The 62,196-nt window shown below is 37.1% G+C and overlaps 1 protein-coding gene, 1 non-coding gene and 3 pseudogenes across 2 annotated transcripts; 2 read left to right on the top strand and 3 right to left on the bottom strand.

Moving 5' to 3' along the window:
- Positions 1 to 7,645: 7,645 nt before the first annotated feature.
- LOC129485281 (olfactory receptor 51F2-like) lies at positions 7,646 to 8,596 on the bottom strand. Its single transcript, XM_055284659.1, has one exon. The coding sequence runs from the start codon at positions 8,594 to 8,596 to the stop codon at positions 7,646 to 7,648; it is 951 nt and encodes a 316-aa protein (XP_055140634.1).
- A 15,482-nt stretch (positions 8,597 to 24,078) lies between these two features.
- On the bottom strand, positions 24,079 to 32,435 carry LOC129485280 (olfactory receptor 51F2-like; annotated as a pseudogene).
- LOC129485555 (small nucleolar RNA SNORA62/SNORA6 family) lies at positions 28,996 to 29,147 on the top strand. Its single transcript, XR_008658695.1, has one exon. It is a non-coding gene; the product is annotated as a small nucleolar RNA SNORA62/SNORA6 family (small nucleolar RNA).
- Positions 32,436 to 42,734: 10,299 nt separating the features above from the next.
- Positions 42,735 to 43,689, bottom strand: LOC129484540 (olfactory receptor 51F1-like; annotated as a pseudogene).
- A 14,710-nt stretch (positions 43,690 to 58,399) lies between these two features.
- On the top strand, positions 58,400 to 59,284 carry LOC129484554 (olfactory receptor 51F1-like; annotated as a pseudogene).
- The last annotated feature ends 2,912 nt before the right edge of the window (positions 59,285 to 62,196 follow it).

The raw sequence follows: 62,196 nt of genomic DNA, 5'->3' as shown, positions 1-62,196 counted from the left end.
ATCGCTTCAGGCCAGGAGTTTGAGACTAGCCTAAGCAATATACTGAGATCTGATTTCTACAAAAAAGTTAAAAAATTAGCCAGTCATGATAGGGCTTACACCTGTAGCCCTAGTTACTCAGGAGGCTGAGGCAGGAGGTTCAGGGTTGCTTGAGGCCAGGAATTTGAGGTTGCCATGAACTATGATCATGCCATTGTACTCCATCCTGGGTGAAGACTGAGACCCTATCTCTAAAACAAAACAAAACAAAAAACAAAAATCCATAAAAAACAAGTAATAAGCAAAAAATTTATACTGCTTGTCAACATTTTTATCCAAGGGTAAGAAAAAATGTTTTCCACTGAGTAGCTATAAAGGGAGTGAGGGATAAAAAACAAATAAGAAAATAAAAACAAAAACAAAAACTCCATTTGCTTTAAAGATAACATCCCATGCATACTGTTTGTTCATCAACTTTAGTTACGTTATAAAAGACAATCAGTATCACTTCTTACTTTCAATCAGATCATTTAGAAGGTGATATTGCGCACTGGGTATCACATGGTCTGTTTAATAGCATTTGCTAAAATGTTTGCTTACAGTCATCAAACATTTATAAATAGCAAATATAAAAATTTTATTATTTAAAAAGAAATTTTTATGGCCATATTTGAAAAAAATCTGTATTTTTTAAAATGTTTGGTTTAGTACAAGGTACATGACAATCCTAATAAAAAAAAATACTTGGCTGGGCACAGTGGCTCACGCCTGTAATCCCAGCACTTTAGAAGGCCGAGGAGGGTGGATCACTTGAGGTCAGGAGTTCGAGACCAGCCTGGTCAACATGGTGAAAATCCGTCTTTAATAAAAATACAAAAATGAATCAGGCATGGTGGCTGGTGCCTATAATCCCAGCTACTTGGAGGCTGAGGCAAGAGAATTGCTTGAACCCGGGAGGTGGAGATTGCAGTGAGCTGAGATCGTGCCACCGTACTCCATCCTGGGCAACAGAGCAAGACTCTGTCTCAAAACAAAAAACAAACAAACAAACAAACAAAAATCTTGTCTCTTCAGGGTTAGTAGTAATCAAGAAGTCATAGAACAAAATAATGAGCTGTCATTATCCAACTATTAAATTAGAAAATATTTAAGTAAAAATGTCACAATACTGCTGAGTGTAGGTGAGCAGAATATACTCATGATCAGCTATTGGGAGTATAAACTGGTACAGTTCTCCTGAGAGGTAAAATTTTAAAAACGAGGTATGTATTAGGAGGTATAAATTATTATCTTTTAAAATTCAGTAATTTTAATTAAAATGATATATTCAAGGAAAAATAAGATATGAAAAAATTATTAATAAAGATGCTAGTCACGATTGGATTTTCACATGGCATGAAAAATTGGAAAGGACCTGAGTAATTTAACATAGGGAAATGGTTCCTTGTTAAACATTATATTATAATCCAAGAAGAAATTCAAACTTACACATATTAATCCTGTCTTCAGAAGGAAGGCATGATTTCCATAGCTTTTCAGAGTATTGGGTACTGACAGCTTACAGCTGAGTCCCTCTCTAGAAATTGCCCTTGGACCAGTGGAGTTGCCACACCCAAGTTTACTCTGGGACTTATCCAGTGACTGGTCAGTAGAGGAGTACAGAGGCCTTGTCCCCTTTGCCTAGACAATTCTGAAGGGCCATTTCAGCCCTGGAGTGCCCATGGGACTTGTGGCCTCTGTTATAAGTGTGAGAGAATTCAGATCTCCTTTTGCCCAGTCAGGTCTCCCTTCTATTATGGATGCTAGTCTTAACTTCCCTCGTGGGATAGCTGCAACCTGATTTCTCCTTAAGTTTTGGAATCAGTATTGGAAGGGGATGACAGATATTAATAGCACCACTAAAGAGCCAGGATGCAGAGACAGAATTTCTCATCACATCTCCTTTTATTTTAACACTTAGGTTTCTGGGAAAGAGAGAGAGAGAGAGCAAGAGAGCATTGAGAGTGACAGGTGACTACTGCAAACTCAACCAAACAGGAGCCCTATTTGCTGCTGCTTTGCTAGATCAGATTAACACAGCTTCCAATGCATGTTATGTGGCTATTGATATTTTTCCATCCATGAGATAAACTGAGGAATAGAAACAGTTTGCATTTAGTCATAATATAAGATAGTATGCACTCAAGACTATGTTGTCTCTCTGGATCTCTATCACAATGCAGTCTGTGAGACCTGGAACAGTAAGACATCCCTTAGAGAATCACACTGGTCCACCATATTGATGAGATGATGAAACCATGTTAATCATATGAGATGACAAGAACTCCCAAGGGTAGCTGGTAGACCCTACAAAGATGCTGCACCCTGCTCCATCAGTAAAACTTTCAGTGGTCAGGTAGTCTGAGGTATGCTGGGACACCTCTTCCACAGCAAACAAAAAATATTGCATCTTTCATTTCCAATCACCACAAAGATGCACCATTCTTTATTTTTTATTATTTATTTATTTATTTATTTTGAGATGGAGTTTCACTCTTTTTGCCCAGGCTGGAATGCAATGGTGCGATCTTGGCTCACCGCAACCTCCACCTCCCAGGTTCAAGTGATTCTCCTGTCTCAGCCTCTTGAGTAGCTGGGATTACAGGCATGCACCACCACTCCAGGCTAATTTTGTATGTTTAGTAGAGACTTTCACTATGTTGGCCAGGCTAGTCTCGAACCCCTGACCTCAGGTGACTGCCTCGGCCTCCCAAAGTGCTGAGATTACAGGCGTGAGCCACTGTGCCTGGCCAGATGCACCATTCTCAGTAGGCCACTTTGGGTTTTAGAGATGTACACACTGAGTCAGCTTCCCCACTACTCCCAACACACACACAATTAGGTGTGGCCTAGTTGATACTGAATTTTTCTTGAATGCCAAGAGGGCCCACAAACATTTCTTTCTTTTCCCCATTAAATGTATAGCTCATTTGTGTAAGTTCTTTCAGTATGAAGACAAGAGCTCTAAGTATCCACTGGCATAAGGACTATGGCTAGCTAGGACATCTGGCCCTGATCTGTCAGTACCCTGACAGATGTAAAGACAGTTGTCAGTGGCTTTGCTGTCCCCTGCCCTCTCCTTCCACACTGATGTTTCTAGAGAATAAGGAAAGGCACTATAAGATATGCTACATGTATACCTCTGGTGTGGGGGCATTTTCTATAATATTCTGAATTTAATGTTCTATTACTTAATCTAATGTTAAAGAGTTTTTGTGCATGTGTGCGTGCATATGTGTGGGTTCATGCATGTGGCTATTTCCAGTCAATTCATAGCCCACCAGAAATGATGTATTTAGGGATTCTTCACTGTATTTAATATTTTGTGTTCATGTTTTTGTAGGTATTGTTTCTATTCACTATGGATGGATTTCCTTCTGTATTGTGGGGAAAGGATAAGATATCCTGTCATTGGGAGGCATGGTAGACTATTAGCTCTTTATCTGGGTATGGGGTTCTCTGTTCCTCCTGGATGTTGCCAGTGAGTTGAAGTGTAGACCACTGAAGGTAGGTACCTTGGAGAAACCACCCACATTCATTCTTCCCACCTTGAGGCAAATATCTCTTTGTGTCCTAAAGGATGGCACAAATAGGCCGGGGTGGGGTTAGTGGGGCAGTAAAATGACTGGTCATTACAATGGAGTTTACCAATCCACACCTCAGAGACTGAACCATCCCATTGAATTGCTTCCACTTCTCCTTCGATATTCTCCTGTAGATATTTTGGGCTGCAGTTTGTCTGTCAATGTTATTTCATCTTTTGTTGTATCTTTTTATGAATTCTCTATCTTTATGGATCACTGATTATAAGCTTACTTATATTCCAGGGAAACTGTGAATGTAATCTTTTTCTTCTTATTTTTATAGGCTAGGAATTAAAGATTACCTTCCTTATGGAATCTTTAATTCTTTTTTAATACAATAGTTTTTTGTGATACAATTCACGTACATACAATTCATTCATTTAAAATGTAAAAATTAATGATGTTTAGTATATTCATGAAGTTTTGTGGCTGTACTTAATGTGTTACTTGCTCCAGCCTGGGTGACAGAGCGAGACTCATCTCAAAAAACAAAAAAACAAAAGAAAATTTTCATGAACTCCAAGAGAAGCACCCTATCCAGAAGCAGTCGCACCTCATTACTCTCCATCCCTCTCAGCCCTGAGCAATCACTAATCTACTTTCCGTCTCTATAGATTTGCCTATTCTGAAGATTTTATATAAATTGAATCATACAATATTGGGCATTTGTGACTGGCTTTTTTCATTTAGTGCACTGTTTTCAAGGTTTATACATTATGTGGCAAGTATCAGTACTTCAGTCCTTTTTATAGCTGAATAAATGTTCCATTGCATGGCTCCATCACATTTTGTATATTCATTTTTTAGTTGGTGGAAATTTGGGTGGCAGTGCCATTTGTTGAAAACACCATTCTTTCTTCACTGAGCTGTCTTGACACCCTGGTTAAAAATTAGCTGACAGGACGTGTGAGTGTATATTTCTGGACTCTCAATTCCAGTTCACTGAGGGATATGTCTATCCTATGCCAGTACTATGTACTGTCTGGATAACGGCAGCTGTGTAATAAATTTTGTTATTAGTAAGTGTGAAGCACCCAACTTTGCTCTTCTTTTTCAAGATTATTTTGGCTCTTCTGGAACCCTTAAAATTCTGTATGTATTTTAGGACCAGCTTGACAATTTATGCAAAGAAGCAAGATTGAATTTTGATGGTGATTGCATTACATTTGTAGACCAACTTGGAAATTGCAGCCATCTTAGCGAAATTAAGTCTTCAAATCCATGAATATGACATGTTGTTCCATTTACATTTATAACATGTTGTTCCATCTTTAATTTATTTCAGCAATATTTTGGTGTATGACATTTTCAGTGTGCAAGTCTTATGCCTCTTTAATTGAATTTATTTCTAACCTATTCTTTTTGATGCTATTGTAAATGGAATTTTTCTCTTAATTTCAGTTTTAGATTGTTCATTTTTAGTGTATGGAAATACAATTGCTTTTTTTATTTATCTCTTATTCTGCAACTTTTCTAAACCCATTTATTAGTTTTAATATTTAGTAGATTAAAAAATTTAGTGGAAAATTCTTAGAATTTTCTATACAAAAGATGATTTCAATGCAAATAGAAATAGTTTTACCTTCTTCTTTCCCTGGATTTTATTTCCTTGCCTTGTCTAGCTGTTGTGGCTAGAACCTCCAGGGCAATGTTGAATAAAATGGATGAGAGTGGACATCCTTGTCTTTTTCATTATATTAGAGGGGAATATTCAGACTTTCTCCATTAAGGATCATATTACCTGTGGGTTTTTCATAAATGTCTATTATCAGTGGACGAAGTTCCTTTTTGTTCTACATTGTTGAGTGTTGTTATCAAAAATGATAGTTGAATTTTGTCAAATGCTTCTTCTACATCTTTGAGATGATCATGAAGTTTTTGTTCTTTATCCTATTCATTGTTCTATAGGTTTTTTTCTAATGTTAAATCAACTTTGCATTCTTGGAATAAATTTCACTTAGTCATGGTGTATAATCCTTTTTATATGTTGCTGGATTTAGCTTGCTATATTTAATTGATGATGTTTTCATCTATATTCACAAGAAATCTTAACAATTTTCTTTTCCTATGATGTCTTTGCATAGTTTTGACATCATGATAAAATGGCTTCATAAAATGAGTTGGAATGTATTTACTCTTCTATTTTTGAAAGAGCTTATGAAGAATTGATATTAATTTTTCTGTAAGTGTTTAGTGAAATTTGCCACTGAATCATCTAGGTCTATGTTTTCCTTCTTGAGAAGTTTTAAAATTACTAATTCACTTGTATCAAATAATTAACTTTGTTTTGTTGACTGTTGTTTTTTCTATTCTCTATTTCATTAATTTCTAATCTAAACATTCTTTTATTCCTTCTGCTTGATTTAGGTTTAGTTAGTTCTTCCTTTTTTTCCTCAGTGTCTTAAAATGGAAGTTTAGGCTATTGATTTATTTCCTTTTGATAAAGGCATTTACAGCTGAACATTTTCCTATTTAAAGCAATGTTTAGCTTCATCCCACAAATTTTGGTACATGGAGTCTTCACTTTCATTAATCTCAAACCATTTTCTAATTCCCTTTGTGTTTTTTTTATGACCCATGGGTTATTTAGGAATGCATTATTTACTTTTCACATATTTGTGAATTTGTAAATCTTTATTAGTAATTTCTAATTTAATTCCCCGTGTCCCTTTCCTCTTGGACTTAAACTCCTTTTATATAAGCAGGGCATAGGCAGAACAGCATATCATATTTTCAGCTTGTATCTCTTGGCATGAGTACTGCACCTTAGGATTGAGCTGGGGAAAGGGTGATGGGGCCCCAGTATTCTCTGACAGCTGTGCCTGGGGTACAGCTATGAGTGAGGGCTGGGTAGATGAAAGGAGTCACTGACCTCTTGGCTGCACTCACCTGGAGGTTAGCTTCTGCAATATGGAGCTGGGGTGAGACATACTGGTGGTCTAGACTGAGAACTGAGGAGGGTCTGGGGGAAGGAGGAGAAAGCCCTGTGTTCTTGGCTACACCTACTTGGAGTGGAGCTATCAGCTATCAGTATGCCTAGCTGTGGGGAAGGGAAGGGCCAAAGCTGGCTTTAGTTCAAGCACCACAGAATCTCACTGTTTTTACAATGATTCAATACATTTTCTCGAATTGTTTTTCATTGACTGTATGCCCTTAGAGCAATTTCCAGAGAATTTTAATGTTTATGTCTATATCACTATATATATGTGTGCGTGTATATATATCTATATGGTTGTATAGCTATATATACAGATATACATGCGTGTGTCTGTGTGTGTGTACCTCACTGTTTATGGTCATTCCCTCGAATACTGTGTCCTCAGAGCTCCTCATGCTATCATTATAGAAATGGATCTCTCCCCTTACCTTATAGCTCAGACAACACATTGTGATGGTTCCCAGGCTGGATTTAACATTTGCCTTATATATTCTTGTTACTCCTGTTGCCAGTATCTATATATCCTAACATATTACATAGTAATCAGATTTTGAATGGTTGTTTTTTAATCTATGTATTTCAAAAATTATAACAATATATTGTTTGTTTCTGCCACTCTGTACTATTGTCCAGCATCTGGCAATAGTAGACCCTCAGTAAATGAAAGAATGAATCAGTGGTGATTACATTATATTTCAGAATAATAGACAATAGTTCTAATTTAATCAAGAAGTAAAAAACACTTAATAATTTTATTAGGTATATTTAAAAATCAAATAGAACAGAATATATGACTTATTGTTTTACATATAATTTTGGAGGTTTGGTCTCATGAAGAAAGTGCTCATTTCAGCCATTATTATTCATACTTCCAAACCTTTAGTAACATTTTCATAATATTAAGATATTTCATTGTTCATTCCTTAAGAGTAGATTAATAGTAATTCTATTAAATATAAAGAATAAATTTCCACCAAATTGCATCCCCTATGCAACCTTCTACTTAAAAAAAAATGTGAGGTCACTGATATAAGGGATTACTGATTAAACACTATGTCTTGGAGTTGATAAGAAGGGAGTAGATTTTATTTCAGAAGTATTAGAGTCACAACACAGATTCCTTGGGAAAAAGGATTTTTTTAATGGCCCTATGGATCTGCTTGGTTTTCACACTATAAATAATAGGATTCATTGCTGGTGGAATAAGCAAATACGCATTGGCCATAAGAGTGTGTGCATAAGGAGGCGCTCTTTTCCCAAACCTATGGACAAAGCACAAACTAATGAGAGGGATGTAGAAAATGGCAACAGCACCTGTGTGGGAGATACAAGTGCTAAAGACCTTATGCTGCTCCTCTGGGGAAGCAATGCTTAGGACGGTCTTAATAATCAGGATATAGGAGAGAAAAATAAAGATGGAGTCCACTCCTGCAGTAACTATGAGGGCAGTGAGTCCTAAAACACTGTTGATCTTATTGTCAGAACATGAGAGCTGGATGACATCAGGATGGAAACAGTAGGAATGATGGAGCACATGACTTCGGCAGAAGGGCAGACGTTTAAGAAGTAGGGCCAGAGGCAATAGGATCACGGTTCCCCTGATAAGGATGGCAAACCGTACTTTGACGATCCTGGAATCAGTCAAGATGGTAGCATACCTCAGTGGGTTACAAATGGCAATGAAGCGATCAAAGGCTATTGCCAGGAGCACTGAGGACTCCATGACAGTAAAAAGTTGAATGAAGAATGTCTGGGCAACACAGGCGTGGAAACTGATCTGTCTTGCATTGAACCAGAATATGCCCAGCATAGTGACTAATGTCGAAACACACAAGCCCAGGTCAGTAGTTGAGAGCATAGAGAGGAAATAGTACATAGGTTCGTGGAGACTGGACTCAGTGATGATGACAAATAAAATGACGCCATTTCCAGAGAAAGCAGTTTTGTAGAGACAGCAGAAGGGGATGGAGATCGAGGCATGAGCAACCTCTAGTCCTGGAACTCCAGTCAGGAAAAAGATCAGAGAAGAGGAAGTGATGTTAAGAAAAGATGACATGATTACTATGGAAGAATAATTCTGTTGCAATAAATGTCCTAGAATGAGAAATGACAAAACCATTCATCAGTTTTGTTGTGATTTCTACTAACTGTAGTCAGATAAATCAAATTGGAGATTATTTTTAGGATTTTAACATCTCCTTTCTACTTCCCAGTTTTGATATTTTTTTCCATGCTGAGTTGAACTTCCTCTTCATGATTCTTGTTTCCTGATTCACAATAGAGAATAGCACCTCTTTTTTGAAAAACCCAGAGGTGGCCAGGCATGGTGGCTCACACCTGTAATCCCAGCACTTTGGGAGGCCGAGGTGGGTGGATCACCTGAGGTAGGGAGTTTGAGACCAGCCTGACCAACATGGAGAAACCCCATCTCTACTAAAAATACAAAATTAGCTGGGCATGGTGGTGCATGCCTGTAATCCCAGCTACTTGGGAGGCTGAGGCAGGAGAATCGCTTGAACCCAGGAGGCGGAGGTTACAGTTAGCCGAGATCGCGTCTTTGCACTCCAGCCTGGGCAACAAGAGTGAAACTCTGTCTGAAACAAAACAAAACAAAAACAAACACAAAAACAAAAAAACCCAGGGGTACTTTTGGTCCCCTTTCACTTTGACCCTAGTCAGTGTCTCCGTTCCTTTGTACTGTCCACACAAAGAGATCAAAAGTAATTTGAAAATACCATAAATTAATTGGGGAATTCAAAGAGGTATTCATTTTTAAAAGTAAAATTTATTATTTAAGAAAAATATACATGTATGTGAATATTTGTTTAAAAACTCTACTGCATGGTGCAATCATGGCTCACTGCTTTCTCAAACTCCTCTTGTCTCAGTTTCCTGAGTGGCTAGGACTACAGGCTCTAGCCACCATGCCCCGCTATTTTTCATTTGTTTGCTTTTTGTGGAGACTCAAACTCTTGGCCTCAAGTGATGCTCTTGCCTCAGCCTTTCAAGCAGTAGGACTACAGGTGTAAGCCACTAAGCCTGGCTGGGTATTTTTTTAAAACAAGAATTCCACTGATGGCCCACAAGAAACAAATTCAGCTCATGCTTTTGTATGTCCAAGGAGCATTCATGTTTACCACCTTTCCTTCTTACCTCTCTTGCGGCCTCCCTTCCTGTGTCTGCTTTTGCAATTTGCTTTCTTTGCAAAGAAAGAAAATCAAGACAAATGAAGACAGGAGATCCGGGCAGTTTTGTGCAGGTGTGGGCATTAGAGGCTGGCCTGAGGAGGCAGGAGGACATGAAGCACCTTACTTTGCTTCTCATTCATAATATGGTTTTGCAGATTCTTACTGGTTAAGACTGCCACCGTGAGAAAATATCTCATCAACCAGAAAAGTGAAGTTCTATCAGAAAAGTGAAGTTCTATCACTTCAGAAAAGTGAAGTTCTATCATCTGATGTTTAAATTTGTCCATCTACAGGGCCTTGTGATAAAGAAAAAACTTCCAGATTTTATGAGCAGTTCTGGTCTCAGTAGTCAGAATTCTGCCACTAGGATTGTTTTGAAACAGTAACATATGTAAAAAAAATTTGGCTTTTACCTCATCTAATTTTGGAATTGTCAGGCTTTGGTCAATAATTACAGAAATAAATAGCCTTTTGTCCTGGGAATAAGTTATAATCAGTATTCATCTCTTCGTTTTTTGTCACTTTTTTCTCTAATTATGTCATTTGAATTTTTGAAAGCATTCCTTCTATAAAATTAAACTAACCTGCCTTAAGAAAAAAAAAACCTCTATTATCATGGAACTTTATAATACATTATATATATATAGCCTTTTAAGAAAATAATTTTATATAAAGAAATAATTCTATACAAGTCAAAATAGCCCATTTGCTATTTCTTGGTCAATGGATTTTACCCATACCTTGCTAGAGTTGTTTCTAGTCTAGGTTTACACTTCTGATCTTGATTCTTGATTTTCTTATATGTTGTCACTATAGCTGAGTTGATATTTAACTGTTGAAGAAAATTATCTGTAACACCACCTTTAGCAATTAGTCTTTTAAAAGCCAACTGTATTAAGCTTCAGGGATAGGAGTGAACTAGATACGCAGAGGCCTGATACCAGACGCTTCCCTTTCTAGCCTAATATTGTTGCAATTATTGCCACCCTTTACTTACATACAAGACTCAGGACAGTATGCTTTCAAAGTCTATCTTCATCAAGGTAAATAACACTTGAGCTTTTAACTCCACCAGGAAGTAGCATCCGAAATGAGTCTTATTGCTATGCAGGTGAGGTCCTAGGTGAGTTTTCTTCTCTTTCCTTTCTTCTTTCCCATGTTGACTTTACTCTTGTCATCTGGGACTCTTAGGTACTGGAAAATCTTGCTAAGACCCTCACTAAGCCAATCTGTTAGTGCTTTGAATATTAATGTTTTGTTCTTCTTGACCTCAAGAAGATGGGGCACTTTTCTCATAGACCTAAGCATTGGCTAGAATCCCACTGGTCACTCATGGACATTCAGAACTATGATGACTCCAACCACTTGATATGGAGAATGCACTCATGCAGCTGTGTTATAGCCACACAATTTTACCTCCTTCACTAGTGAAACATTCCAGCTCCAAATCTTACTTTATGATACCTCTTGGGACTGCATGTTGTACTGTTGACTACTTTTTTTTTTAATCTCTGTCTAGTATTGCTGTCCAGTCTAAGCTTTTATTCCTGCTCTTACAGGCCACTGAGAAGCCGGCATATTTTTCATTTAAGCCTGCTCAGTTTTGAATCAGCCACAAAATAGCCATATGTCTTTGGTCTTGCCATTTAATGTTTTTTTTTTTTTTTTTTTTTTTTTGAGACAGAGTCTCGCTCTGTCGCCCAGGCTGGAGTGCAGTGGCGCAATCTCGGCTCACTGCAAGCTCCGCCTCCCGGGTTCACGCCATTCTCCTGCCTCAGCCTCTCCGAGTAGCTGGGACTACAGGCGCCCGCCACCACGCCTGGCTAATTTTTTGTATTTTTTTTTTTTTTAGTAGAGACGGGGTTTCACCGTGGTCTCGATCTGCTGACCTCGTGATCTGCCCGCCTCGGCCTCCCAAAGTGCTGGGATTACAAGCGTGAGCCACTGCGCCCGGCTGCCATTTAATGTTAATAGTAAGAAGGGTTGACTTAGATAATCTCCATTTTTTTATTCAATGTAATTGCAATTAAAAATGTCACAACAATAAGCTTATAGGTATTATTTAATATCCTAAATACATGAAATATTATGGAAAAGGTCTCATATAGAAAATTTCAGGTATGGATTATAGTGAATTTGGAATAGCCACTTTGCTGATTATGAAGTGATTCTTGTTCCATTAACTGCATATTTGACGAAAGAGTATATTAACTAAAATAAAATCAGTTTATCATTCAGTTTCCTGCCATCATTCCAAAATTAATATAAAAAAATAAAAATAAGATCCTTATTCATCAGATAATTTTAGAAGAACATTTTAAGTTATACCTATTAGAAGAATAAAGTTATAATAAAAAATAATGCACTTATGGCTAGAACCATCAATAGAAATTTAAACTCATTTAATTTAAATAAAATAAATGACCAAGAAAGTTCATATTAAAAACCAGTAGTCATAGGCAGGAAAGTCACAGCAGGAGGATTTACAAAGAAATAATATTTGGGGGCTGGAGGCGGTGGCTCACGCCTGTAATCCCAGCACTTTGGGAGGCTGAGGCAGGCGGATCACGAGGTCAGGAGTTCGAGACCAGCCTGGCCAACATAGTAAAACCTCGTCTCTACTAAAAATACAAAAAATTAGCTGGGCGTGAGGGCGGGCGCCTGTAGTCCCAGCTACTCGGGAGGCCAAGGCAGGAGAATCGCTTGAACCCGGGAAGCAGAGGTTGCAGTGAGCCGAGATTGCACCACTGCACTCCAGCCTGGGCAACAAGAGTGAGACCCTGTCAAAAAAAAAAAAAAAAAGAAAGAAAAAGAAAAAGAAAAAAAAAGAAATTATATTTTGGCTTTGGACATCTCCTCTAAGACAACCCGGAACATTGAATTTAAACATCTTAATTCATACCATTTTAGAGTCATGTAGAGTCCTAGAATTTTATAACTGGAAAGTACCTTAGAGACATTTTAGTCCCTTCCACAGAATGACATTAATTTTATTACATGGTATTCCAGTGGCCTAAAAGCATTGATTTTATTAGTCTTGTTCTTGCCAAGGTGTATCGAAAGGACAATATTAGCTTTTGTTGTAATTGCTTTTGGCGTTTTCATCATGAAGTCTTAGCTTATGCCTGTCCTGAATGGTATTGCCTAGGTTTTCTTCTAGGGATTTTATGGTTTTGGGTTTTATATTTAAGTCTTTAATTCATCTCATGTTAATTTTTGTATAAGGTGTAAGGAAAGGGTCCAGTTTCAGTTTTCTGCATATGGCTAGCCAGTTTTCCCAGCACCATTTGTTGAATAGGAGATCCTTTTCCCATTGCTTGTTTTTGTCAGGTTTGTGAAAGAGTGAATAGTTGTAGATGTGTGGTGTTATTTCTGAGGTCTCAAGTATCTAGATCCAGCAATACCATTTGAACCAGCAATCCCATTACTGGGTATATACGTAAAGGAATATAAATCATTCTACTATAAAGACACATGCACATGTATGTTTATTGCAGCACTGTTTACAATAGCAAAGTCATGTAACCAACCCAAATGCCCATCAATGATATATTGGATAAAGAAAATATGGTACATGTGTACCATGCATACTATGCAGTCACAAAAAGAAATGAGATCATGTCCTTTGCAGGGACATGGATGAAGCTGGAAGCCATCATCCTCAGCAAACTAATACAGGAGCAGAAAACCAAACACCACATGTTCTCACTCATAAGTGGGTGTTGAACAATGAGAACACATGGACACAAGGAGGGGAACAACACACATGAGGGCCTGTGGGGGTGGGTAGGGGAGGGGAGGGAAGTTAGAGGATGGGTCAATAGGTGCAGCAAACCACCATGGCACATGTATTCCTATGTGACAAACCTGCACATTCTGCACATGTATCCTGGAACTTAAAGTAAAATAAAAATTAAAACAACAGCAACAACAACAAACCAAAAATAACAAGAAAAAGAAAGTACAATAATGGGTGCATAAAGAAAAAAGGGACACTTGGAAGTTACAAAATGTATAATCAGCCAGAAAAAGAGAAGACTAAGAACAAACATATGGCTGCGTTCAAATGGCTGAATGTTGCTTTACTGGAAAATAATTACATTTGATCTATGTGCCATACAGAGGACAAATCTAGAACCAGCAAGAGGGAGCCTGTGAGATAGTACTTGTAAGAAACCCTACTGTAATGCACAGCATGAGCCAGAAATGGAGCAGTGGTGAGTTTCCAATGCTGCATGACAAAACAGTCACTTTAATCCAAGCACAAATACTGAAAATCCGACAGATACATTCAGTAATTCAGCAAATATGTACTGTACATCTACTGTGGACAAGGCATAGGAAATTAAATGTTAATCACAACAAAGTCCCTGATCCCATCATGAGTAGTTGACTAGAGGACAAAGACAAGTATAGTGGAATTATAGTGTGGATAGTAAATTTGGGATGCTACGACAGCACATAAAGAGGGCAACAAGCTCATTTTGGGGAATGAGGAATGGTTTCCAGCAAATAATGGTGTCTAGACTGAGACCTAAGTTCCAAGCATAGTTTAAAACACATGGGCATGAGGGGAAGGGTATGATGGGTAATTTTATGTGTCAACTTGACTGGGTCACCGGATGCCTAGATATATGATTAAACATTATTTCTGGGTATGTCTGGGAAGGTTTTTCCAGAAAAGATTAGCGTTTGAATGGGCAGACTGAGTAAAGCAGATGGCCTTCCTCAATTTTTATATACATATATGAAATTCAGTTGGTTCTCTTTTCTTGGAGAATCTTGAGTAATACAGTTTGAAAGAAGAGGAGGTGTTTGATATTTAATAGTAACAAAAACTTTGGAACCAAAGGGCTAACTTAGAATATTGTCGATGCTCTTTATTCATTGGTAAATTGGAGATGATAATAGTTATAACTACTTTGCAAGGTAGTTGAAACCTACCATTGATAGAATCCTACAATGTGTCAGGCCTGGTACTATGTGGTTTATGTGAATTATTTCATTGAATTTAAAAATCATATACTTATAAGATTACAGGGTTTTAGCCATGCAAGATAAAAAATTAGAGAGGTTAAATAATTTGCACTCTTTCATGTATTGAAAAAGCTGGATTTTAATTCCATCCGTGTAAATTTAAAATTTGTTAAAAGCTCCATTATGCTACACATCAATACTTTTCTATGGTGGTGAAAATTAGTGGAATAATTAATTTTTATTAATAATTTTAATAAAAAACTACAGTGTTACACATGTATGTGAATTATTAAAAAGGCAAGTGTTTATGTGATTTTCTTTTCCCTCAACAGCTGTATACAGTCACTGTCCCCTGGCTCTTCGTAGTCATATAAATGCACAGGCATCAGGTTTTCAAACACTTGATACTTGATAGGCTTATTTTTCTCTTCCTGGTGTTTGTTACTCTATTTAAAACCCATTTTCTTATCAATATTCAGGAGAATTAAAAAGCAATTATTTCCTTATGTGCTAAATTATGAAGACTACTGGTAAAATTGATTAGTTTATATTATATAATAGGGGCTGTTAGCATAGGGATTTGAGCTATGGATACTTAGATTAGCTTTGCTCATTTTCATAGACACTGCTGACATATGTAACCTAAGTTAACTGACATGTCCATCTTTTCCTTATCAGCCTGGCATGAATGTCCTAATCTCTTTAGGGAAATTAATGTCTATTATTACAAATGATACAATACCATTCCCACTACTAGAGAAATAATTAAAAACTTAAACCCTATTAATGATAAATCACTGTAATATTTGGACAAATTACTTCTTTTTGAGGCTCAACACTGCACTTCCAGGCATATGACCCCAGATTTCCCATATTCGTTGTTTCTGCTTAAATAATCACATTATTTTAACAACAGAATTATACGTTAATGAGTCAAATTCAGTTTTTGGACTATTCGGGTTTGTTTGTTTTTTGAAACAGGGTCTCACCATGTCATCTAGGCTGGAGTGTATTGGCACGATCATAGCTCACTGCAGCCTTGACCTCCTGGGCTCAAGTGATATTCCCACCTCAACCTCCTGAGCAGGTAGGATCACAGACTCACTCTACCTTACCACCTAATTTGTTTTTGTATTTTTTTTAGAGATAATGTGTTGCCCAGGCTGGTCTAAAACTCCTGGACTCAAGTGATCCTCCTGCCTTGGCCTCCAAAAGTGCTGGTATTACAAGTGTGAGCCACCGTGCCTAGCAGGACTATTCTTACTCCCCATGTCTATTTCTACTCTTCAGGGATACTATAATTTAAACATTTTATCTAAGAAATCTCAACTAGGTTTCACACTGACCATATTTCCTTGTTTTTTTTTTCCAGAATTTTATTGTTTATGGACATTTTCAGAATGAAGATTCAGCACATTAGAAAGAATCTCTATTTTTTAAAAAAATTTAAGCTGCCTTAAACAATAAAATACTAGGACATTTCCTATTGTAAATTCTTAATTCAAAGGCAATTCAACAGCATTTTGTGTTTATATGTCTGCTACAATTTTCTCTTAGAAATATTTTCTCTTTTAAAGACAATTCTCTTCCTGCAAAATGAGTCAACATAAATCGTCTAACGTTAATGCATGACCATTGTCTCTTGGATGCCCCTGTACTTACATTCAGTGAAGAAGATGAGGAAGAGGCAGGGCTCTGAGGTCCAATTCAGCTCTCAGAATAGAGGATATTTATGAGGAACCCAGCCCTATGAGGATCATTTACCTCCCCCCACAATAAAACTTATTCCTAAGGGACCTTTCTGACAAATTGTATTTGCTTGTTTTGCGTTTGTGCTTTGGAGTCATTCTGCATTGCCAAATCTACTTATTCTCCCATGTGGTTTCTTTTCTTCTTTAAAAAAATTTTATTAGATTTATTAAGGGACAATTGCTAACAATTATATCTATTTGTAGTATAGAGTGTGATGTTTTGATATACATTGTGAAATGATTATCACAATCAAGGTTATTAACCTATCTATGACCTTCCATAGTTACCTCTTCTTCTTTAAATTTTGTGATAAGAAGATTTAATATGCAGTCTCTTATCAAAGACAGTATGCAATACAATATAATTAATATAGTCTCCATGCTATACATCAGATCTCTAGAATTTATTATACGTAGTTTCATGTATTGCAATTACTGAGATGTTTCTTTTTTGACTTGCTATGATTTATTAAAATTTGATGTTACGAAAAATATAAATGTTGACTAATATAAAAAGTGTATACATATAGTTTTCATACCTCCTTCGGGAAGGAAAACACTGAAGCCACCTCATATTCTTGTTTTTACACCGGGTTATTCTGCCAAAATAAAGATTTTTCTTCCCCACAGACAAAGATCAAAACAAATATATTTTAGATTTGGAATAATAAACAACAAAGAAATATACAGTTGCATTTGTAGCTCAGTGGCTTCCCAGACTGGCTGAGAATCTTACTATAAATACAAATTCTCAGGCCTCATCCCAGAACTAGTAAAACAAAATATTCAGATGCTAGGGCTCAGAATCCTGCATTTTAATAGACTTTGTTAGATAAGTTTTAGGTTCACAGCAAAATTTAGCAGAAAGTACAGAATTCCCATATATGTCTCCCAGCCCCACACGCACAGCCTATCCCTCCATAATATCTCCCAGTAGAGTGGTACATTTGTACATTCGTCACTATCTATGAGGCAACATTGACAAGAAATTATCACCACTAATCCAGTTTAAATTGTGATTCACTGTTGTTGTTGTATGTTCTATGGATTTGATACATGTGTAATGATACATACCTTCCATTGTAGTATCATGTAGAATAGTTCCATTGCCCTAAAAAGTCCTCTGTGCTCTGTCTATTCTCCTATATCTCCCTCCCCACTCCTGGAAACCATTGATTTTTATAATGTCTCCAAAGTTTTGCCTTTTCCAGGATGTCATATAGTTGGAATTATATAGTATACAGTCTTTTCAAAATTTTTTTCCACCTAGTAGTAAGTATTTAAGTTTCTTTAATGTCTTTTCACGGCTTGATAGCTAATTTTAATGCCGAATAATATTCCCTGGTAGAGATGTATCAGGAATCTAAATTTTTAACAAGATCCTCAAGCAATAATTATGTGTTTGGCCTTGTACTATAGTTGTTATGTATTCAGACTATGGATTAACCTTTGGAAAACACTTCACAGACAAGTGATGCCATTATCAAAATTTGAATGTCAATTAAAATTTTCATAGTCAATCTTATGTTCCCATTGACTTGCATTATTATTTTTTTTAATTTCTTTTTTTTAAAATTTTTTTATTATACTTTAGGTTTTAGGGTACATGTGCACAATGTGCAGGTTTGTTACATATGTATCCATGTCCCATGTTGTTTTGCTGCACCCATTAACTAGTCATTTAGCATTAGATATATCTCCTAATGCTGTCCCTCGCCCCTCCCCCCACCCCACAACAGTCCCCGGAGTGTGATGTTCCCCTTCCTGTTATTTCAAGTATTTTCTCACATTATTAATTCTCACTTTTAGTGATTTCTATCATTTTAGTGTTCTCTCTTACTATTTCTATGTCAAGTAGTTTTTGACATGGTTGCAATAAAGTAGAATTACTGGTTAAAGTTCTTGTAATAGGAATTATCCAATATTTGTGTTCTTTATTGAGGTTTCTTGAAAGAAGGTAAATCTATATAGTAAATATTTTTTTAATTATATATTTGCAAATTATATTCCTCACTAGGCATTAAGTACTCTTAAGGCAAGAAGCTAGTCTTGTTCACGTTTGTATTCTCAATATCCATCTCACTACTTGATTTACAGTAGATGCTAAATACATGTTGTTGTTAAAAGATGAATAAGAATATAAATTGGGGCCAGGCATGGTGGCTCACGCCTGTAATCCCAGTGCTTTGGGAGGCCAGTGGGTGGATCACGAGGTCAGGAATTTGAGACCAGACTGGCCAACAAGGTGAAACCCCGTCTCTGCTAAAAATACAAAAATTAGCCAGGCGTGGTGGTGGGCACCTGTAATCCCAGTTACTCGGGAGGCAGAGGCAGGAGAATCGCTTGAACCCGAGAGGTGGAGGTTGCAGTGAGCTGAGATTGTGCCATTGCACTCCAGCCTGGGCAACAAGAGTAAGTCTCTGTCACACACACACACACACACACACACACACAAGGCTATAAATTCGAATAATCATGTTCTTGGTCTCAGTTCTTAAGGCCACAAAACTTTGAGCTGGATGTTTAGTGTTGTAAAATGTGACACATTTTATCCTAATTTGTAAAAATATGAATGTTTGAAGTAGGGCAGGGTGAACCAGACTGCCAAATCCCAGGTCATTGATCCTGGCAATAAGCTAGAGTAATCATGGTAGGGTTCTTAGTGACTGGTTGATGCAAGTGGACCCTGAGGAAGTAATCCTTAGATATAGCATTCCACAGCATTTCTATGTCTAAATGAAGTAGCAGTCAGAATGAGCTTACCAAATAGATATGACAGAGGTATAGAGAATTAGCCAGTAGGGTTTGAAACCACAGAGGGCTAATACCTTGGAAAGTGCTGAACAGAAAATATGAAGGGACAGTGAGATCCATAGGAATTCTGGGTAATGAGCAAGTTTCTTTAGTTGGTTTTATACAGTATTTAAATAACAGGAAAAGTGTCCTTAAGAGACTCTGTTACTATCTGAAATACAAAGGATAAAATTTGTTTTAAATTTTATTTTTCCATATCTATGTATATAAATATAAAAAGAAAGGATAAAAATCAAAACTGTGCAATAGTTACCTCTATGGAGAAGTCAGAAAGACAGTGGGTTTGGGGGAATATAGCAAGGAAGATGTTGGCCTTTTCTAAAATATATTTTATTAATGAGAACTTTTATTTTTTTTTGAGAACTTTTTTTGTATATTAATATTTTGTTAAAAACATTTTAAAGAGGTCTTTATGTTTTATGGAAAACAGAAGGAGGAAAAAGGTAAGATTGGAGACCTGAGAACTCTGAGGAAACTGATTTAGGTAAAGGATTTTGATGCCTAAACTGAGTCTACAAGTGAAGAGAAGATATTTTGGTGTTAAAATAGGCAACATAAGAAAACCTCTGGCATACAGCAAAAACAGTACTGAGAGAGAGTTTTATAGCATTAAATGCCTGCATCAAAAGAATAGAAAGATCACAAGTTAACCTAACACCATACATCAAGAAACTAGAAAAACAAGAACAAATGGAACCAAAGCTAGCACGAGAAAATAAATTACAAAGATCTGAGCAGAACTAAATGGAACTAATACCAAAAGAACAATACAAACAATCAACAAAATGAAAAGTTGGCTCGTTGAAAAAATAAAAAAACTGATAGACAACTAGCTAAAATAACCAACAAAAGAAGAGAGGAAATTCAAATAAGTACAATCAGAAATGAAAAAGGAGACATTACAATGGATATCATAGAAATACAAAAGATCATCACAAACTACTATGAGCAACTCTACACTCACAAACTAGAAAACCTAAAGGAAATGAATACATTCCTGGAAATATAACCTCCAAAGATTAAACCAGAAAGAAATAGAAAACCTGAACAGACTAATATCGATTAGTAAGATTGAATCAGTAATAAAAAATCTCACAAATAAGAAAAATCCAGAACCAGATGGATTAACAGCCAAATTCTACCAGACATAGAAAGAAGAGTTGGTACCAATCCAACTAAAACTGTTCCAAAAAATCAAGGAGGGGGGAATTATCCCTAACTCATTTTATGCAGACTGTATCACCAATACCAAAGCCAGGCATGGACACACATGAAAATAAAACTACAGATAAATATCCCTGATGAATATAGATGCAAAAATTCTTAACAAAATACTAGCAAACTGAATCAAACAGCACATCAAAAAAAATACACAACAATGAAGTGGGTTTTATTTCACAGATTCAAGGATGTCGCAACATAGGCAAATCAATAAGTATGATTCACCACATAAGCAGATTGTTTTTTAAAAAAACATATGATCATGGCAATAGTTGCAGAATAAGCAATTGATAAAATTCAGCATGAGTTCATGAAAAAAACCCTCAAGAAACTAGGCATAGAAGGAACATACCTGAAAATGAAAAGCCACATATGACAAACCTGCAGTCAACATCATATTGAATGGGAAAAAGTTGAAAACATTTTCTCTAAGAACTGAAACAAGACAAGGATGCCTACTTTCACCACTTTTATTCAAAATAGTACTGGAAGTCCCAGTCAGAGCAATCAGGCAAGAGAAATAATAAAACTCATCAAAATTGGAAAAGAGGAAATCAAATTATCTCTATTTGATGATGATATGATTATATACCTAGAAAATTCTAAAGACTCCACCAAAAGGCTCCTAGATTTGATAAATACATTCAGTAAAGTTTCAGGATACAAAATCAACATACAAAAATCAGTAGCATTTCTAAATGACAATAGCTATCTAGCTGAGAACCAAATTAAGAACTCAACCTCATTTATAATAGCTACAAAGAATATGTAGAAATTCATTTATTCAAGGAGGTGAAAGATCTCTACAAGGAAAACTACAAAATGCTAAGGAAAAAAATGTAGATGATACAAACAAATGGAAAAATATCGCATAATCATGGATCAAAAAATCAGTATTGTTAAAATGACCATACTGCCAAAGCAATCTGCAGATTCAATGTAATACCTAACAAATTACCAAAATCATTTTTTTCACAGAATTAAAACAAATCTAAAATTCTTATAAAAAAGGAGCCTGAATAGCCAAAAGAATCCTAAGCAAAAAGAACAAAGCTGTAGGCATCACATTACTTGACTTGAAATTGTACTACAAGGCTATAGTAAGCAAAAGAGCATAGTACTGGTATAAAAATAGACACATTGACCAATTAAACAGCTTAGAGAACCCAGAAATAAAGCCACATATCTACAGCCGGCTGATCTGTGACAGTGTTGACAAAAACATACACTGGGGAAAGAACAGAAACCCTATTAAATAAATGGTGCTGGGAAAATTGGATTGCCATATGCAGAATGAATCTGGACCCCTATCTCTCACCATATACAAAATTTAACTCAAGATGGAATAAAGACTCAAATATAAGACCTGAAGTTATAAAAATACTAGAAGAAAAGCTAGGAAAAACTTTTATGGACATTTGCCTTGGCAAGGAGTTCATGACTAAGACCTCAAAAGCAAATGCAACAGAAACAAAAATAGATAAAGGGGACTTAATTAAACTATGAAGCTTCTGCCCAGCAAAATAAATTCATCAACAGAGTGAACAGATAACTTGCAGAAGGGGAGAAAATATTTACCAACTGTGCATCTAACAAATGATGAATATTCAGAATCTACGAGGAATTCAAACATCTCAACAACAAATAACAAATAACTATTAAAACGTGGGCAAAGGACATTAACAGACAGTTTTCTAAAGAAGACATACAAATGGCCAACAAGCTTATGAAAATTGCTCAACACCACTAATCATCAGAGAAGTGCAAATTAAAACCACAATGAGATACCTATCAGAAGGGCTATTATTAAAATGTCAAAAAATAACAGATGTTTGTGAGGATGTGGAGAAAAGAGAACATTTACACACTGTTGGTGGGAATGTAAATTACCAGTGCCTGTATGGAAAACTACATGGAAATTTCTCAAGGAACTAAAAATTGAACTACTATTTGAGCTGGCAATTCCACTATTGAGTAGTTTCCTGAAGGAAAATAAATTATTGTATACTTTTAAAACCTGTATTCATGTGTTTATCACAGTACTCTTCACAATAGCAAAATATGGAATCAATGTAAGTGTCCACCAGTGGATGATTGGATAAAGAAAATGTGGTGAGTATTTACCATAGAATCATACTCAGTCATAAAAAAGAATGAAGTGATGTTTTTTGCAGTAACATTGATGGGACTAGAGGACATTACCTTAAATGAAATAACTCAGAAACAGAAAGTAAAATACTGCATGTTCTCACTTATAAGTAGGGGATAAATAATGTGCACATATGGCCATTTAGAGTGGAATAATAGACATCGATAACTGGGAAGGGTAGGAGGGTGGAAGTGGGATATGGGAGGAGAAATGATTTAATGGGTGTAATGTACTCTATTTGGATGACGCCTATACTAAAAGCCCAGACTTCACCACTATGCAATATATCCATGTAACAAAACTTTGCCCCCTAAGTCTATTTTTTTTAAAAGAATAGACAAGAAATACAGATTCACTGAATGTGGGAACAAACGAGGACAACTTTCTGAGACCTAAAGTTCCATAATAGCCATTCAACTATGCAGTTTGGAAAGTTAGAACTATGATCAATTACCAGATAATATAGGCAGAAAAATTTTACTCAGTCGAAAGAGAAATTTCTTGTGTTACACATGTCAAATATTGAATCAAAGGAGTTATCACTGGAATTGTTTAGATAGATTATTTGATAGGTTTTTCTGTATAGTTCAATTCAACAACTATCAATAAGTATCTACTATGTGAAAGGTGTTCTGCTGAGTATTACAGAGCCTTCAAATAAAATCAAGACTTTTTATTTAGGAAATGTACAGTCTTGTGAAAGCTATAATATAACACACACAGGTGTGCACACATATAAAGGCAAAACTGATATGAACAAAGCAATATGAGAGGAAAATTATAAGGAGAGAATAAATATCACTGGAGCAATCATAACATATTTAATGAGGAAGATACTTAAATGAGCCTTGAAACCTAAGTAGAACTTCATGGTGAAGTGGGTGTTAAAGTTGAAGTGGAGTCAACAGTGAAGTCCACCATGAGAAAACTGCACGCATTTGAAGAAGTCGTAAGCGACTGGCATTTTTAGACTGAAGAGTATGGGAAAAGAGAAAAAAGTGAACGAAACTTTAAAGAAAGTTTCAGCCTAAATTGTTGAGGGAATCACCATGGACAGGATTTGCTGCTTCATTTAGTTGGTGCATGTGAAATAAAAATAAAATATATATTTATTTGTTCCTTTTTAAAATGTTCTTAGGGCTGGATATTTGGAATCTTAATTCAAAGTGAATCATGTGATTGTTGAGCAGAAACAGCATAGAAACATTAATTCAGTTAGTCATCTATTGGAACAAGGTCACTAACATAGTGAGAATCTCAATTAGTATTTTGATGGTAGAAAAGAGATTGCTTACTAATGATAATCACATTGTGGAGACATTTGAATTGGATGGCATTTAGTTTCACTCAACTCTAAAATTGCATGCATGGGTTTATAACTCCAATCTGTGGTAAATTTTCTAGACTTTGAAATAAGCCTTTATAGGAGTAGTACGTGTTAAATATGAATTCCCTTGGAACATACAAATTTGAGCACAGCTTTCTGAATCTGCTTTGTTTTCACACTGTAGATGATGGGATTCATCACAGAGGGGATGAGCAAGTATACGTTAGCAATGAGGGTGGGCACACAGGGTGGGGCATGTTTTCCAAATCTGTGAACAAAGGACAGGCTGATCAAAGGGATGTAGAATATGCCAACAGCAGTGATATGAGAAATGCAGGTGCTGAAGGCCTTCTTCCTCTCCTCTGGGGATGCAATGCTGAGAACTGAGCGAATGATCAGCAGATAGGAGAGCAAGAGAAAGATGGAGTCCACTCCGGCAGTAGAGATGATTGCAGTGAATCCTAGTGCACTGCTGACCTTTGTGTCTGAACATGAGCGTTTTATTCATATCAGGGTGGAAACAGTAGGAGTGGCAGAGCACGTGGCTGCGGCAGAATGACAGTCGCTTAAGAAGTAGGATTAGTGGTGTCAAAATGACAGTCCCCCCGGTTATGACTGCCAAACCAATCTGTGCAATTCTTGCATGAGTTAGAATGGTAGCATATCTTAAAGGGTTAGAAATGGCCACAAAATGATCAAAGGCCATAGCCAGGAGCACTGAAGATTCCATGAAAGTGAAGAGGTGAATGAAGAACATCTGGCTGGGCGCGGTGGCTCACGCCTGTAATCCCAGCACTTTGGGAGGCCGAGGCGGGCGGATCACGAGGTCAGGAGATGGAGACCATCCTGGCTAACACGGTGAAACCCCGTCTCTACTAAAAACACACAAAAAAAAATTAGCCGGGCGAGGTGGCGGGCGCCTGTAGTCCCAGCCACGCGGGAGGCTGAGGCAGGAAAATGGCGTGAACCCCAGGGGGCGGAGCCTGCAGTGAGCCGAGATCGCGCCACTGCACTCCAGCCTGGGTGGAGCGAGACTGCTTCTCAAAAAAAAAAAAAAAAGAACATCTGTGATAAGCAAGTGTTAAAGCTGATCTCCTGAGCATTGAGCCAGAATATTTCCAGCACTGTCACCAGTGTAGAGATGCATAAGCCAATGTCAGTGGTGGACAACATGGAGAGGAAATAGTACATGGGCTCATGGAGGGTTGGCTCAGTGAGGATGACAAAAAGGATCAGGATATTCCCAGAAAGGGCAGTTAAATAGAGGCAGCAGATGGGGATGGAGATCCAGATATTGGCCCATTCAAGTCCAGGCTCCCCGTCAAGAGGAACGTAGGGGAAGTGGAATTATGGAAGATTGGCAGTATGGCCTTTGGGAGCAGAATTCTCTTGTAGGATCTTGACTTCCTAAATTTGGAATTTTTAAATTACTTTAGTTGAAGTTTAATATACATTGAGTAAAATGCATAAAACTTTAGAGTACAGCTCAAGGAAGTTTGACATCCATCTGTACCTGTGTAACCATGCCCAAGATCAACTAATTGAACATTGCCAGCATCCCAGAAGGCCTCTTAATGCCACATCCTCATCAGTGTCCTCTCGAATAGTAACCATTATTCTGACTTTTATTACCATAATTATCTCTTCCTATACTTGATTTTTATATAAATAGAATCATGTATTATATACTGTTTGTGTTTAGCTTCTTTCATTCAATATTTTGTCTGGGAGATTAATCCCTGAACTAAGATATTTAATTAATTTCAATTTAACTTCCATTTATTTAAATACATTTATTTGATGTTTACCACTTACTCTCTTGTACTCTCATCATTTTGATTAAATTTTTCATCCTTCATCTGGATTATGAGAATAAGGGGTATTTTGGGCTAATCCTTGTTTAGTGGAGTTGCTTGCTCGTAGTAGATATTCAGTACGCATTTGTCACTTGATTTTCCTTTATTTGCTCTTCCTGAAATATTCTATTTAACTGTGATTAGGCCTTGGTATAGAAAAATAATTGACTAATTGTGATTTGGAAGTTTAGAATTATTAACTTAGATACCAAATTTCATTTACTCCATTTAGTAAGCAGGAAAACATCTCTTTTCAGTAACTACATTTACCTAAGAATTCACCCCAGGTAATGCCCATTCATCTTGCCTCATTATATATGTTTAACAGGGGAGAGATGTTTCAGTTCCTTTGAACCTGAAGCTTGATATTCTTCTTAGTTTGTAACATTAAAATACTGCCCTGTTTATGATTATAAAACCTGCTTCTGTTGTGATAAAAATCAGTGAGGCAAATAGTAAGCTTCTTTTGTAACATGTATGCCCTGGTCTTTAATCTGATCTTTGTTCTCTTATAGGATTACTCAGGTATATAATATTGTGTTAATGATAAGACCATTTCCATACTTTGCTCTAATTATTTTACATAGACTATTTCATTTGAGTCTTATGACAAACCTAAAAGGGAGATTTTTTTTTTTTTTTTTTTTTTACAGATGCATAAACTGAAGTTTGAAAGTTTGGATAAATTGCCAAAGTTCATAAAAACTGAAAGATATGATATTGGAAATCAATCAGAGAAACAAAAAGATGCTAGAGCCTGGGCTATTAACAACTATACTACACTGTCTAATAATAATAATGATGATAATTATCATATACTTCTTCAGTTAATAATATTTATTTCTTAATAAATAGAGCAAATGTGGGACAGATACCTATATTTGAAGATTTCTGATTATTTAAAATTTGTATGGTTCAGACTTGAAACAATTTTATTTCAGGATTGTCCATGTATTATATGAAATGTAATTAGATTACTGAAACTTATTTTTTTGCAAATAGTAAATACTTAAGATAATATTGGATGCTATAAATCAAATTAATCCATTGTGGAAATGATATATTTATTATAGAATGAACGTATTACTCAAAATATAATTTTAACTTTTTATGATTTCTACTATTTTTACAAACCATCCAAGTTTATTCTCATTAAGTATGCCCATTTTTACCCAAGTTTTATCATCTAATTGACTAGTACTTACTTATAGCTGTAGATGGAAATTAGTTTGGCTATGTCTCCAAACATGTTGTCTATTTCTGTATACTTTCAACATAGGCATTCCATGGACAATGGATTTTATATATTCACTTTTCTACTTTAAAGCTTTATCTTCTTCTCAGACTAATCTCTTGAATATTAGAGCCACATGTCTAACTCGTTGACTCTTCCATCTTAAATATCTCCAAGCAAGCTCAAACACAATATGATTGCATCTAAATTCAGTCTTCTTCACAGAACCACAACTTGTATATCCTATTTTCACCACTTTGATTAATAGCTCTATGGTAGCTCTATAGATCTATAGATTTATAAATCTATGGTAGCTTCATATATGAAATTGCCTAATTCAGAAATCTGCATATACTTTCACCTTTCATCGGTTGATCACTAATTTCTGTTTTTATTGGACTCTTTCTAGTTCACACACACAATGTCACTATCAGTTTTTTCTAAGATATAAAGTAGACTTGCATTTTAAAGTGATTTTAATCGGCACTGAGTCTCTCCCAACTTTTTATTAAATTTTCATCACAAATAAAGAAAAAAAGAAACAAACACAAGCAACACTGATACTAAAACTGATGGATATTCTAAATCCAGAAAATTTGGGAATGATTAACTTCTCCGAACTGAGGAAAATGGAGATGGATGTGGATAGATATAAAGTCAAAATATCAGCCCACATTTAATACATCTCCATAGTCTATACTAAGGAATGTGGAGTCTGTACCAACATAAAAAGTTGGGAATGAGGCATTTATTTTTATAGGATGCTTAACTATAAAGTAACAAGGACTTTAGTCTTGTATCAGACATCTCATTTCAAGAAAAATAGCCAAAAATAATGGTATAGGGGTGGCACTGGTAGAGATACATTGAATTTTGAAATTAGTATTAGCCCATGTACAAAAGAGAGTGAAATAAAACAGCACATTTTGGGAATTTAGGTTTACAATTTCCCCTGTGATTTTAAGCCTACAAAGAAATATACAGTGTTGGTTGAGTGTTATCTGTAGGCTGCTAGAAACTGGGAATTATACCAGAAACTGCATTCCACATAATAATGCTTATTGGGACAGCAACCATGAGCAAGCCCCATACATAGATTTTAAGAAAAAAAAAAAAAACTGAAGAGATCTTGTTTTGCACTAGAGAGTATATAAAGAAAAAAAATACTAGCATGAATCTTTAAAATATTTCATTGATAAAGGAACAACATCTGGAAAATCCAGAGCATGAGCATATATGAAGAAATGTAATAATGTCTGTAAACCATGTAGCATGTTACCTATCACATCACAATGACTCGATTATCAGTATCTCAAATGTAAAATCTTCTGCAGGACTAGCAAGAAAACATCCTTAAGGTAATGTAGGTAATAGCATCATATAGCATTATGGAAAAACAAAGAACACATTGGAAAAATGTCAAAATAATAAAATACTAAAAAATAAATTAAAGTGCACATTAACATAATCAAAAACAGAATCAAGGGACAGTAATTAGCTTAGTTCAATTTGGAGAATGCATTTGAAAAATTGTCTCATAATGCATAGAAAAATACAGTGAAAATAAAATAATGAGAAAATTATATTTGGGAAGGGCACAAAATGAAAAACCAACATACAAATAACTATATTCTTAGGTACAGTAAACAAAAATAAATACAATAAAAATGACTGTTCCAAAGGAAAGACTCCAGTGTATTGAGGATGAAAGGGCTCATTGTATTCAAGGTAAAATCAGGAAGATAAGAACAAGCATAAAATATTTGATTTAAATAAGTTTGTTTTTTAATTACAAGCTTTCAGGAAGAAAATATGGATTTCCTATAAAGAAATGGGAATTAAGCCGGTTTTACAAAAAAATTAAAATACTAAAAAATTCCTTTATAAAACATGCCATTCATGATGCTGAAAGAATAAAATATGTGAAAACAGATGGAGATTGCACATTGTTGGAGCTTGGAGTTGGTGCTCTAACTGGCTGATAAACCTGCAAGTGTAGTTAGTATGCTATGTGAGGGGCAAATTTTTCAGTAACATGACAAAGTCTTTGGCCTAATGAGTAGAGTTTGACAATAATCCTCGCTGCAAGTATAATGTTAAAAAAAATTACAAAAAAAAAAAAAAAAAAAACTAAGACACTGACGACTACAAAGCTTTGCTGAGAGATATTTTAAAAGATCTAAATAAGTGGAGAGACATCACATGTAAATGGATTAGAAGACTCAATAGCATAGACATGGCTGTTTTCCCTTAATGGATCTATAAATTTAATGTAATATCAACAAGTCTTTTTCTCTGTAAAAACTGACACTCATTCTACAATTTATATGGAAATGCAAAAAACTTACAATTTTGAAATAGAAGAAACAACCTGGAGTACTTATACTACCAGGATTGAAAACTTAATATTAAACCAATGCAATTAAGACACATAGCATGAGGGCAGTCATACAGATTAATAGAACAAATTGGAGAGTCCAGATTTAAATGCTTACATTATAGCCAATTGGTTTGTAACAAAGGTGTCAAGACAATTAAATGAGAGAAAGGATATACTTTCCAATAAATGGTGCTAGAACAATTAAATATCACTATGAGAAAAATAAATAACTTGGATTCTTAGCAAGCACTGTCCTAAAAAAACCAGCTCAAAATGGATTACAGACCTAAATGTAAGAGCTAAAAATCAGAAACTTCTAGAAAAAAACATCGGGGAAGATTTTATGATCTTGGGTTAGGCAAAACATTATTAGATACCATATTAAAAGTGTAAGCCATTAAAAAAAGATCAATATCAGACTTCAAACAAAAAAAGTACAATTTAAAAGTCACCATTAAGAAAATAAGAATAGAGAAAACAGACTGGGAGAAAATATTTGCATAAAAAACCTCATATACAAAAAATGTGAAGAACTCAATAAAGAGACAAACAATCCAATTAAAAATGGGCAAAATATTTGAATACACATATCACCAAAACATATATAAAAATGACTAACAAGCCCACGAAAGATGAGAATTAGGAAAATAAAATTAAAATTAAGATATAAAAATCTAAACTGCTATAAAATACCATTATCCACCCACTAAAATGGCTATAAATTAGAAACAGAAAAAAGAGAAAGAAAAAAGAAAAAAGGGGAAGGAAGGAAGGAAGGAAAAAAAATACCAAGTGTTGATAAGCATGTGGAGAAATTGGACACATAATACATTGCTTGCGGACATGTAAAATGATACAGCCACTTTGAACAGATTGACAGTTTCTTAAAAGTTGAAACATAAACTTACCATATGATCCAGAAATTCTACTTCTTGGACTTTACCAAAGAGAAATGAAAGCATATGTACACACAATACATGTATACAAATGTTCATAACAACATTATTCCCAATAGCCCAGAATTGAAACAATCCAAATATTCATCAGTTGATTAACTGGTGAAGAAATTGTGAAATATCCATAAGCTAAAAAGCTATTCAGCAAAAAGGAAAAAATTTCTAATAAATGCTACAACATGGATGCACCTCAAATATGCTGAGCGAAAGAAGCCAGATGCAGAATATTACATATTGTACAATCAATTTTAATGAAACGACTGGAAAAGGCAATTATTTCAAAAAAAGAAAGTAGAGCAGTGTTTGTCTCTGAGACAGAATTAGAAGTACAGGAAGAGGCACAAGTGAACATTTAGTTATGTATAAAGGTAGACTTTTAAACCGGTAGATATAAAGTGAGCTATAGAATAAAAGGAGTTAGGTAAGCTGATCATCCATTTGGAAAAAAAAAAAAAAACTAAAATAAAGCATAACACCACAATACATACTGAAATTATTTTCTGATGGTTAAATATGTAAATATCAAAAAGCCACATACAGTTTAGAATAAAATGCAGGTAAATATTTATATAATCCTGTAGTAGAAGAAAAATTTCTAAATATAAAACCAAGGATATAAACTGTAGAGGTAAACATTGATATATTTGATTTGCTAAAATTCAAATAATTGTTTTATAGCAAAAAACAACTTCCACAGATTTAAAAGGGTAATTATAAATTTGGAGAAATATTTGAAGCATATATAACATTCAATTGAATAATGTGTTTACTATATGACTTTTAAAAAATGACAAAAAATTGGCTGGGCATGATGGCTCACACCTGTAATCCCAGCACTTTGGGAGGCTGAGGTGGGCGGATCACCTGAGGTCATGAGTTTGAGACCAGCCTGACCAACCCGGAGAAACCCCGTCTCTACTAGAAATACAAAATTAGCTGGGTGTGGTGGTGCATGCCTGTAATCACAGCTACTCGGGAGGCTGAGGCAGGAGAATTGCTTGAACCCGGGAGGCGGAGGTTGCACTGGGCCGAGATCATGCCATTGCATTCCAACCTGGGCAACAAGAGTGAAACTCCATCTCAAAAAAAAAAAAAAAAAAAAAAAGACAAAAAATTTGGCAAAAATTTTTTAATTAAAAATGGAATTCTCCAAGGGACTAGTTGTTAATACAGGAAGAATTTTCAGTCTCATAGTCAGCCAAAGAAATGCTAATTAAAACAATTGTTAATAACCTCGACAAAGATTAGTAAGGATAGTTAGGCTGCAGGAAATCTGGCACAGTTGTGTTATGGAGTGTTTAAGTAAAATTTGTCAGTTTTTCAAGCACTTAAGACTTCATTTCCTTTCAATCAACAATTTAATTTCTCTGAAATTACTAGTAGTATTGACAATAGCCACTGTTGCTAGTGTGCACGTCATGTGTCCATATATATAAATTATTCCTTCATCTTTTGTTAATTACTTCTTTGAATAATAAATATTGAGTGCCTACTTTGCACACTTAACCGTCAAAATAACCTTTTATTTTCAAGGTAATAAACAATGTTCACACACAGATTAAAATATTACGTATGAGACCGTGCTAATTTCTTAAATTTAGAAACTGGCCTTATTCCTCATTTGTACTAGAAGAGCTTAGAACAGATTGCTATATCCTATGATTCGTGGGAGAGAAACAACATCTATGTTTTTAAATTATTAGCTGCTTTGATATTTTCCAAAGTAGTGTTTCTTCATCTAATCCAAGGACAAAAATATCACCAGTTTGCACATGCGTTGTTTCTCGTCATCTCTAGAATGCACAAAAGAGGATGGCTGTCCTGGGCTTGGTCTCAAGGCAGGCCCACAGTATGGGCCTGATATCCTTTCTGCATTCGCCACCACCCAGTCGGCCTCTCGCTAGTCAAATCTTAATTTCTATTGCTAAAATTCATGGGTGTAAGTAGACATGAGTTGGAATCTGTGCCTGAAGATTTTAGGAAAAGATAACAAAGGACTTATCCTTATCTAGCCTCTAATTAGTAAGCATACTCAAGATAAAGAGTATTTTATTTTATAAAGAGGAATATGAAGTCAGATTTTCTAGATTATTAGTCGTCTCAGATAAAGGCAAATCTGGAGTTAGATCCTCCTTTGGAGAAAAATCAGTTATCATCATATGATTTGTCAAAGCAATGACTACCAATACAATCTCCATAGAATGACAAAATGATATTTCTGTGATTGAAAATGCCATGAATTCAATTCATTTAATTAATTAATTTAATTTATTTACCTCTTTATAGAGAAGGATTTAAGATGGATCCTTTATTATATTTTTTCTGAATTTAGGAACAGCATCTGCGGAATGTTACATAGCTAACCACCTACATGGAGGCAAAGCAATGAATGTACCAAGCGCGTGATGACCTGAGGCACTGAGATAACCAGCCTTAATGTTTGAGGCTTTGGCTGAAATATGAGCCAGGTGGAAGGTAAGAAAATAGATGAGAGGATGGATATAATCTCAGAAAGAAGAAAAATTAGCATTGAGCCAGTTTCCTTGCTACATATCTCTACATGTGTAACTTTAACAGCATCATTAATAGGCTGTGACTAATATTCCCATTTTTCAGGTGAGGTTAGAGTGAATGACTTATTGAAGGTTTCCACTGATAGATTTCATGGAGCCAGTGTGTGAATCCAGGACTGTCTGACCCTAAAGATGTGGTCATTTTACTGTGCCATTCTATCTCTCTGGTGTTGAGAATCAAATTAAAAGGAAATGCATCAGACTGATGCAGACTTAAGAGACAGAATAGAATAAATGGGCTGGCATAGGTGTAAACCAATTCAAAATATAATTTAAGTAATAGTGAGGGTGTGCCACTGACTGTATTTTGGGATTTGGTTTTTATTTATGGCAGGAAATACATACATATAAGAAGTATAATTTTTGCTATGATTAGCTGAATGTATGAAAACAAAACATCTATATGGAATTCAGGATTTCTGAACAGGCAACAGGACCATAGAAGTGAACAAAACAGTGGAGGGTGAGCGGAGTTAGAAGCTCAAAGGGCTTAGAGGTCAGGGACCAAGGGTAAGCGGGGAGAGCCTTACCTTTCAAGGTGTAGAGAATTGGAAGGGATACAAATAGCAGTGCTGAAGGAGCAATGCCAGAAGACTAGGTGAATTGTCTTTAATTTCACTTCCAATAAATTCTTCCTTGTGTTTATCTATGCTAAATCACTTATGATGTAGTTTAAAAGTCATCAAGGGCATTTATTAAAGACACAATTAAGTCCTCTTTCTGATCTGAGAGCAGCTACTTGATTTGGACTTCAGAAAGGGAGGAGAGATTCTCTTGCTCTCACTTAGAGTGGGGTATATGAAGGTGACCCATTTATCTCTATGAATGGAAAACTTTTATAAGGAATCTTAATTGTAGAGTCATTTACTCAGCTGGGATAAGTGTGCCTCTGTGGGATTTTTGCACCATTCTGTTACACTGCACTTCTTACCCCGTTGGGTCAGTTAGCTAGCATCAGGAAATTTGGACGCTTAAGTGGAGAAAAATCACATGAGGGAAAATAAACGTATTGACCCAGGAAGTTTGTGTTTACACATTTCAGTTAAAAATGAATCATTTCTTTGGAGATGGATAGTGCATTTAAGATGAGAGTCTAGTATTTTTTCTTGGTTTTTGTTCTGCTATATGTTTCTTGTAAATAATGTGTTATATAGATTTTTGTGTAAAGTAATTTGGTTGCCAGATGATTTGGAAGTATCTCCAGGTAATAGCATAATGCCAGTTCCATAGTATATATATTTTAAATATCTGTTAGAATAAACAAATGGATTTCTACAATTTGGAAGCAAGCTGCAATATAGAATGATCAAGTCGAGGGTTCCATGGGAACTGACTGTTCAACAGAGGAAAGAAATTTTAGCAGATTGGGAACTCAAGTGGAAGCAAATACCAGGAAAAAAAAAAAAGAACTGGCTTTTCCTCAAGGATTATATTGATTATCTGTATAGTGATTATTGTTTTCCAGTCAGGTACATTATATTATTTAATCTTAGCTGTTCAAGCTAAAGCAAACCAATATTTACTTGATAAGTACTGATGAATACCATGCTTGACACAAAATCAGTGGTCAGTAATATTACTAAATTAATTTATTCACCTCTCTTGAAGATCTATTTCATAGTATAGAAAAGAGAATTATATGAACAAACACAATAGAAGTCATTTTATCCAACTCTATTTTGGTTAATGTTTAGGTTTGCTTTTGAATAAGGTTAATTACATATAGGAGTCAGAAAAATAATTTTAACATACATTGAACATTTTATTTAAGTTTCCAACTTATAGATGTACTTTATTCACAATATTTTGATGTAGAGTTAGGGCCTCTTAATATAGTTTTTCAAACTGAAATTCCATATCATCTTTGCAAGAACCATGTCTTTAATACAAATTATGTTATAATAATCAAGATAGTCAAGATAAAAGTACTGACAGCCTATAGATTACTTATTGGGACCAGTGAGAACGTGCTATTTAGAAAATAAGCTGTAATTATTCAACTGGCAGCTATCATCAGGCAGTATATTTTCAGAGGAAGTGAAACTTCTGGTTAATCTAGCAAGTTTGTTCAGTAGAACTCATATAAAAATCATTGTACTTGTTGCTTTGTTACACACTTTTAGAAAAGTGGAAAAACGGAGAAAAAGGAGACTCACTAGAATGGGAGGCAAATAGTTCATGTATTTTCTTTGCCAAGAGTAAAGTTCCAAGAACCTTGTGTTATATAACCAGGAAACCTGAAAACTGGTCTGCTAATAACTGTAGCTCAAAGAAAAGACATAGCAATGGATATCAGTTTCTTTTTCAGCATAATAGAGTGGTGGCACAATCCCTGAAAATTCTAAAGAAAAGTACGCAGGATTTGGATTTAGTATCTTCTTGGCAGGTGAAATTTATTTACAATTTGGAGAGCAAGAGAAAATAGTGAAGCCTATATTAAACAATATTATAATTCCATTATAAGATTAATCTTACATCTATGTCGAAGATAAGTTAGAATAAGGAGAGTACTTGATAGAACGTGCCTAGAGAGAGATTCTGAAGACACAGAATGGTGAAGCAGGCAGTGAGAAATGATATAAAGTCTGCATCAAAGAAGCTGTATTTATGTTAAACGTTACCAGTTTGAATGGTGAAAATAGACAGAAAGGCCAAAGGAGACATTGACCAATCAGGCTTGGTTGGCTGAACAAAGGGTGGCATCACAAAGGGAGATCAGAAATTTTCAGTTTTCAGCTTTGATCAAATAGAAATTAAAATAGAAAGTCATGTTGCCAGAGGTCTGAGGAAGGCATAGTCAGGTTTCTTCAATGAAAGAATATTGCTTTAATTACTTTACACCTTTCATGATCAGGAATAATTTCACTCATCAAAACAGTCAGATGACTAATAAAAGAAATTAATTAGTTTGGTTTTGGACTTGCTGAATTTGGGGTACTGAAGGGCATGTGGATAATTTTGGTAGGAAGACATGGCTAGAAATGCTTCATGAGAGTACATCATGCCCTTCAACAGCATGCTGTATTTATTTTCATATGTTATAGTGTTGATAAATACTAACTCAACAAATAAAGAATGAACAAATAAATGCATAATTATGTGGAACTTAGTTTTGGCTAATGGGTTTCTTTTCTGTTTAACAAAATAGCAATGAATAAGGAAACACAGACAAGTTGCTGTAGATTTTTTGTAGATGATTTTGCACATTTTTTAATTCTCCTAAATTGTCACAGATTAATAATTATTAGTTATCTTAAAGTTTAATAGTATGTAGCACTATTTGTTATTAATATTAAAGTATTTAGTATTAAATTTGATTCCTAAAATAAAAATTGGATTCCTAAAGTTGTCAGAATAAGTAATTTTATAATGCAATAAACAGGAGAATTTTATAAAGCATGTAAATTACACAGAAGGGATATTTTATTGTGCCTCTGCCTAATAAAGTAAGATTTTAATGTTTATTACTTTTTAATCTTTTCTTCAAAATGTCTCATTCTGTCTCTGTTGACCTGCAGGAAAGATGTGGCAGGTTAATAAATTTGTTTACTCCATAATTTCATGTAACTGTTTTGTTATTCATCCAATCATGATTTTGTAATCCTTAGTACTTTTGCCTTAAGCAGTTTTGCTAAAAGGGAAATTTTTAAAGTTGACAATATTTTTTTGCTTATTCAGTTTAATCCCCAGGATAATGGCCATTGCCTTAAAATATGTCATTAATTAAATGTTCTTAGTGCACTCTGTTGGATAAAGAGAGGTATATGAGTGGTATTGGCTAGTTCTTTGGCAAAAAATATTTCCCTTTTTCTGGTAAGTGTCCCCAGAATAGAGATGGGCCCAATATACTGGGCCTGTGCACATGACTTGATTGGTTAATACTAGACAGGTATGTGACCCAAGCAGGGCTAAAGAGATGCTCTCTTAGCATGATTTTTAACATTATATTTCAAAATAATTTCTGAGCTACAAAAAATATGTACAAAGAATACTGGGCCGGGCGCAGTGGCTCACGCCTGTAATCTCAGCACTTTGGGAGGCCAAGGCAGGCGGATCACAAGGTCAGGAGAGCCAGACCATCTTGGCTAACACGGTGAAACCCCGTCTCTACTAAAAATACAAAAAATTAGCTGGGCGCGGTGGCGGGCGCCTGTAGTCCCAGCTACTCAGGAGGCTGAGGCAGGAGAATGGCGTGAACCCAGGAGGTGGAGCTTGCAGTGAGCAGAGATAGTGCAGTGCCACTGCACTTCAGCCTGGGCGAAAGAGCGAGACTCCGTCTCAAAAAAAAAACACACACAAAAAAACAAAAACAAAGAATACTAACATTTTCATATATCCTTTATGCTGAAACCCCATTTCCTGAGTATTTGAAACTTCAAGGGAGACACATGAAGACATTCAAACGTCTATTGAGCAACTCACAGCTGCTCTGGCTTCTCTTTGTCTCAAGATTTGGTTGCTTGCTTCTCCTTGTAACTCCTTCCCTATTTTCCTCTTAATTCAACAAATGTGATGGTTATTAAAATATTCTCTTCATATGTCAGAGCACGGGCACTAACAGCCCTAGTTCATCGTCATATTCTATGTAAGCCACATTGCCCAGGAGCTATTTCTAGGCAATCACTGACCATGGCAGAGAAACCGAGGAAGGTCCATTTCTAGAAGGTATAGAACTCTGCTGACAGGTATTTTGATTAGAGGATATCCAATGACATTGACTAAATCCGTTCAGAACTGCGCCACATTCTAGGATGCTTCTTTCTACCCAAACTTCCTTCCTTCCTTCTCTCTTTAACTCAAGGTCAAGCCTACATCAAAGACTGGCAGGTCCTGCTCCTCTATTCTCGCCTTCTTTTTGTGGTAAATGTTACCTAGCCCCTTGTTGGCTGCTTGTCTGTTTGGAAACAGGGAGTTTATGCTCTATTATCCAAGTGCACACCAACTTGCTTGTTAAGCCCCCTTGTCCACCCTTCAGATCTTGTTGGTTCCTGTGATAATTGTAGCTCTGGCTTTTGGTGGTTACCTACTGCTACCTGGCTTTTATTATGTCAAGGCCTCCTCATATGCATGGGTAGCTTGGCTTGGTGACTGCAGCTACTGCTGGCCTCTGTGATCAGCGGAAAAGAGCTACCACTCAGCTTCTTAGAGATGCTGGTATTGTGTCCGGAATTGGTGGGTTCTTGGTCTCACTGACTTCAAGAATGAAGCCGCGGACCCTCACGGTGAGTGTTACAGTTCTAAAGGTGGCGTTTCCGGAGTTTGTTCCTTCTGATGTTCGGATGTGTTCGGAGTTTCTTCCTTCTGGTGGGTTCGTGGTCTCGCTGGCTCAGGAGTGAAGCTGCAGACCTTCGCAGTGAGTGTTACAGCTCTTAAGGCGGCACGTCTGGAGTTGTTCCTTCCTCCCGGTGGGCTCGTGGTCTCGCTGGCTTCAGGAGTGAAGCTGCAGACCTTTGTGGTGAGTGTTACAGCTCATAAAAGTAGTGTGGACCCAAAGAGTGAGCAGTAGCAAGATTTATTGCAAAGAGAGAAAGAACAAAGTTTCCACAGTGTGGAAGGGGACCCCAGCGGGTTGCCACTGCTGGCTCGTGCAGCCTGCTTTTATTCTCTTATCTGGCCCCACCCACGTCCTGCTGATTGGTAGAGCCCAGTGGTCTGTTCTGAGGGGGCACTGATTGGTGCGTTTACCATCCCTGAGCTAGACATAAAAGTTCTCCACATCCCCATCAGATCAGTTAGATACAGACTATGGACACAAAGGTTCTCCAAGGCCCCACCAGAGCAGCCAGACACAGAGTGTCGATTGGTGCATCCACAAACCTCAAGCTAGACACAGGGTGCTGATTGGTGTATTTACAATCCCTGAGCTAGACATAAAGGTTCTCCACATCTCCACCCAACTCAGGAGCCCAGCTGGCTTCACCCAGTGGATCCCGCACCGGGGCTGCAGGTGGAGCTGCCCGCCAGTCCCGCGCTGTGCGCTCGCACTCCTCAGCCCTTGGGTGGTTGATGGGACTGGGCGCTGTGGAGCAGGGGGTGGCGCTCTTCGGGGAGGCTTGAGCCGCACAGGAGCCCATGGAGGGGGTGGGAGGCTCAGGCACGGCGGGCTGCAGGTCCAGAGCCCTGCCCCGTGGGAAGGCAGCTAAGGTCCGGTGAGAAATCGAGCGCAGTGCCGGTGGGTTGGCACTGCTGGGGGACCCAGTGCACCCTCCGCAGCCGCTGGCCTGGGTGCTAAGCCCCTCATTGCCCGGGGGGGCAGGGCCGGCGGGCTGCTCTGAGTGGGCGGGGGGGGGGGGGCTGCCAAGCCCACGCCCACCCGGAAGTCCAGCTGGCCCGCAAGCGCCGCGCGCAGCCCCGGTTCCCGCTCGCGCCTCTCCCTCCACACCTCCCTGCAAGCTGAGGGAGCCGGCTCCCGCCTTGGCCAGCCCAGAAAGGGGGTCCCACAGTGCAGCGGTGGGCTGAAGGGCTCCTCAAGTGCCGCCAAAGTGGGAGCCCAGGCAGAGGAGGTGCCCAGAGCAAGTGAGGGCTGTGAGGACTGCCAGCATGCTGTCACCTCTCAGTATCATTTTCACAACTAATTTCCAGTGGCTTCTGAACGACGTGTCCTCTGTGCACTTTTATGGAAAATGTATGGTGAGTCTTCCACCTTTACAGTCTATCTATTCCAGCATGCACACTTTCATCAGCCTCTATATTCTTTCCTTTTCCATCTACTAGAGCAGCACAATCATTTCCAATATGCTGAATGTTGTCCAACACTTTTTCTAGCTAATTGTCACTCAATAGTAAATTAGCCACATTCCTTGGTGTTCTTGTTAAGGTGTTAAAATTCGTATTGCAAATAAATGTCCCTACATTGATGCATTCTTGCTAATATAGTCTTCTATTCAGACCTCCTTGATCAACCATTCTCACTATTCCATCCTGAGGGCATTTCATGGATTCTTGCCATAAAATGCTTGCTAATTTTTGCTATTCTTCAGGTTATAGTCTCTTTCTTATCTTACTAGGCCCAGCACATTCCCAACAGATTTATGCTGGAATTTAATGCCAGTGTTCACTCTGGTGGTGAGAACAAGAGATGGAGAGAGCTCCAGGAGATAGAATTATGCGAAGTGGTGGAAATGATTGTTCTTACCAGAGGAGTGTGGGCCACCTCTGCAAGCCCAAGGATTATAAGGACTTTTGCATAATCAGTGTCTTCATGGGTCGCTCACCCAGGTGTTTCTACTCAATGTTTCATGGTACTACATTTTTCCCAGGACACAGATGTAACATCACAGACCTGATTGGGTTGAGTACAGTATTTGAGGAGTTCTTTGACTCTAACAATTAGATAGAAATCGTCTTAAATAAGTTCATTCTTTCTGGCTATAGACTTTCTGTTGCTACAATAAAAAGTGATTTAATTAACTCACCATCAGTAAATGGGTATCCTTGCTTGGTGTAACAAATGGGCTATTTGGAAATTTATTTAAGTTACATCCTTAATTTCTCTCCCTCTTTCCTTTCCCTCCCTGCCTCCCTCCCTTCCTTCCTTTTTCTCTCTCCCTTTTTTCTTTCCTCCCACAGTTTCTCTCTCTCATTCTCTATTACCTTCATTTTTGCAGTGACTCTGACAATTTAAAAATTTTCTGCTGGTGGCTGTGCTATCGGTTCGGAATATTGCAATGAGTGCTTATTGTGATAATGTTGGTATATAGTACATTCTTTTACCACATCTATCTTTCTGATGTTCCAGCAGCTAGCAGGCATGTAGAATTACTCAAGAAAAAGACTCTCACATATAAAAGTCAGAAAGTGTGGCCAAATTTGTAAACTATATCGATAAATTCATTTACATAATGGCATTGTTTTATCAAAAGGTGTTTTTAAAGCTACTAACACAAATTTTATAATCTATGTTCACCTGGGGAAAGCTGAAGAAGAGAGAAAATAGAAGAAAAAAGGGTTTGTGTTTCATAATTTTCATGCCTATGTACAGATAGACCTTAAAACTCAGAAGATAATTCTTCCATGAGTAGTAAAATTGTCATATAATATTTCTTCCATTTTTCCACAGAGTTTCTTACAAAATCGTCCTCTCCAGAATGCACTTTTGGATACTCTTTCAACTCAGAAGTCAACATAAAGGGTAAAATTTTACTTTTATATTATGAATTATCACCCCAATAAGTCCATTATTTCATGATTTTTTGTTCATGTTGATGTTTTACACACACAAGATTTTAACCTTTGTGAGTGCACAGTAATATTTTTTATTGATCTTTTATTTTTTGTTGTTTCCCATGAGGTCGAACATAAAATATACCTGCAGTCACTGTGTGCTGATAAACTGAATATTTAAAAACAGAAAAATCTCTCAATGCTATTAAATTAAATTGAACAATGCTATTATATAAATATTTAAAAAAAATTTTACCAGTTCACATGGTATAAAAATTATCATTATCAGTGATTTCAAGCTACTAATATGACACCATGTAATGCACAGTTAGAAAGATATGCAAAAATAGGCTCTTGCAAGCGGGTGTGCGCTCTCTCCAGCACACTGCTGCCCTCAGTATTTGTGGGGTACCTGGAACATTTCTTCCATCTATCACTACTTTTCCAGTGGCAATAAAATTGATGTGACTGCCTTTAGGTTTCCATCTCCATTTCCCTCTGATTTTATTCTGCCATTATATGCAACTGACATTTTTAAGCTTGTCTGTCTCTTAAATCCAAAGAGTTACCATAAGTTCCTTTTCAGAAACCAAACATTTTGCGTCTGTCTCTGTAAAACTGTGTATAGGTAAGAACCATGAATTCTTTACCTTGGTTCTTTGGCTGGTTAAGGAGTCACATAGGTCTTTAATGGCATTTGTGAAAACTCTGAAAATTATGGAAAATAATGTGAGTATGTTTATCTATGGGGAAAGGTCCATAAATTTCATTAGCTTTCTAAGGGACCATAGTGCAGAAAAAGGTTCAGAACATCTGCCCCAAACTTCCTTGTAATTTACTTTATATTCTTTTCTAGTTCTCTCAAGTTCCCATTCCCTGTGATAAATTAGCAAGTGTGCCTCACCCCTAAAGCTTTTCTTTGGACTGTCCAACACTGGATAGTGACTTACATGCCATGACATATCTATTTCTACCTTTTGTGTTATGAATTATCCATGAAGAAAACAGCTAAAGTATATTCTAAGAAGGTTACTACAACTTTTTAAGACAAAGGGTGGAACCATGGAGATCCAGGTCTTACTTTTGATCTTAAAACATTTCTGCTACATGACTTTGGCAGAGTATGTAATACAGTGATGAAGATTATAGCATTTGAGATACAGAACACCTGGGTTCAAATCTCAACTGTGCCTCGTTATTCACATGGCCTTTGGTGGCCTAAATGTCTATAAATCTGTTTTGTCATCTGTAATATATCACTAATAGTAATATATATTTCATTTGGCTGTTTTGGAAGAATAAATGGAATATGTCTTAAAAGCAGTTAGTAGAACACCTAGCCTGAAACAATGAGTCAATACATGTTAGTTGCCAGGAGTATTATTTATCATTTCATTATTGTTATTTTCCTAATTCCACTACAAATGTCTTGGGTGAGATATCATACTTATATTTTGTGAGCAAATATACAACATATTTACTATTTGTTGGGTGAATGAAAAGTATGTTAAAAACTCACATGCAATAGGCAGTAAGAAAGCAAGTTTGCTTTTCTACAGTGCAAGTCATTTATGCCAGGTTTGTATCAAATTAAACTATGTCTGTTCATTTTGTAAGGAGCAGACTGAGCATAGCCTTGCAGATCTGTTTTGTTTTTACACTGTAGATGATGGGGTTGAGCACAGGGGGTAAAAGCAGGTACACATTAGCCATCACTGAATGGACTACTCTGGGGGCTGGCCGACCATAGCGATACACCAAGGACAGGCTCAGCATGGGGATGTAGAAGATAGCAACTGCTCCCACGTGGGAGACACAGGTACTGAAGACCTTGTGCCATTCTTCAGGGGAGGCAATTCTGAGGCCAGAGTAAATAATTAAGATATATGACAGGACAATGCATGGCATATCTGTTCCAGTGGTCAGGATGAGATCAATTAATCCACAGATGCTATTTGCCCGAATGTCTGAACATGCTAATTGAATCACATCTGGATGGTAACAATAGAAGTGGGAAAGGGCATTCATTCTACAGAAATAGGCTTAAGGAGCAAAAGTAGTGGTAATATTAGTACTATAGCACGTGTAATCATCAGAAGACCCATCTGAATGATTCTGGAATTAGTGAGAATGGTAGTGTACCTCAGAGGATCACAGATGGCCACATAACGGTCAAAGGCCATAGCCACCAGCACTCCAGATTCCATAAAAGTGAATCCATGAAGAAAAAACATCTGGACGATGCAGCTATATAGACTGATTTCACGTGCCTCAAACCAGAGGATACCTAATGTTGTTGACAATGAAGAAACAGTCAAGCCCAGATCAGTGGCGGATAGCAGGAGAGGAAATAATACATGGGTTCATGGAGACTCTGCTGGGTAATGGTGACAAACAGGATCATGCTGTTCCCAGAGAGGGCAATGGCATAAAAACAACAGAAAGGAATGGAGATCCAGACATGGGCAGACTCTAGGCCAGGAATGCCGGTCAACAAGAAGGTTGGAAATGTAGATGTTGAGTTGCTTAGGATTTCCATGGTGTCCTGGTTTTACAGCATTTGTCCTCACAATGCTTCCATCCTATAGAAGTGATACATTAAGTGTTATGTAAAATATTTAGATACATTTTCTTTTAGTTAGGAGAGTTATCCAAGGTCATAGATAAGATCTGCATCATTGGGAAACCTTTAAATTAAATTATAATGTTCATCTACCACTCATAATCAGAAACAGTTCACAAAAATATGTTTTTATACCATAAAATTCAAGGGAAATATGTCCGTATGATTTTACATGTTTTCATGATAGTGTCCATTTACAGAATATTAAGCTGCATCATATTGTAAGATTATTTGAATAAAGACTTAGCTGAGAAAAAATAAGTATCTTCAATTTTGAATATTTTGTGAGTACAATGAATAATAGCCACTTAAAAATATCCATGGTTCTTCAGTGACCATGAGGGTGTGAGTCTGCAGACACAGATCTCCAGATAATTGCCAGGAATATAGGTTTGGCAGTTATCAATGTATATTTATCATTTTCATCCAACACTATAGGTAAACAACTTCAGAGACTAGAATTATAAGGGAAAAACAATGAGGACAGAACTCTCCACAAGATTGGAATGCACTATATACACTAAAGCAAGATAAGACTTGTTTTATGGGGACTATGAAAACCAAAAGAGGCTGGGCGCGGTGGCTCATGCCTGTAATCCCAGCACTTTGGAGGCAGAGGTGGGTGGATCACGAGGTCAAGAGATCAAGATCATCCTGGCCAACATGGTGAAACCCCGTCTCTACTAAAAATACAAAAATTAGCTGGGTGTGGTGGCGTGTGTCTGTAGTCCCAGCTACTTGGGAGGCTGAGGCAGGAGAATCGCTTGAACCCAGGAGGCAGAGGTTGCAGTGAGCCGAGATTGCGCCACTGCACTCCAGCCTGGTGACAGTGCGAGACTCCGTCTAAAAAAGAAGAAAAAAATAAAACATGGTGTGAAGACTGGATGTTACATGAACAGGTGTGTTGAATTGCTTGAGTTGTGAAGCCTAGTAAGGATTAAAAAATTCAAATGCAGCTGAGAGCCATTAGTGACCCCAGAGAAAACAGTGGAAAATTGAAAACCTGCTACAGTGTGGTAATGAAAGGATTAGCAGTGGAGGTACGGTTTATTTTAAGAAACTAGGCAGTGAAGGCAAGGGGAGAAATAGGCCATGTCTAAAGAAGGGGTATCAGGTAGATGGAGAATTTTTGCAAGATGGGACAGAATTAGAGAAATGGATACGTTTATAAACGAAGGTTAAAAATGTAGCAGATAATGAGAAATTTAAAATATAGAATGTGAAGAATTTATTGATATATAAAAGTCCTTAAGAAAGTAGTAGGTGATTAAATGTAGAGCATGAGTAACCTTCAAAAAGATGAGGACCATCGTTTGCACTGACACTAGTGAGTAAGTGTCAAATATGTAAGTTTGTGGAGAGTTATATGAGGAAATTGTTACCTTTTTCTCTGTGAAGTATTTGGGGGTAATCTACTGCTGTTCGAAAGTATAAAGTGATGGCTGCTGGCTTCAGGATACAGTAGACGTTTTCAGGAGACAGCGAATGAGAAGGGCAATCGGCTCAGTAAACAGAAATGCTATATTGCCTCTTTCAAGTAAAATTCTAAAAATAATTTTGTCAATTAATATATTTATATTGTTCAAATCAATTAAATTAAATAATAGCAGTATTCAAGAGTATAATGTTAGTATTTTTCAATCAAGCCTTTAAAAAATTAGATGTGTCAAATTCATGAGAGTAAATACTCTGTAGCAAGGATACAAGTTACTGTTCCCTTTATGCTAGATTTCTATGGTTTCTTTTAAATCTCTAGTTGCCTGATTTTCAATTCAATCTGAGAAACATTATGAAAATATTTAAGTATGAATTACTAGAGGTTGTATATCTACATGTTATGTGGATCGATGAGGACAGGGCAAACCCTCATGATATCTGACTTTTCTATAAACCCATATGACTATTTGTGAATAGGTAACAAAGTAAAAGTCAACATGATAAATACATCTATCTACCTTCTTACCAGCTTTTTGTGGAAAGAGGAACCTTCTCTGTCTTTGCTAGATGAGGAAGAATAGACTACAGTTCTGAAGCCATGGACTTTATAGTAAGGTAGAATTGAGCTGTGAGATTATTTGTATGATTTATGTCTCTCTGCAGCCAAAGACAGAGAAAAAAAGAACCCCCCCATCTATAAAAATTAGAAGGCAGGAGTATGCAATCCCAGAGGGTTTTAGCTACTAATCCAAGTGACCTGTGGTCCACAGGAACATTAAATGCAAAGGAAAATAACAAAATGATACATATAAATAGAAAATTTACACACTGTTCATAGCATTGGGGAATAGAGAGAGATGTACATCATTGTCTCTGGATTATAAGTGTGCTGGCAAGATAGGAAAAGAAACCACTGTTCACTGGGATCATTATGGTCACAATAAAGAGGGAAAACTTTACACCCAGTCTCTAGGCTCCTATGCTTACATTTCCACATTGAACCATAGGGAGAATGATAGATGTCCATTCTCAGATCCATCCTTTTTCAAACACTGAGTTTTCCCCCAGTAAATGTGTCAGCTCCTGATATGTTAATTTGGCCCTGTTTTGCTAGTAGCTAGGGTTACCATGAATGAATGATGTTCTCATGTGCATGTATTCTTACTCTGTTCCCTGCTGTTTTCTTGCATTAATACATTCAAGCACCTGATTCTTGGGAGAGTTTTTTCATTTTTGTCAGTGTAGGCAGTTGACTAATGGATGCAGACACTTTACAGTCTACTAATTCTAGTTTCATAAGAAAAGTCTCACATTCAAGCCTTTTGTTTCTCCTTTATAGAGAAGCTGCACATTTGTGGAGACAGTCTTGTTTTTGTTTAGGTTTCAATAATACCAGTAATTTGTTCCTCACTCAGCTATTTTTCTTTGATTTCTACTTTGCTATTATTCCTGTGCATTGCTGTTCAAGTAATTTTAATGGCTGAAAGTGCGATGGGTTCAATTCAAGCACTATCTCTCTACCTGGCATTCCCATCAACTGTTTTAACTAATACTTCCACGACAAAAATGAACTATAATCAAATCATTTTATAAGTCAGAAATAAATAATTGAAAGTTTCACCTCTGTTGCCTTCAAAGAGCTAACTGTCTAGAGTTTTCACCCAAATATCTGTGATGGTCAGATTGTAAAATAATAAAATAGTCCCTGAGTACTCCTACCTTCTTGGACTCAGCCCGTGTTTATCCTCTGCTGTTGAGTGTGGTTAGGACCTCTGACTAACTTCTAACCAATAGAGTATGGCAAAGTTGACAGGATATCATCACATGTATGTCATATAAGATCTGTTTTTGGTGAATCAAGATTCCATGTTTGGCAAACCTATGTGGCAAAAGACTAAGAGTGGACTCTAGCTAACAACCAGCCAAGAACTGAACATGGCCTCCTAGCCAACATGTAGCAAGAAACTGAGTCCCTCAACTCAACAGGCCACAAGGAACTAATAGAATCTAGCAACACTTCATAAGCTTGGAAGGATAGCCTTCCACAATAAGGCTTCAAATGAGACACAGCCTTTGGAGAAAACTCAGCAAAGCTGTATTCAGACTCCTGACTTACAGGAATTCAGAGGTGTAGTGCTTGTGGGGTTTTTTTTTTTTTTTGCTAATTGTTTTTGAATTTTAAATTTTATTTTTAGTTCTGGAGTACATGTGCAGGATGTGCAGGTTTGTTACATAGGTAAACATGTGCCATGGTGGTTTGCTGCGACTGTCCACCCATCACCTAGGTATTAAGCCCAGAATGCATTAGCTATTTTTCCTAATACTCTCCCTCTGCCCCCACCTCACCCCCTGACAGGCCCCAGTGTGTGTTGTTCTCCTTTCTGTGTCCATGTGATCTCATTGTTCAGCTTCCACTTATAAGTGAGAACATGCAGCGTTTGGTTTTCTGTTCCTGCATTAGTTTGCTGAGGATAATGTCTTCCAGCCTCATCCATGTCCCTGAAAAGAACATGATATCATTCCTTTTTATGACTGCATAGTACTCCATGGTTTATATGTACCACATTTTCTTTATCCAGTCTATCATTAGTGGGCATTTGGGTTAACTCCATATCCTTGCTATTGTGAACAGTGCTGCAGTGAACATACATGTGCGTGTTTCTTTGTAACAGAATAATTTCTGTCCCTTTGGGTATATACCCAGTAATGGGATTGCTGGGTCAAATGGTATTTCTGGTTGAGGAATCACCACACCATCTTCCAAAATGGTTGAACTAATTTACATTCCGACCAACAATGTAAAAGCATTCCTATTTCTCCACGACCTCACCAGCTTCTCTTTCTTGACTTTTTAATAATGGCCATTCTGACTGGTGTGAGATGGTATCTCCTTGTGGCTTTGATTTGCATTTCTCTAATGATCAGTGATATTGAGCTATTTTTCATATGTTTGTTGGCTGCATGAATGTCTTCTTTTGAGAAGTGTCTGTTTATGCCCTTTGCCCACTTTTTAATGGGGTTGCTTGTTTTTTTCTTGTAAATTTGTTTGAGTTCCTTGTAGATTCTGGATATTCGGTCTTTGTCGGATGAATAGATGGCAAAATTTTTTCTCCCACTCTGTAGGTTGCCTGTTCACTCTGATGATCGTTTCTTTTGCTGTGCAGAAGCTCTTTCATTTAATTAGATCCTGTTTGTCAATTTTTCCTTTGTTGCAATTGCTTTTGGCAATTTCATCATGAAATCTTTGCCTGTGCCTATGTCCTGAATGGTATTGCCTAGATTTTCTTCTAGGGTTTTTATAGTTTTGGGTTTTACATTTAAGTCTTTAATCCGTCATGAGTTAATTTTTGTATAAGATGTGAGGAAGGGGTCCAGTTTCAATTTTCTGCAAATGAATAGCTAGTTCTGCCAGCACCATTTATTAAATAGGGATTCCTTTTCCCATTGCTTGTTTTTGTCAGGATTGTTGAAGATCACATGGTTGTAGATATGCAATCTTATTTCTGAGTTCTCTATTCTGTTCCATTGGTCTATGTGTCTGTTTTTGTACCAGTACCATGCTGTTTTGGTTATTGTAGCCTTATAGTACAGTTTGAAGTCTTATAGTGTGATACCTCCAGCTTTGTTCTTTTTGCTTAGGATTGTCTTGGCTATACGGGCTCTTTTCTGGTTCCATATTAATTTTAAAATAGTTTTCCTAATTCTGTGAAGAATGTCAGTGGTAATTTAATGGGAATAGCATTGAATCTATAAATTACTTTGGATAGTATGGCCATTTTCATGATATTGATTCTTCCTATCCATGAACATGGAATATTTTTCCATTTGTTTGTGTCCTCTCTGGTTTCCTTGAGCCGTGGTTTGTAGTTCTCCTTGAAGAGGTCTTTCACTTCCCTTGTTAATTGTATTCGTAGATATTTTATTCTATTTGTAGCAATTGTGAATGGGAGTTCATTCATTATTTGGCTCTCTTCTTGCCGGTTGTTGATGTATCACAATGCTTGTCACTTCTGCACATTGATTTTACTGCTCAGTGATTTATCATATGTAACTGCATCCCAGCTGATGATCTATGTTTTAGCCTGTTTTGTGTTCCTGTAAAAGAATACCTGAGGCTGGGTAATTTGTAAAGAAACAGAGGTTTATTTGGCTCATGGTTCTGCAGGCTGTGCAGAAAGCATGGTGTCAGCATCAGCTCAGCCTCTGGTGAGGGCCTCATGTTGCTTCCACTCATGGCTGAAAGTGAAGGGTAGTCAAGCGAGTGCAGAGAGTACATGGAAAGAGAGGAAGTGAGTGAGAAAGAGAGAGAGAGAGAGAGAGAAGGAGCCAGGCCTTTATTCTGTATAAATTTAAGGGGTACAAGTATGGTTTTGTTACATGCATATATTGTATAGTGGTGAAGTCTGGGTTTTGAATGTAACCATTATGTGAATAATGTACATTGTACCTATTAAGTAATTTATTATTATTCATGCTCATTTCACTCCCCCAAGTCTCCAGTGTCTATCATTCCACAGTCCATGTCCATGTGTAAACATTTTTTAGCTCTCATTTATAACTGAGAACATGCAGTACTTGACTTTATTTCTGAGTTGCTTCTCTTAAGGTCATGGCTTCCAGTTTCATCCATTTTGCTTCAAAACACAGAGTTTTGTTCTTTTTTGTGACCAAGTAATATTCCATTGTGCACATATGCCACATTTTCTTAATCTAGTCATTCTTTGATGGACACCTAGGTTGATTCATATCTTTGTAATTGTGAATAGTGTTGTGATAAACATGTGAGTGATGGTATCTTTTTTATATACTAATTTCTTTTCCTTTGAGTAGATGCCCAGTAGTGAGATTACTGGATCAAATAACAGTTCTATGTTTAGTTCTTTAAGAAACCTTCATACTGTTTTCCATAGAGATTGTACTTATATTCCCACCAAGACTGTATAAGCATTTTCTTTTCTCCAAATCCTCCCCAACATGTGTTACTTTTTGACTTTTTAATAATAGCAATTCTGACTGGTTCCAGATTATATCTCATTGTGGTTTTAATTTGTACTTCTCTGATGATTAGTGATATGGTTTGGCTCTGTGCCCCCTACCTAAGTCTCATTTCAAATTGTAATCCCCAAAGTGTTAGGGGAGGGGCCTGGTGGGAGGTGATTGAATCATGGGGGCAGATTTCCCGTTGTGTTCTCATGATAATAAGTGAGTTCTCATGATATCTGGTTGTTCGAAAGTGTGTGGCATTTCCCCCTTTGCCATCTTTCTCTCCTGCTCCACCATGGTAAGACATGCTTGTTTCCTCTTTGCCTTCTACCATGAATGTAAGTTTCCCGAGTCTTCCCAGCCATACTTCCTGTTAATCCTGTGGAACTGTGAGTTTACTAAATCTCTTTTCTTTATAAATTACCTAGTCTCAGGTGGTTCTTTATAGCAGTGTGAAAACAGACTAATACAATTAGTGATGTTGAGCAGTTAAACTTGAAAAATATGTATACTATGCTTACCACACACCAATTGAATTACCCTTGGACAATGGGACTTGTGATATAAAGATTGAAAATTCTTAAAATACAAGGGTACTAGGACAGAATTCTAGGTTCTCTTCATCCTGATTTTTCCAATAGCTACTTGTAATTCTTTGGAAAATTTGATTAACGTCTCTGAATCTCAGTTTCCTCAGACGTGAAATGAAGATTAGGCATAGTAACCTCATTTACTGAGCACCTATGTGCCATGAGATTTGGTCCCCTCTAGCTACTGTAAGTAAACAATGATGTCTTAACTTCATATGGCTAGAAGTTAAGAATCATAAAGGTTAAGGACCCTGTTAAAGTTTATATAGATAGTGAGTATCAGAGGTAAAATTCAAACACAGATTTGTCTGAAGATTTTAAAATATTTTCCCAAGTAGACAGTTTTATACCTAGGTCATTTCTGAAAGCCATAGGCATAGAAGGTAAAATAAAGAATTTATCCTTAAATGTTTGTAAGTAATTCTTTTATTGAAGTATACATACATCACAGTATGCAGATTACAAGCAAACTGGTTGAATTTTCACATTTGAATACATCTATGTTACCACCATCCAGATAAAGAAATGAAAAATTACTAACAGAAGAAACCACCTTTTAAGATATTTCAGCCATTATTCCTTTCTCCTCAAAGGTGATCACTCTCCTCGCTTCTATCCAAATAGGTTAGTTTTGCCTGTTTTTGGATGTTATCTGATCGGATCAGTGCTGTATTTATATCAACATTGTGTCTGAGAAATTCTTCCACAGAGTGTGTACAGTTATAGTTCTTTGCTTTTTATTGCCTTATAATGTTCCAGCATATGACTATACCGCACCTTAATTAACTTTTCCATTCTGTTGTTGATGGATATTGTTGTTTTTCCCATTTTCTATTGTGAATAATTCTGCTATGAATATTATTGTGCTTGGCATTTAAAAACATATGCATAACATATGCATACCTTTTCAATGGTTATATACCTGAGAGTGGAATTGTTGGATGACTGAGTAGGTTTATGTTTGGCTTTAGTAGATATGGCCAAAAAGTTATCCACAGAAATTGTGTATAGCCATATATACTCTTACAGTGTATATGGCAGTGCATGGCAGTTCAAATCAATTCACATCTTTCTCTATAAGTGTTATTTCTGTTTTTGTTTTATCCTTTCTTATGGGTGTTCACTGATACTTCATTGGAGTTTTAATTTTAATTTCTTTATGACTAATAGGGTGAAACAACATTTGATATATTTTGTGCTGTTTGGATACTCCCTTTTAAGAAATGCCTCTCCAAGTCTTTTGCCTATTTTCCATTGAGTTGTGCCCTTTTACCTTTGTCATCACTTCATCATGTCGTTGATTTCCACATGGATATCCAATAGATCTGGTATTCGTTATTAAAATAAACATTCTCTTGTTATTGCATTGTGATATCACTTTTGGTATCTATCAAATGCCTATATGTGGATTTCTTTCTAGATTTCCTGGTGTGTCCCATTTGTCTATGTGTCTTTCCTTGCACCAGTACTGCACTATCTCTGTAATATGCTTTGATGCCTGGTATTATAAGAATAAAGCTTCAACTTTATTCTTTTGCAGCAGTGCCTAGGCAATTCTATATACTTCACATTTTCACATAAATTTTAGAATAACCACTGTAGGAAAACCTGCTAAAATGTTGATTCGGGATTGCATATATATGCCATTTTTGAAAGAACTTACTTGTTTAAAATATTAAACCTTATAATTCATGAACATGATAAATATGTGTATGTGTTTTCAATTTCTGATGATTAATAGTTCTTTCTATCAAACCTTTCACATATTTGATTCCCAGTTGCATGATTTCTGATGCTATTTTAAATAATATCATCTTAGAAATTTATTTTTGTTATTGATTTATAGACATACAATTGGTAATTTAATACTTTTTTTTGTATCCAGTCATCTTGCTTAATAACACCAACTACTAATAATCATTTATTCTTTCATGTCAGTTATTGTATGTAGTGCTACGCCTCTTGTTCTTCCTGATTATGTAAATGCACAGTCATGTCATCTGTGAATAATTTAAGTTTTATTTTCTTTTCCTTTACTCTGCTGAGGTATTTTACTTTTCTTGCTTCATTTCAATTCTTAAGGTCTCGGATACAAAGTCAAGTAGAAGTGGTGATGTTAGGCATCATTATCCTGTGACCAAATGCAGAGGGAATACTTTAAGCATTTCAACATTAAGTATGATTTTTGAAGAGAAATTTTCTATTTCTGGTTTACTAAGTTACTATGAATATCAATTTAGATTCATCACTTTTTTTCATATGGAGAATAATGTAGTTTTTATTTTATTAATGTGGTAAGATATGTTGCATGATTTTTAAATATTCTTACTGAGTTATTTTTGATAACATTTTGTTTGAAAGTTTTGCCTCTAAGTTAATGAGAATTTTCATTTTAATTTTTCTTGTTTTGTAATGCCCTTTCAAGTTTTGTGGACTCACAAAATAAGTTGGGAAGTATTCTTTTCTTACCCACTTTAGAAGTGTTTGTACAATTAGTATTTTTTATTTTATTTTTCTATTTTTCCCTTACATTCTTTGGATATTTCACTAGCAAACACCTCTGAAGCTGAATATTTCATTTCAGAAAACTTTTTGAATTAATGTTTTAATTTCTTTCTTCCTTACATTAGTTTTGCTAAGTACTATTTTTAAGAAAATGTCAAATTTCATCTAAGTTTTCAAATTTATTGTTATCAAGTTGTTCAGCATATTCCTTAGCTTAATGAATCCTAGCAAATGGAATAGAACCATTAACCATCACCAAGCTCAAGACACAGAGCATTACTGACATCTCTCCTTCAAGTAAAAACCTCCTCAATGGCAACCAGCCTCCTTACTGAAGCACTGTATTTTTTTCCAGTAACTGAGCTTTGTATAAATTGAATTAAACAGTACATACATTTTTGCTCCTTGAGTTTTTTACTCAATATTGTATATTGAGTCTTGGGTATGTCTTTATCAGCAGCATGACAATAGACTAGTGCAGTAAATTGGTAACAGTAGAGCATGACACTGCTGAAAATGTGGAAGTGACTTTGGAACTGGGTAACAGGCAGAGGTTGGAACAGTTTGGAGGGCTCAGAAGAAGACAGGAAAATGTGGGAAAGTTTAGAACTCCCTAGAGTCTTGTTGAATGGCTTTGACAAAAATGATGATAATGATATGGACAATGAATCCCAGGCTAAGGTGGTCTTGGATGGAGATGAGGAACTTGTTGGGAATTGGAGCAAAGGTGACTCTTGTGATGTTTTAGCAAAAAGACTGGTGGTAATTTGCCCCTGCCCTAGAGATTTGTGAAACTTTAAACTTAACAGAGATAATTTAGGGTATCTGGAGGAAGAAGTTTCTAAGCAGCAAGGCATTCAAGAGGAGACTTGGGTGCTGCTAAAGGCATTCGGTTTTAAAAGGAAAACAAAGCATAAAAGTTCAGAACATTTACAGCCTGAAAATGGGATAGGAAAGAAATTCTCATTTTCTGAGGAGAAATCCAAGCCAGCTGCAGAAATTTGCATAAGTAAGAAGGAGCCAAATGTTAATTCCCAAGACGATGGGGAAAATATCTCCAGGGCATGTCAGAGAACTTTGTGGCCCCTCCCATCACGGTCTGAAGGTTTAGGAGGAAAACGTGGTATATTGGGCCAGGCCCAAGGTCTCTGTGCTGTGTGCAGTCTAGGGACTTGGTGCCCTGCATCCCAGCTGCTCCAGACAAGGCTGAAAAGGGCCAATGTAGAGCTCTGGCTGTGGCTTCAGAGGGTGCAAGGCTCATGTCTTGGCAGCTTTCATGTGATGCTGAGCCTGCAAGTGCACAGAAGTTAAGAACTGAGGTTTGAGAACCTCTGCCTAGATTTCAGAAGATGTATGGAAATGCCTGGATACCCAGGCAGAAGTTTGCTGTAGGGGTGGGGCTGTCAAGAAGAACCTTTGCTAGGGCAGTGCAGAAGGGAAATGTGGGGTTGAAGCCCCCACACAGAGCCCCTACTGGGGCACCACCTAGTGGAGCTATGAGAAGTGGGCCACAATCCTCCAGACCCCAGAATGATAGATCCACCAATAGCTTGCACCATGCTCCTGGAAAAGCTGCACTCAACACCAGCCTCTGAAAGCAGCCAGGTGGGAGAATGTACCTTGCAAAGCCACAGGGGCGGACATGCCAAGATCATGGGAACCCACCTCTTGCATCAGTGTGACCCGGATGGGAGACATAGAGTCAAAGGAGATAATTTTGGAGATTTAAGATTTGAATGCCCTGCTGGATTTTGGATTTGTGTGGGGCTTGTAACCCCTTTGTTTTGGCCAATTTCTCCCATTTGGAATGGCTGTATTTACCCAATGCCTGTACCCCCATTGTACCTAGCAAGTAACTAACTTGCTTTCGATTTCACAGGCTCATAGGCAGAAGGGACTTGCCTTATCTTGGATGAGACTTTGGACTGTGGACTTTTGAGTTAATGCTGAAATGAGTTAAGACTTTGTGGGACTGCTGGGAAGGCATGATTGGTGTTGAAATGTGAAGAAGTGAGATTTAGGAGGGTACAGGGTGGAATGATGTGGTTTGGCTCTGTGTCCCCACCCAAATCTCATCTTGTATCTCCCATAATTTCCATGTGTTGTGGGAGGGATCCGGTGGGAGGTAATTGAATTATGGGGACAGGTCTTTCCGTACTGTTCTCGTGGTAGTGAATAAGTCTCACAAGATGTGATGGTTTGATACAGGGAAACTTGTTTCTCTTGGTGCTCATTCTGTCTTTGCCTGCTGCCATCCATATAAGATGTGACTTGCTCCTCGTCTTCTACCATGATTGTGAGGTTTCCCCAGCCATATGGAATTTTAAGTCCAATTAAACCTCTTTTTTTTGTAAATTGCCCAGTCTCGGGTATGTCTTTATCAGAAATGTGAAAATGGACTAATACCCCAAATTTAGTGGTTTAAAATAGTGACATTTTATTGCTCACAACTCTGAAGTGCAGGCAAGGCTTGGTAAAGCATAGTTTGCTGCATTCAGGAACAGGATCAATTAGTATAATTCAAAGGCTGGAGACTGAAGTCATCTGAAGGCCTCCTCATTTACAATATCTGGCAGTTAATAATGGTTGTTGGCTAGCATTTTAGCTGGGGCAGTGATCAGAACACATACATGTGGCTTTTCCATGACACGGCTTGGTTTCTTCACATCATGGTGGCTGGTTTCCAAGGTGAGTGTTCTGAGTGCAGAAGGAATCTGTAGGAATCAGAATTAGCCTTAAAAGATACTCTAGCGGATTGAATGGTGTACCTCTAAAAACTATGCCCAAGTTGTAATCTTTGGCACCTGTGAATATAACCTTATTTGGAAAAGGGGTCTTTGCAGATATAATTATGTAATGATCTCAAGATGAGATCATCCTGGATGAACCAGGTGAATCCTAAATCCAATGACAATTGTCCTTTTAAGAGACAGAAAAGGAGAAGGCCATGTGAAGATAAAAGCTGAAATTAGCATCATGTAGCCACATGCCAAGAAAGATCTGAAGCCATGACAGCTGGAATAGGCAAAGAAACATTCTCTGCTGGATCCTTTGGAGAGTGTGTGGGCTCTTGACACCTTGATTTTGGACTCTGGCCTCTAGAACAGAGATGGTACATTTGATTTGTTTTAAGCCACCAAGTTTGTGGTAATTTGTAATGGAAATTCTGGGAAACTAACATAGGCACATAGCATTATTCTTTAAAAATTTTTACTAATTGACACGTAATAATTATACACATTTATTGGGTACAATATTATGTTTCAATGCATGGGTACATAGTATAATGATCAAATTGGGCTATTGTAAATGTGTTGCATATTTCAAGATGGCTAAAAGAGAAGATTTTGAATGTTGTCACAAAGCATCAATTTTGCCAGTGTCACAGGCCCATCCACATTCAAGGGGAGGCAACATAGACTTCATTTCTTGATAGACAGGTGTCAGTGTAGCTTGTAAGAAATGCATGCGGGTTGATATATACTGGTGTGACCATCTCTGCAAAATACAATCTGCTGCCCTCAGCCCTCTAGTAAGATAACCAACCATCCCAGTTTGCCCAGGACTGTCATCGAAAGTCTCACATTCCAAGAAACCCTTCAGTTCTGGGAAAGAGCAGACAGTTGATCACTGTACTAGCCATAATTTGCATTGTTAACAAATTAAAGAATGTATTTATCCTCTCTCTTAAGTACTCCATGTCTCATCTTATGATATCAGCTTGAAGTTCAAGATCTTGTCCCCAATTTCATATCTAGGTATAGATGAGACTCTGTAGTTAAAGTTCCTTGAACACAGACAATTAATGACTATTCCTTTTGATATGTATACTTATTGTCCGAGACTCATTAGCTACAAGTAACTCAGTAGATAAATTAACAGTATTTTGTACCATCCTCTAAATTTAGTGGGTATTTCTCATTGCCTAGTAGATTATTTCTTTCTCATAATTGACTTTACTTACATGATTTTTCAAATTCTTAGCTATTGTACATTATTTCATTATTTTCATAATTATCATTACAAATCCTAATTCACTATACATAAAAACCTTCAGCCCAAATATTTTTCCTTTCAAATTCTGCAAATAGAATGCAGCTTTTAACAAACAGCCTCATGAGGTGATAAATGACTGAAGCAGGAGATAACTATAATTAAGCACCAGATACAGTTCTCTAAACTTCACTAAAAATTGCAAGATCATTCCCTACTCCTTTGGGATATGTTTTCAGTATGTTTTAGTATATTTTACTGTCTAATAGATCTGTTCAGGGACATGTCTCCAGATCAGGGGCTCCATCTTATTGATCTTACTGGGGAGGCACTAGGGTTTTGCCTGAGGAAATCTTACTCAGAATGACAATCCCTTGCCCACTTGGCAAAACATGCTTTATTTATTTATTTTTTCTCAAAGTTCTCCCTTTTCTCCAATCTTGATGGACCTGGGGAAACTGAACAAGTCTCTGCGGGGTTCAATATAAAGCCCTGACCTGTGGATTACTTGTAATTCCTCTCTCAGCCTGGGTGTGTGTGAAACTGCAGGACCCTGGAGTAGGTAAGGAGCTGCTGCAGATCCAGACTGCAGGGAAGAGGAGAGCTGAGACTCAGGCAAAAGGAAAGCAGATGGGGATTTTTCCTCTTTCTGGATCTGATTCTAGTAGGAAGGACAGTTATCTGCACAAAGAGGAATAACTGCAACTCAGAATTTAATGCCAATCCTCCCTCCACAATCTTGGAGACTTTGCCTGGTTCCTGTCTCTGGCTGTCACAACTGATGAAAATGTAGTGAACTTCCTATGACAGTAGGATGGGATCCATCAGCAGTGTACCACAATCTCAGCTCTTTTTCCTCTTTCAGTTTACAGTGCAAGGTAGTAAGATCTGCTGATCCTTTTTTTTTCTTTTTTTACCAAAACTGTTGTGAGATAGGATGAGGATGACTGTGAGAAGTGCTTCAGGAGCTAAATGACTGAATCAATGAGGGCTATTGTATTTTTCTCCCCTCAGGCTGGCTCCACAGATTTGGAAGGGAACATTCCCAGCAATCTCACAGACACAGATAGATTTGGAATTTAGTTCCCCTGCTCAGTATGGGTGCTCAATGAAGTCAGGTACTAACTGACCGGCTCACCATGCCATAACTCAGCAACACCACATCTGAGTTCCCAGTCTTTCTCCTAACAGGCTTCTCTGGGCTTGGAGGCCTTCCACATCTGGATCTCAATTCCCTTCTTACTTCTGAGCACAGTTGCTCTCTTAGGGAACAGCATGATCCTATTGGTTGTTATTCTGGAGCCAAACCTCCATGAACCCATGTACTGTTTTCTCTTCATGCTGTCTGCCACTGACCTGGGGCTGACCCTCTCCACAATGCCCACGACCCTCAGTGTCCTCTAGTTCAGTGCACGTGAAATCACCCTCAATGCCTGTATCATCCAGCTCTTTTTCCTCCACAGCTCTGGCTTTATGGAATCCTCAGTACTGATGGCTATGGCTTTTGACTGCTTTGTTGCCATTTGCAGACTCCTCAGATATGCCACCATCCTGACAGACTCCAGAATTCTAAAGATTGGTGTAGCAATAGTCCTAAGAACATTGATCAGCCTCTGTCCATCCCTCTTTCTCATTAAGAGACTGTCATTTTGCACAGTCAGTGTCCTTTCCCATTCTTACTGCTTCCACCCTGATGTGCTTAAGGTTGCATGTTCTGATTCAAGGATGAACAGCTATGGAGGCTTAGCTGTTCTCATTCTGGTCACCGGGGTTGATACACCATGTGTTGTGCTTTCCTACATCCTGATAATCCACTGTGTACTAAATATCATCTCTTCAGAGGGACGGAGGAAGGCCTTCAACACTTGTGGATCTCATGGGGCAGTTGCAGTCTTCTGCATTCCCTGGGTTGTTCTTTCAGTTGTCCACAGATTTTTCCACAAGGCTTCACCAATATGTCCACCCACTATTGTCCAACATCCATTTCCTTGGCTGTTCCCTGTGCTGAACCCCATCATATATAGTGTGAAGACTAAACAAAAGTGCAGGGCTATCCTCAAGCTCTTTCAAACAAAATAAAAAGAAATGTGATGGGGGCTGTTCTTCTTGCTGGGGTCTACCTGATCCAATTATATTCTGTTGCATTTCTCTCCCATGCCAACCCATATTTCTTCTCTAATAACAAAAAGAAGAACAGTAATGTTTACTGAGCACCCACTATCTTCAAGTTCTGCATTTGCCTCCTTTAAGTACATGCTTTCTTTTACTTAGCTTAAACCACAGTTCTTTGAAATGGATAACCATAATTTCAATTTACGAATTAAGAAATTCAGGGACTAGAATATTGAATGACTAGTTTAAGACAAAAAATCTGGAATTTATATCCACAGCTATTGTCTCAAAATCCCATGCTCTTCCTGGATATCATGCTGGTTCTAAGTATAGAAGATAACAGTGAGTGCCATTGTTTGAGGATACATGGATATCCAGTTCTGCTCTCTCCCAGAATACTTAACAGGCACACAGCACATTGGAAAATTCCTGAAGAAGGGACACTATGACCCTATTCCTCTTCAATCTTCTGTATTCTTTCTGCTTTCTCAGAACAGCTGTGCTAACAGAGATTTTATTTCTGGGTATAATAGACTCTTAGGAGACATGTCACAGGCCATGAGCTCCCTCTGTGAATCTCACTGAGATTCCTCCACAGAGGGAGCTCATGGCCTGTGACGTGAGAACCCTAGATTTGAGGGAATCTAGGGTTCTAGTTGCTGGAGTAGTGAGATGCTACTATATGCACAATTCACACGTAAATAAGGAAAATGGCTTCTAAGAGGCAGAAGCTGAGTCACAGAAGCATTTTACCAGTAATGGCATTGCTTCTCAAATTTGCCTAATTTTCTATTTGTGACCTGGTAGATAACTATACAGAAAAAAAATAGTATCTGTATAAGTATCCAAATAAGCATTAATTTTTTTTAACATTTGGTACAGTCAACTACAGAAACAACAACTACAACACAGTTGGCATTGTCAAAATAAAAGCAGAATAAATTCATCTTGAGCTTTAGAGGTGCCAGTTTGGGTTTAAGTATTTTGAAGGGTTAGGAAGATGAAAATTGGGCACAAAAACAGGGTATTTCCTCAGTATTCTCAATGTGATTTCATTCAATGAAATGAATGGACAGTGTTTTGGGGATGCTTTCTCACCTCAAGTAGACAATATATTCAATGTTGTCAGCATGTATTGAATGGATGGATGGATGGAAGGATATAGAAGGGGACCACAGCTATGATTATGTAGCTTTTGACCAAGTCTCAGCTTTTGCCCTGGTGTTACCTAATGCATGAGTTCCCAGCAAGCCTGCATGGTAGAGAATAAGAGCCTGATTCTCTCTTGTGATTTTCCTCCACTTATCTATTTGTGGGTAAGTGAAAGTAAAGGGTCGGTTTGTCTTTCTCTAAAACAGCTACTCACATCAGACATTTGGCTAAGAAGTCTTGTTGAAAAATAATAGCTTCTAATTTGAATGAGTGACATGTGGGGATGTTGAACATATGTAACTGAGGTTAGAGATTGTTGTGTTTCTATGTGGCATTTTTGTTTTGCAAAATTTTAAATCAAGATGAATTTCAGATTGATTGGTTTGATTTATATTTCTAAAGCCTCTTCTCTTACATTTTATTATAATTAAATTGCAAAATGGCTCATTCTCTATTTCTATCTGGAAAATAAAGTGATTTTGGGGTCTCTGTTACTATATTCTTTAAATAGGAATCTCCAGAAGATGCTGGTAGCAGGTTCCTGACTATATTCCCATTTTTTGACAGGAATAGAGCTACACATGCTAGGTTATCATGTATTTTACCAGTATACAAGTTGATTTCCTGAAGGTAAAGATATTCCCCCACTTTTTTTTTTTTTTTTTTTGAGATGGAGTCTCGCTCTGTCACCAGGCTGGGGTGCAGTAGCATGATCTCGGCTCACTGCAACCTCTGCCTCCTGGGTTCAAGTGATTCTCCTGCCTCAGCCTCCTGAGTAGCTGGGACTACAGGCGCCTGCCACCACGCCCAGCTAATTTTTTGTATTTTTAGTAGAGACGGGGTTTCACCATGTTAGCCAGGATGGTGTCGATCTCCTGACCTTGTGATTTGCCCGCCTCAGCCTCCTAAAGTGCTGGGAAGCACTTCACAGGTGTGAAGGATATCCCTTTTAAAGAAGAGGAATTCACACAGAATATGTTTACTTGGTTCAATAAAATATTTATGGAATATATGTTAAGTAGCAGATGAAGGTTTAAAATAACAATATAGATAAGAAGATTGCATATATAACAAGAGATCTATTAAATATGTAACAGTTGATATTTAAATAGATGGATGCATACGTATTGAAAATTATAATACACAACTATATTTAAGAAGCAATTAGGCCGGGTACGGTAGCTCACACCTGTAATCCCAGCACTTTGGGAGGCTAACGTGGGCCAATCACGAGGTCAGGAGATTGAGACCATCCTGGCTAACACAGTGAAACCCCGTCTCTACTAAAAATACAAAAAATTAGCTGGGTGTGGTGGCACGTGCCTATAATCCCAGCTACTCAGGAGGCTGAGGCAGGAGAATCTCTTAAACCTGGGAGGCAGAGGCTGCAGAGGCTGCGGTGAGCCAAGATTGCACCATTGCCATTGCATTCTAGCCTGGGCAACAGAGTGAGACTCTGTCTCAAAAACAAACAAAAAAAAGCAATTAATTGTTAAATAGTTTCATTTCAGATTTTGAGGAAAAACTCAGCATATTTTTGATGTTGCTGGAGTTTCTCCCATTTCACTCTGGGATTCAATTTTTTGACAGTAGGTCACACTTAGAAATGGGCCTCTCAGCCCCTCTTATTTGTTCCAGAAGAAGGTATGTAATTGCTATTTGGAGGAAGACA

The sequence above is a fragment of the Symphalangus syndactylus genome, chromosome 6 (genome assembly GCF_028878055.3).
Source record: "Symphalangus syndactylus isolate Jambi chromosome 6, NHGRI_mSymSyn1-v2.1_pri, whole genome shotgun sequence".
In the NCBI taxonomy this organism is placed as follows: domain Eukaryota; kingdom Metazoa; phylum Chordata; class Mammalia; order Primates; family Hylobatidae; genus Symphalangus; species Symphalangus syndactylus.
Note: the sequence above shows the minus strand (reverse complement) of the source record. Positions and strands in the feature narration are given on the sequence as shown.

What these genes read in the sequence shown, in the direction of transcription:
- LOC129485281 (XM_055284659.1), bottom strand. Translation starts at nt 8,596, where the DNA reads ATGTCATCTTTTCTTAACATCACTTCCTCTTCTCTGATCTTTTTCCTG.